The 72,089-nt window shown below is 29.7% G+C and overlaps 5 protein-coding genes across 11 annotated transcripts; 2 read left to right on the top strand and 3 right to left on the bottom strand.

The window, feature by feature from the left end:
- Positions 1–36,723: 36,723 nt before the first annotated feature.
- Positions 36,724–41,181, top strand: LOC127258390 (SNF2 domain-containing protein CLASSY 3-like). 2 transcript variants are annotated; one of them, XM_051285205.1, is made up of 4 exons: positions 36,724–36,964; positions 37,314–38,023; positions 38,429–38,587; positions 38,905–41,181. In XM_051285205.1, the coding sequence occupies exons 2-4, from the start codon at positions 37,325–37,327 to the stop codon at positions 40,813–40,815; spliced, it is 2,769 nt and encodes a 922-aa protein (XP_051141162.1). In that variant the 5' UTR covers positions 36,724–36,964; positions 37,314–37,324; the 3' UTR covers positions 40,816–41,181. The 2 variants fall into 2 exon arrangements, with proteins under 2 accessions (XP_051141162.1, XP_051141163.1); XM_051285206.1 differs by having other exon boundaries at positions 36,957–37,081.
- A 1,479-nt stretch (positions 41,182–42,660) lies between these two features.
- LOC127257783 (transcription factor GTE8-like) lies at positions 42,661–47,319 on the top strand. 4 transcript variants are annotated; one of them, XM_051284246.1, is made up of 11 exons: positions 42,661–43,093; positions 43,479–44,750; positions 44,869–44,917; positions 45,001–45,120; positions 45,722–45,783; positions 45,923–45,986; positions 46,080–46,175; positions 46,249–46,364; positions 46,462–46,528; positions 46,616–46,746; positions 46,834–47,319. In XM_051284246.1, exons 2-11 carry the CDS (start codon positions 43,539–43,541, stop codon positions 47,161–47,163), a joined length of 2,247 nt encoding a protein of 748 aa, XP_051140203.1. In that variant the 5' UTR covers positions 42,661–43,093; positions 43,479–43,538; the 3' UTR covers positions 47,164–47,319. The 4 variants fall into 4 exon arrangements, with proteins under 4 accessions (XP_051140203.1, XP_051140204.1, XP_051140205.1 ...); XM_051284247.1 differs by having other exon boundaries at positions 43,429–44,750; XM_051284248.1 differs by having other exon boundaries at positions 42,661–44,750; positions 46,095–46,175.
- Positions 47,320–47,729: 410 nt separating this feature from the next.
- LOC127257784 (lysine histidine transporter 1-like) lies at positions 47,730–50,051 on the bottom strand. The gene is made up of 8 exons (XM_051284249.1): positions 49,668–50,051; positions 49,417–49,574; positions 48,957–49,340; positions 48,484–48,877; positions 48,276–48,381; positions 48,109–48,200; positions 47,919–47,987; positions 47,730–47,839 (listed from the first exon to the last, which is right to left on the bottom strand). The coding sequence occupies exons 1-8, from the start codon at positions 49,749–49,751 to the stop codon at positions 47,741–47,743; spliced, it is 1,386 nt and encodes a 461-aa protein (XP_051140206.1). The 5' UTR covers positions 49,752–50,051; the 3' UTR covers positions 47,730–47,740.
- A 117-nt stretch (positions 50,052–50,168) lies between these two features.
- LOC127257785 (lysine histidine transporter 1-like) lies at positions 50,169–53,099 on the bottom strand. The gene is made up of 8 exons (XM_051284250.1): positions 52,838–53,099; positions 52,239–52,396; positions 51,760–52,143; positions 51,270–51,663; positions 51,076–51,181; positions 50,886–50,977; positions 50,732–50,800; positions 50,169–50,636 (listed from the first exon to the last, which is right to left on the bottom strand). The coding sequence occupies exons 1-8, from the start codon at positions 52,913–52,915 to the stop codon at positions 50,538–50,540; spliced, it is 1,380 nt and encodes a 459-aa protein (XP_051140207.1). The 5' UTR covers positions 52,916–53,099; the 3' UTR covers positions 50,169–50,537.
- A 6,724-nt stretch (positions 53,100–59,823) lies between these two features.
- Positions 59,824–63,461, bottom strand: LOC127258253 (uncharacterized). Of its 3 annotated transcripts, none has more exons than XM_051285036.1 (3): positions 63,444–63,461; positions 61,575–62,357; positions 59,824–61,381 (listed from the first exon to the last, which is right to left on the bottom strand). In XM_051285036.1, the coding sequence occupies exons 2-3, from the start codon at positions 62,268–62,270 to the stop codon at positions 60,107–60,109; spliced, it is 1,971 nt and encodes a 656-aa protein (XP_051140993.1). In that variant the 5' UTR covers positions 62,271–62,357; positions 63,444–63,461; the 3' UTR covers positions 59,824–60,106. The 3 variants fall into 3 exon arrangements, with proteins under 3 accessions (XP_051140993.1, XP_051140992.1, XP_051140989.1); XM_051285035.1 differs by lacking the exon at positions 63,444–63,461 and adding an exon at positions 62,910–63,112; XM_051285032.1 differs by lacking the exon at positions 63,444–63,461 and adding an exon at positions 62,783–62,891.
- Between the last annotated feature and the right edge of the window lie 8,628 nt (positions 63,462–72,089).

Here is a 72,089-nt window from a genome sequence, read left to right as displayed (position 1 = left end):
TATTTTTTTTTGTTTATCTAAATGCATTTATTGATTTACAATAAATACAATTATTATTATTTTTACATAATATCAGTAAATAAAAAATTTAATATTTAAAAATTAAAATAAAAAATATTTTAACTTTTAATTTAACATTTTATCAAATAAAAAATATTTAATATAACACTTTATCACATTAATTAATTAAACTAATTAATTACTTAACACAATATTTCTTAAGAGTATTTGATATAACAATTTTATATTTTTTAATGTTATTTAGCTGTATTTTCTGTCATTGTACAGATTTTCAGGTGTTGTTACAATTTTTTTTTTTATTATTACTGAAAAATAGAAATAATGATTTTTATTGCGAAATTGTTGTTGTTACAGATATCGGTACAAAAACTATAACGGCTTTATAAAATAAAATCCCCAGGCCATCCAGTAGGACTTTGAATTTTTTAGTTTTAATGAATATTGATGTGATATGTAATAAACTTTGAACTTTTTAGTTTTAATGAATATTGATGTGGTATGTAATAAACATTGCAAAAATGCTTTAAATTTTATAATACTAATATAAATGACAAGAAACAATTGTGATATTTAAATATGGACGGATGAAGTATTATTTTTCTTTTTTCTAATAAATATATCAAAAAGAACAAAAAATATATTCCTTCTGATCCCATATAACTTATACTCCTATTTAATTTTAATTTTCTTATATTTAGTATAATTTGTCATTTTTTTAAAAAAAATAATTATACAATTTAATAATATTTTAAAATTTATAATTTATAATTTTTTAATTTTAATTAAATTATTTAATTATTTTAATGTTAATTATATATTTTTACTAATATTCTTTTTTATTTACTTACTAATTATACGTTGACAAAATATATGGGATGGAGGAAGTACAAAATATCCCCAACCAATTTTGTTTATTATTAGTAATCGTTCGTCTCATATAAATTGTCCGGGTTACTGTAAATACTAAAATTTGGATAAAGTATAATTAATAAGTAGTTAATAAATGTATAGAAAATAATTATTATATAATAAAAATAGTTATAGATTAAAATAACTAAATAATTTAATTAAGAATAAAAAAATTATAAATTATGATATTTAAATTGTAATTAAAATGTATGATTATATTTTTTAAAAAAAACAACAAATTATGTGGAATGAAGAAAAATAAAAAATATGGACAATTAACATGAGTAGGATGGAGTATTATTTTTGATAAATTATATTATACTCCCTTTTTTTTTTTTAGTAAAAATGTACAAAAAATTTCGTATTTTATTTATTGCATCAAATTTCTTTGTGTTAAATTAAAGTTCACACAAAACAGTGTTTTCATCCAAAACTGATATTTGGTTGCAAATACATAGTTTCACAAAAAAAAAAAAAAAAAAAAGTTTCATACAAGTTCCGTAAAGGATGGTCTGGTGGCCATGGGTTCAAACCCCCACGCCTCAGGTGTGACTTTCCCATCGGACCTTGTTTGTATTTTCGGATAGCGGCTGCAGGTTCCCACGTTATATATATATAAAAAAAAAAAAGTTAAAAATATTATAAATAGTATTTTTCTTAATAAAATTGTAAAAACCAGTTTGTCTTCAAAATTTTATAAAACAAGGATTATTTATTTTTTGATTTTTTTAAAAAGAGGCTATTTAATATATAGTCTATTTTATTTATATAAAACTTACATAATTTAGTCAGTATTTATAATCAAATATTAATTTGGAACAAAAATAGTATTTTATACAAATTTTAATTCATCACAAGAAAATTGGCAGTATTTTGCGACAAGAATATGTTATATAATTTATCCAATTGTTTTTCAGATTTCTTCTTTTTACTTTTTTTTTTTTTTTTTTTTTTTTGCGCTAATAGTCAGCATCAACTGAGGAATTATTTGAGGATTTCACATCCAAGCATCACCGAACGGAGGTTTCCAAATTCGATCCGGTGTCTCTGTACGTGGGGGTGAGCAAAATATCCGAAATTCGAAAATTCAATTCGAATCAAACCAAAATTTAAAATTTAGTTCGGATTTTGGATTGGATTGAATTGAATTTTTAACAAATTTCGGATTTTCGGATCGGATCGAATCGGTATACTTAAAATCCGAACAAATCCGAAATTCGAATTTTAATATATTTTTTTATTATATATATTTAATATTTTATTATAAAATATTATATTTTAATATAAAAAACTCAAATTTATTACTTATATTTAATTTTTATATATTATATATATTTAATATTATAAAATAATAATAAAATTTAAAAGAAATTTAAAAATAAAAAATAATAATAAAAATATTTAGAATTTCGGATTTTTCGGTTTAGTTCGAATTTTTTAGTTCGGATTACGGATTTCGAATTTTGGATTTTGGTTCTTTGGTTCGGATTGGTTTTTGCAAAAATTTTGGATTTTCGGATCGGTTCGAATTTGGCAATATCCGAACCGAAAATCCGAATGTTCACCCCTATCTGTACGTTCTATTGACCGAGTTTTCATGGCTTCAATGCAAGAAAAAGGATCGACGAGTGCAACAAAGGTGTGAATGGACTTACTTTAAGTTGAAAAAAGAAAACAGTATTTAAGATAATAATATTTAATTACTTAATAATAGTTTTAATAATATTTTATTAATTTTCTTTTAATATAATTAATGATATTGATATAAATTTAGGGTAGGTTTTTTTAGAGGGTTTTGGGAGAAAATTTAGTTTGGATTTAGTTTTTATTTGAATTATAAAATAAGTTTGAATTTATGTGTTTGTTTTGTATGTAGATTTAATTTGAGTTTGAGGAGTTTTGATAATATTGATTCGATAGATAATAAATATTTCATCTGTCCCAAAAGAAGTGTCTTATTGAGAGTTGGCACGAGAATTAAGGAATAATAGTATTTAATTGAAAGTGGGTATAAAGTAGAATGTAAATGACTAAAATATCCTTATTTTTTGAAGGATTTTAAATACTTCCTTCGTCCCAAAAATAAGTATCCATTTGCTTTTTGCACGTACTTTTAGAAATATTAGTATTATATTGGGATATAGTAGGAATAAAGTAGAAATGATTAAAATAACCTTATTAGTATGTGTGATATAAAGGTAATGGCATTTGTGTAATATATTGTAAGTTGTAAGGGTATTTGTAATGTTAAGTAGATAGTACAGTTACTAAAAAAATGAAATGATACTTTGTTATGGGACGGACTAAAATGGAAAAATGGATACTTTGTTATGGGACGGAGGGAGTAGTATGTTAGAGTAATAATTAGGGATAGTATGAAAAAATAGGAATAATTTTGTTATAAAGTGGAGACCACGGCAGGAAACAAGACAATTGTTTTAGAATGGACGAAAATGGAAAAATAAGACAAATCTTTTGGGACGGAGGGAGTATAAAAATATAAATATATATTAAATTTAAAATTTAAAAAATAATAATACTATGATTTGATTATGAGGTTATGTTATATCTACATATATTTTTAAAATTTTATTTTGTTGAGATATTTTAGATATTCAATTTTAGATTTAATAGATTTATATCTAGATTTGATCTTAGATGACTTATATTTGAGTCTATCGAGTCTGTTTTGCATTGCCTATATATAGGATCTTTATTTTGATGATTAATAACACAATCTCATTATTTTCCCCCAAAATTTCTAACATGCTATCATAGCCTATTTTTCTCATGCCGTAGATATAGCCTACCAACCCGTGTTTCTTCGGGTACATTCAACCTAGATTGTACCCTAAGGTCTTGTGATTTTGAGATCATGCCTTTGCAAGTTGTCTTTTTGCAAATCTGTCTCGTCTCGTCTCCGATCTGCCATCTGTCTGCTGTTTATCTGTTGACTGTGTGCAATCTGAAATCTTCGCTGCTTGTCTATCTGCCATATGTCCATTGTCTATCTGTTGCTGCGTGCGATCTGCCATCTGTCGTTGCACGTCTGTTGTTGCATGCGATCTGCCATCTGTCGTTGCGTTGTCTGCGTGCGATCCGCCATCTTTCGTTGCTTATTTGTTGCCAAAAATCTGTCTATGATCTGCCATCTGTCCGCTGTTTGTCTGTTGCCTGCGTGCGATCTGATCTGTCCGATGTTTGAGATTTGTCTGTTTTCGGCTCCGGTGGAGTCATGTCGTTTTCGGCTTCAATTGAGTCATGTCGTTTTAGGCTCCAGTGAAGTTATCTCGTTTTTCGGCTCCGGTGGAGTCATCTTATTTTCGGCTCCGGTGGAGTCATCCCGTTTTCGACTCCAGTGGAGTCGTCTCGTTTTCCACGGCTCCGATGGAGTCATGTCGTTTTCGGTTCCGGTGGAGTCATCTCGTTTTTTGCTCCGGTGGAGTCATCTCGTTTTCGGCTCCGGTGGAGTCTTGTCGTTTTCAGCTCCGGTGGAGAATCATCTTGTTTTAGGCTCGTTTTTTGCTCCGGTGAAGAGTCATATCGTGTTCGACTTTGGTGGAGTCATCTCGTGTTCGACTTTGGCGGAGTCATCTCGTTTTCGGCTCCGGTGGAGTCATATTGTTTTCGGCTCCGGTGGAGTCATCTTGTTTTTTGCTCCGGTGGAGAGTATCTCGTTTTCGTTTCCGGTGGAGAGTCATCTCGTTTTTTGCTCCGGTAGGTGGAGAGTCAACTACTAATTTTATTTATGTTTTCTTTTTGCGTTTATATTCAAATTTTTCATCAAACTCAAATTGGTTTCTGTTATACCACCTGAGTTTGAGGGGAGATGTTGAGATATTTTAGATATTCAGTTTTAAATTTAGTAGATTTATATCTAGATTTGATCTTATTCATATATTAGATTACTTATATTTGAGTCTGTCGAGTCTGTTTTGTATTGCCTATATATATAGACTCATTTTGATGATCAATAACACAATTTCATTATTTTCCCCCAAAATTTCTAACGTATTTATTTGTATTATAAACAATTTTATTTTTTTACAAAATGACATATATATTGTATATGTTATATTAAATAATTATTATTATAATGATCAAATTATTATTAAGATAATTTTATAAATATTAAATAAAAAAAAAGTAAAAAGCTGCATATATTGGAATCAGCGGGAGAGATACATGGGTGATTTGGCAGATATTTTGATTGTGCACATTAACTGTGCAGTAAAATCCCCCAAATCACCTTGGGGAAACATACTCTCAATATATATGATAAAAATTTAAAATATGTATTTAAATATTTTAAAAAATATATACAATATAGATATTATTTTATAGATAATAAATTTTTATATAATAAAAAATATATTTATTTATTTACTTATAATTAACATAGACTAATTTTATAAAATACGTGGAGTTTTAAATATAGAATAAAATATTTATTTTTTCAAGAGGGATTTAAATAAAAGGATTTTGAGTGGATGTCTATATATATATATATGATATTATATGTTATATAGTTAATTAAATTAATTTATATTTATTAAATATATTTTGATTTAAAAATTTATTATCCAAAATAGTAAAATATCAATTGTTATGGAACATATAAAAATAAAAATTATGTTAATTGTTGTGGGACAAAGAGAATATTTCTTTTATATTGTAGTAATATATTAATGTTAAAATATTCTTCACTTTTATTTAAATTACAAATATATCATTATATATTGAATTATTTTAAAATAAAAATTTCAAAATATTTATATATTTTCACTAACAAATAAAATAATTTATTATTTAATTTATTATAAAATCCCCAAAAATTACATTAGAGCAGGAAGAAGAAATAATAAAAGGCAAAAATTGTTGAGGCAGGGGAAACTTCCCGCTAAAAATTTCGTCTGCAGTGTTTCTACAATAAATTTGGAAAACAAACGCTAAAGAAACACTCCTTAAACTTTTGGTCTTCGGTGTTTCTGCAATAAATTTGGAAAACAAAAGCATAAAGAAGTCACCTCCTTAAACTTTATTATTCAATTGCTTTATTGTATATATATATATATATATAATATAAAAAAAAATACGTAACTATTTTTATTCTATCATTTTAATAACATTATTTTAATTTATTTAATTTTTTGATCATATGAGTTTTTTTTTATTTTAATTTAAAAGCAACACTAGTTATCAATACAATTTTTAATTAAAAATATACTATTTTTTCTTACAAAATATTATTTAAACACAAATTTAAATCAATAATTCATTTTAAATTAATTTTAAATCAGAACCAAACAAACATTGATGTAATAGAATACTAAAATTATTATTATTATTATTAAAATGATGAAATAATATTCTCTTCTACTTCCTTCGTCTCAACTCGAGTATTTTTATTTTTTTTATCATTTTCGTCTATTTCACTTAAAATTATTTATTTTATATTTTAGTAAAGTAATCATACACAAATATCAAAATATCCTTAACTTTTATCTAAATTACAAATATACCATTACATATATAATTACTTTTTTATATAAAGTCAAAGGCAAAAATATGAAAATCTCTGCAAACTTCCACTGACCAGTAAAAAATATTATTATTTCTTAATCTACTACAAAACTCCAAATGACCAATTTGAACGGAGACAGAAGGAATATGTATTACTTATACTCTAAAATGAAATAAATATTTTTTAGTGAACCTAAAAAATGATAAAATAAATTAATTGAGTTGAGACTAAAAAAGTATTATTTTTCTACTATTATTTTAATAAAATTACTTCAATTTATTTACGTTCTTAAATATAATTAATTTGGTCAATTGGTATATCATTTCAATTATTATTATTATTATTATTATTATGTCATTTTTTAAATATTTCCAAGATTAAAGTAAACATTATATCATTCGGTTATTTGATATTAAATTTATTATGTAAATTAATTTGGATTCAAATAGTAATATTATAACACTACAGACTAAAGTAAACATTATATCATTCGGTTATTTGATATTAAATTTATTATGTAGATTAATTTGGATTCAAATAGTAATAATATATTCGTACCAAACTAAGATGACCCTATTTATAGGGATGGGTGGTCTCGATTTCATTTTCGAAGGAACTCATATGGCGTATTCCGGGTGGTCGACGATGAAATTTTTATGACATTTCTTTTCTTGTTGGATGTTGTTTCCCCTTTTGAAGAAATTTGATTATATCATTTTTTTTTTCGTCGAAATTTTTATATATTATTTCATTTCTCACCGGATCTTCATTAATTGATTTTCTTTATCGGCGAGATTCATTTATTTTATTGTCAAATTTATTGTAACTCTATTTATGTACATAATAATTATGAGGCATTTTGTCGTTTACGTACGCACATAGTTTGGATGATCAATAAATTCGGGTGTTGATTGTTTTCCTTATTAGGAGGACTAAAGCTTTGATTGAATTATTGAAACATTATAAACATATATTTCGGTGAAAATAGCTCAGTAGAGGATAATTGTAAAGTTATATATCTTAATCAATTGTTGCATTTCTGCAGAATGGTGATAAATGGACCACCTCCATATATATTAATTAGAGTCAAACGGACCATTGTCGTACAGGGGAGCATTATTGCAAACGGTCATCCTCTTCCCATTTTTTCTTCTTTCCCTCTCACTTCCTTCTTGTACATTTTATACATGCATGGAAGTAGTCGGTAGAATAGTATTTGTGAAGCTTTAAAAATAATAATAGTATTTAATAGTGAACAATTCTGCTAAAAATAAAAGAATAAAAAAGTGGGACTATTTTCTGTTCATGAGCGGACGTTGTTTGACATATCTCTCTCGTCTTTTGCCGTACCCCTAACTTATTTCTTTCTGGCCATACCCTGCCATTTTAAGTGTTCTGCTTCTTCAACACATGTTTTGTGTAATGCCGTGTGATTGTGAATACCTCGAGATCCTATAAATTCAGGTAAAGTTGATTGTTTTTCTTGTAAGCGCTTCCATTGTGTTGACTTCATTGATCAATATTTGTGAATATATTATGCGTTGGTGTGTTTTTTTTTTATTTTGTTTTTTGTTTTATGCGTTTTTATTCGGAGGCAATCAATTTACTCGCTTATTTATAGGTTTTTTTTTGTCTTGATTTTCGTTGTCTTGTTGGTGCTGATGCGAGAGGATTGTTGTTTCTTAGGCTAGTTGAAAATGTATGTTGCGGAGCCTCGCATGGATTCGGTTTCAAGGCGAACCAAAAGCCAGTGGGACACCTTCTATAGGAAATGGTACTATGAGATTAGGAAGGATTGGATAAGAAGAATCATGGTAATGACAGTAGAGAACATATGGTGCCGGATGATTGTGAACAATTATTGAGTTTGGTATCTGGCAATGATGGTAATGTAGAAAAGAGAGCCAGAAAGAATGAGGATGGTATAATACATGTAGATGATTATGAGGATTCATCGATGGTTGATGATTCCACTGATGTTGATGAGCAGAGTGCTCATGATTCTGATAAGGACTATAAAGTGTATGCTCACAATAATGTCAAGGAGAAAAGGAAAAAAAATGTTGGGAGACCTTAAAAAAATAAGGCTTGTTTGATTGGAGGCTCTGATCAGATCAACAAGTTGTTGGATTGCATATTGAGGGGAAAAGGTTCTGTGGGGAGCAAATTGAAAAAAAGAGGCATAGATATAGTGAAACCGGCCCCAACTAAAAAGATTGATCAGAGTTACAGTGCTCTGCCACTGAAGTTTCGATTCGAAGATCATCAACCCTCTATCACAGAGAAGTCAGATATGAAGAAGAATCTTGATTCTCTATATGATGTGTTGGAGATAGAACTATGTGGGTTTGGGATTCCACGCGTGAATTGTCTCTTGATCAGTTTAACTCTTATTCTGTTTACATATGCAAATAATTTAGATGATCAATAAATTCGGTTGATGATTGCTTGTTCTGTTAGGACTAAAGATTTGATTTGAATTATTTAAAAATGTTGCACTTTTGTAGACTGATGATAAATAGACCACCTCTACAGATATTGATGAGAGTTAAGCTGATCATTGTAGTAAAGAGGAACATTACCACATTCCACATTATTTATGAATAGATGGGAATTGTATGTAAATACTGTCGTGAAACGCTGCTGGAAATAAAGTATGCTTTACCAGAACTTGTAAGTATCTGAACCTGCTCTTGTGGTAAACAATGATAATAATTTGAGGTATTTCAATAGGTGTAACGGCCTATATTCACTTCTTTTTGATCCTTTACATATTAGTCATACCATACCTATCATGTATTTGAATAAACTAACACTCCATTTAACTATTATATTCTTTTTTAAGTTGTCTAAACTTTGGTGGCTATTAAATTTGTTATATACATTATTTGAAATTATTGTTATAGTAAGTTACAATTTAAGTTATTGTGCTATCAATATAAGATTGTTGTTAGACTGAGAAATAATTCAACATTGTATACTTGAAATTTAGGATAGTTTTATGTCCATTAAAATAAAACTTTGTATTTTTTCTTGTGCCCTATAGAATTCAAAACCGCATGAGTGGTCGGGAATGAGAGTTGTGGAAGATTTAGACTATTTGATTTTGAATCAAATTCAGTTACGGACCTCCTCTATTTGTTGTAAACTAGAGTCTTCCCTTCAATCTGAAGGCGCAATTTTGGATATGATTCCTGATGTCGAGGCATATTTGTATTTGCATCAATTGAAGGGTTTTGAGTTCTTGCAGAGAAAGATAGCTGGAGAAATTAAGATTGATAAATTGAAGAAGTTGTCTCCAGACAGGGGAAGGAGCTGCATAATCTCACATGCTCTGGGCACAGGTAAAACTTGTCTTACTATAGTCTTTCTCCGAACTTTCTTGAAGTTGTATCCATCGAGTCGCCCTATGATCATAGCTCCGCAAGGCATACTTCTCACACGGGAAAATGAATTCAGAAAATGGAATTTCAACCCCAAATTTCACAACTTGAACAATATCAAACTCTACAGAGAGGAAACTGCCATTGTTATTCGTTCGTTCGAATGCACTATTTTGAAATATTGTAGTAAATTAAAAATTAATAATATTTTATTGGTTAGTGAAAATGTGTAAAAGATTTTAATATTTTTGCCTTTTGACTTTATGTATAAATAATTGTATGTCTAATTATATATTTGTAATTTAAATAGAAATTAAAAGTGTTTTGGTATTACAGTATAACTACTTTTACTAAAATGAAAAAATATATATATATTTTTGAATTTGACAGGAAAAATAATAAAAATAGTACTTTAAATTGAAATAAAAATAATATATATAATATTGTGGAGGAGAGAGAGAAAGAAAAGAGTCGTTCATCTTCCATTCTTGTATAGGAACGGTTCATCTTCCATTCATGCGTTCTTTTAAACTATCCACGTAAAAGCATGCATAATGCTTGGTTATTGCACCTTGAATAAAAACAAATATATATATATTAATATGAAATATTTTTTACTTTTAAATATTATTTTTTATTTTTAATGATTTGAAATTTTACATATAATTAATATTATTTTTGTTTTGTAAAAAGTCATAGACATTTTTTTTTTATTTGTATTACGTATTCATATAGTCCTTAATATTCAAAACCTATACAAAAAAATCAACATAATGTTTCTTGTGAGACAAAGATAATTTTTATTAGTAATTATTATGTATTGTAAAACAATAATATTAAAGTATATTTTTTATATAATATCTTATCAAATGTTATTTTAATACCATATTTAAATTAATTTCTTTAAAATTTACTTAAAATACACTCATAATAATTTTATATATTTTATGAATAATTTATTAAATATAATTATATTAATTAAATATAAAATATCATATATGTAATATTTATATCAAATAAAATAATAAATTTGATAAAATGGAAGAGAGAAAAATCCTAAAAACTTTTATTTTGGGTTTTACAATATAAAAATAATGATTAATTCTTCTAAAATTCCTACATCTCAATATACTTTTCTTGTTCATTATTCATATATAATTTTATTCATCACAGCTCTCTACTTATTTCTAATTAATTTCTGTAAATTTAACTTTACAAATTTTTATTATACCTTTCAAATATTTTTTTATTACCTTATTATCATACTCATATCAACTCTCCTAGAATTAGTTTATTTGTTCAAATTATTCTTCTGCCCTAATTCAAATTCTTCATATATGATGATCGATGATAAAAACTGATTTTTTAATATTCACCGACAACAAATGAAAATTACAAGTTTAAGGTTTAAATTTTTTTCTCCCAACCGATTTATCATCAATTTCAAATGACAACTAATAACAAATCTCCTCCAATCACCGATACAAACACCAACACCAACTCAAACCACCATGACCACAATCGCCCACAAACATCATACATCGAAATTGAGCAAACTCCCAAGTGACTATGTTGACATCTAGGTAAAAGATTAATTTTAGTTTTGAAAGTATTATTTATGTTTGCATTTTTTATAAACGCAAATAAACTCTCAAAAGTTTCGTAAAAAAATATATAATTGCAATTGCATCAAATTGAAAAGGGGTTACGACGTTGTTTGTATTTTTAAAAATGAGAAAAATATATTTTTTAAAACAAAATTATGTACTTTTCGAATTCACTTTTAATAATTTATTGTAGAACAGATAGTATTTCTACATGGTGTTTGAGATATCTATTTTTTGTCTTATACAAACTTTAGTGGGTTGAAACCAATACTTATGATTTAAGTATTACCTTTATTTTTTAAGATTTATTATCACCATCGTATCGAATCAAATGATTTATTGTTGAACAATGATTTCAAACTTGATCACCACACATTTTACACTTTAAAATATTAGTATTCACTTTCAAATATTAGTATTCACTTTATTTTTGTCGTCTACTATTCTGTCATAAGCCTCTATAGATGAATTAAAATTTGTAAATGTATATGGGGAATAAATGTAAATAAAATTATAAATAATCTGTTGGAAATATATATTATCGCAACGGTGAATTGCATCATGTTGAAAGGAGGTTATCGTGTCGTTTGCACTTTAATACGAGAAAAACATACTTTTTAATACAAAATTTTGTATTTTATGAATTTAATTTTTTATATTTTATTGTTGAGTAGCGCCGGTACTTCTACAAAGTATTTGAAATACTTATCTTTTGCCTTACACAAACTTTAGTCGGTTGAGACTAATATTTTTTATAACTATTTTGCATTGTGATTTAAGTGTTGTCATTATTTTTTTAGGAATTATTATCATTATTGTTGTGTACTACTTTGAAACTTTAGCACCACAAATATTTTACTTAAAAACATTAGTGTTATTAACTTGATTCATATATTTTGTTATTGTGTCATAAACCCCAATTGATGAATTAAAAATTGTAAGCTTAGATCGACATCAAGCGCAAATAAAATCAGAAGAGTTGTGTCGAAAAACATACTATGGCAACGCTGAATTACATCGAATCGAACAGGCGTTTTGGTGGCGTTTGTACTTTTCGTATGAGAAAAATATACTTTTTCAAAATAAAGTTATGTACTTTTCGAATAATTTTTAATACTTTATTATAGAACAACCAATACCTCTATAAGGTGTTTGAAATACTTATATGTTTGCCTTAAATGACTTTATTCGGTTAAGACCAGTACTTCTTATAAATATTTAGTATTGCGATTTAAGTATTACTGTTATTCTTTGAAAAATTTACTCATTATTGTATCAAATCAAGTGAATTATTGTCGGACGATGCTTTCAATACATCATATATTTGTTACTTCAAAGGTATTAGTATTTACTTTATTCTTATATTCTACTATTGTACCATAAACCTCAAATGATGAATAAAAATTTGTATGCAATATTGACAATAAACACAAATAAAATTATATGGGTTGTCTCAAAAAAAATATATCATCGCAATGGTGAATTGCATTGACCCGAAAGAAGGTTATTGTGTCATACTTTTTTCATATGGAAAAAAAGATACTTTTTAAAATAAAGTTTTGTACTTTTTTTAACTTATTTTAATACTTTATTGTTGGACAATCACTATTTTTATAAAATGTTTGAAATAAATATTTTTCATGTTACATGAATTTAGTTGGTCAAGACCAATATTTCGTATTGCAATTTAAGCATTGCCGTTATTTTTTAAGAATTTTACTTATTATTGTATCAAATCAAGTGACTTATTATCGAACGATTCTTTCAAGATTGAACACCACATATTTTTTACTTCAAAAATAATTCTACTATTGTACAATAATCTCAATTGATGAATGAAAATTTGTAAGCTACATTGACAATAAATACAAATAAAAATATATGGATTGTGTCGAAAAAATATATTATCGAAATAGTGAATTGCATTGAGCCGAAAGAAGGTAATGGTGTCATAGCTACTTTTCATATGTGAAAAAATACTTCTTAAAATAACGTTATGTATTTTTGAATTTTTTTTGATACTTTATTGTTGAACATTCAGTACTTTTATGATGTCGTTTGTACTTTTATATTAAAAAAATATATTACTTTTTAAAACAAAGTTTTATACATTTCGAATCCAATGTTAATATTTCATTTTAAAATAATAAATACTTATAGAACACATTTGAAATATGTACTTTTTGCCTTACACAAATTCTATTTAGTTCAAACCAATATAGATATATATTTTTTTTTTATAGATATTGCATTGCGATTTAAGTGTATCGGTTATTTTTTATGAATTATTTTCATATTTGAATTAAATAAAGTGATTTATTGTCAGCGATAGTTACAAGATTGAGCACTCCATTACTTCAAATATATTATTAATCACTTGATTTTTATCTTTTTCTGTCTAAAAAAACATACTACCGCAATGGTGAATTTGATTGAATCGAAATGAAGTTTTGATGTCGTTTGTATTTTTCATATGCGAAAATTATATTTTTTCAAAAAAAACAATTAATTATCAAATTAAGACATAATGAGTTAAATATCACATATAAAAATTACACTCGTACTAAATTAAATAGACAATAGTTACATTGTTATAAAATTTAGTTATTTACTACCTAACACCAAAAAAAAAAAAAAAAAAAAAAAAAAAAAACTAACAATCAAGTTAAAAAAAAAACCTTACACTATGACATTTATAAATAAATATATTTGTATAATTTACATATTACATATTCCAGGCCGATAAAAAATTTTATTATTGGATATTGTAATCGTCATAATTGTTGTTTCCATCGCTAATGGTATGTTTTTGTTTATAATGGTTGATTGTATTGTTAATTGTTTTTATTTTCTTCACCATAAGAAATTTAAAATAGAATTAGAGATTAATTTTATGATACCGAGGAAAATGATGAAAAAGTGAATGAAAATAAATAAGGGTATTATGGTATTTTTAAATAGGTAGTGAGTGGAAAAGAAAAACTTATAAAAATAGAAAATAAAATAGAAGATATTTATATATTTGCATAAATAAGAACTTATAATAAGAATTGAAATGTAAAACAAAAACCGAAATGTAAACAATGATACTAATTTGAGGTATTTCAATAGGTGCAACGTTCTACATTAACTTCTTTTTGTTCCTTTACATATTAGTCATACAATACATATCTTGTATTCGAATAAACAACCACTGCGTATAACTATTATATTATTTTTTAGGTTGTCTAAACTTTGATGGCTATTAAATTTGTTATATACATTATTTGAAGTTATTGTTATGATAAGTTACAATTTAAGTCATTATGTTACCAATATAACATTGTTGTTTGGATTGAGAGATGATTCAACATTGTGTACTTGAAATTTAGGATAGTTTCATGTCCGTTAAAATAAAATTTTATATTTTTCCTTGTGCCTTATAGAATTCAAAACCGCACGAGTGGTCGGGAATAAGAGGTGTGGAAGATTTAGACTATTCGATTTTAAATCAAATTCAGTTACGAGACTCCTCTGTATGTTGCAAACTTGAGTCTTCCCTTCATTCTGAAGGCACAGTTTTAGATATGATTCGTGATGCCGAGGCAGATTTGTATCTGCATCAATTGGAGGGTTTTGAGTTCTTGTAGAGAAAGATAGCTGGAGAAATTAAATTGATAAATTGGAGAAGTTGCTCCATATGGGGGAAGAGGTTACATAATCTCACATGCTTCGGGCACAGGCAAAACTCGTCTCACTATAGTCTTTCTCCAAACATTCTTGAAGTTGTACCCATTGAATCGTCTTGTGATCATAGCTCCGCGATGCATACTTCTCACGTGGGAAAACGAATTCAGAAAATGGAATGTCAACTTCAAGTTCCACAACTTGAACAATATCAAACTCTCCGGAGAGGAAATTGCAATTGCTACCGGAGATTCTCGAGTCAACAGAAACAACAAAAACTATGTCCGGATAATGAAGCTAAACACTTGGATGGAAGGAGGAAGCATTTTGGGGATTGGGTACCGATTGTTTGAGGAACTTATGAGCAATCACCAGAGAAAGTGGAGCAACAATAAATTCAAGAAAATTCTTTTGGAGTGGCGGGACCTTTTAGTGTTGAACGAAGGCCCTACACTTCGCAATCATTGGAGCTTAATGCGGAAAGTTTTGACGAATGTCACAATCCAGATGTGCATAATTCTCTTCGGGACACCCTTTTAGAATAATTTTTTTGAGCTCTACAATATCCTATGTCTAGTGAATCCACAATTCTCCATCAGATCATGCCAACTAATTTCAACAGAAAAACCAGGAAACAATCTGGCCGAAAGAGAAAGGCGAATGCAGCCAGAGATAAGTGGGCTTATCTGACAAGCTCCATCAGCGACAATCCTGCAAGTGAGGTCAAATTGAATAAGTTTAAGTCCATGATCGAACCTTTTTTTCATGTACACAAAGGCTGCATTCTTCAAAATGCTCTCCCAAGATTTAGGGATTGCTTAATTATCCTAAAATCAACCAACTCGCAAGCCAAGTTGCTCCAAAACTTCGATAGACTTGATAACTTCATTGAGGAATTTCACTTATCATCTCTTATCTTAGTCCACCTTGCACTTGTAGCGGAAAATATGAAATTCTTTAAGTGCAAATATTGCAAAGTAGCTCTTTAAAAATCTATCAGTCAACTCTTCAATATTAAATTTGACTATCAATTCAATTTTTCCTTTAAAAGAAAAAATTGACATCAATAGAGTTTTGCCTGTACCAGACACGATTGCTGCTGTTGCCAAAAAATGGCCTCCGGGATCATCAACAAGCCATAGTGCAAGCATTTCTTAGAGGGCTTTTAAAAAAGATTCAAAAATTATATTAAAGCCCTCAATGAACGGGCTATAGTCCTTACTTTGAGACTATGTACAATGCGGAGTACATTTTCATTTTTCCCGTATCTTCACTCTCCACATTACTATGCTTTTATTTTATACAAATTAGATTTATATACTATAATTTGTTATATTGAATTAAATAATATTTTATAAAATAATTTATAAATATAATTTAATCATTTTTATATTATATTAATTATTTTATATAATAATAATAATATTATTATTACTATTTTAATAATTTTTTTCTTTGACTTTATGTATAAAATAATTGTATGTCTAATTATATGTTTGTAATTTAAGTAGAAATTAAGAGTGTTTTGATTTTATAGTATAACTACTTTTACTAAAATGAAATGTGACAGAAAAAATAATAAAAATAGTACTTTAAATTGAAATAAAAATAAAAATATATATAATATTGCGAAGGAGAGAGAAAGAAAAGAGTTGTTGATCTTCCATTCTTGCATAGGAATGGTTCTTCAATTTTTTATTCAGATTGGATATGATGCGTTCTTTTTAATGATATGAAATTTTACATATAATTAATATTATTTTTGTTTTGTAAAAAGCTTACCCATTGTTTTTATTTATTACGTATTGATATAATCATTAATATTCAAATATCTATACGAAAAATCAACATAATATTTCTTGTGGGACAAAGATTTATTTTATTAGTAATTATTTTGTATTGTAAAAAATAATATTTAAATATTTTATTATATAATATCTTATCAAATATTATTTTAATACTATATTCAAATTAATATTTTTTTTTTAAATTTACTTAAACACACTCATAATAAATTTATATATTTTATTAACAATTTATAAAATATAATTATGATAATTAAATATAAAATATCATAACTATAATATTTATATTAAATAAAATAATAAATTTGTTAAAGTGGAAGAGAGAGAAATCCTAAAAGCTTTTATTTTGGATTTTACAATATAAAAGGAATGATTAATTTTTTTAAAATTTCTACATCTCAATATATTTTTTTTGTTCAGTACTCGTACATAATTACTGTCAATTTAACTTGACAAATTTCTATTATACATTTCATTTATTTTTTTATTACCTTATTATCATACTCATATCAACCCTCCTAAAATTAATTTACTTGTTCAAATCATTCTTCTGCCCTAATTCAATTTCTTCATATCTGACGATCGGTGATAAAAACTGATTTTTTTCATATTCATTGACAACAAATGAAAATTACAAGTTTAAAGTTTGAAATTTTTTCTCTCAACTGATTTATCATCAATTTCAAATGACAACTAATAACAAATCTCCCACAATCAACGATATAAACACCAACACCAACTCAAACCACCATGCCCAAAGTCGCCCACAAACATCATATATCGAAATTGAATCAACACCCAAGTGACTATGTTGACATCTAAGTAAAATATTAATTTTAGTTTTGAGAGTATTATTTATATTTACATTTTTTATAAACGCAAATAAATTTACAAAAGTTTTGTCAAAAAAATATATATTCGCAACGATAATTGCATCAAATCGAAAAGAGGTTATGATGTTGTTTGTTGCGAAAAATTTATTTTTTAAAACAAAGTTATTTACTTTTGAATTCACTTTTAATAATTTATTGTAGAGCAGCTAGTATTTCTATATGGTGTTTCAGATATTTATTTTTGATCTTATACAAACTTTAATTGGTTGAAACCAATACTTTTATAAAAATTTTACATTATGATTTAAGTATTACCTTTATTTTTTAAGAGTTATTATGATCATTTATCAAATCAAATGATTTATTGTTGAACAATGATTTCAAAATTGATCACTACATATTTTACACTTTAAAATATTTGTATTCACTTTATGTTTGTCGTCTACTATTGTGTCATAAACCCCAAATGATGAATTAAAATTTGTATGCTTAGATCGACAGTAAACGCAAATAAAATTAGAAGAGTTGTGTCGAAAAACATACTATGGGAACGGTGAATTACATCGAATCAAACAAATGTTTTGGTGGCGTTTGTACATTTCACATGAGAAAAATATACTTTTTAAAATAAAATTATGTACTTTTCGAATATTTTTTAATACTTTATTGTAGAATAACCAATAATTCTATTAGATGTTTGAAATACTTATATGTTCGCCTTAAAATGACTTTATTCTGTTAAGACCAATACTTCTTATAAATATTTAGTATTACGATTTAAGTATTGCTGTTATTCTTTAAAAAATTTACTCATTATTGTATCAAATCAAGTGACTTATTGTTGGACGATGCTTTCAATACACCATATATTTTTTACTTCAAAGGTATTAGTATTTACTTTATTCTTATATTCTACTATTGTACCATAAACCTCAATTGAGGAATAAAAATTTGTAAGCAACATTGACAATAAACACAAATAAAATTATGTAGGTTGTCGAAAAAATATATTATCGCAATGGTAAATTGCATCGAGCCAAAAGAAGGTTATTATGTCATACTTACTTTTCATATGTGAAAAAAGATACTTTTTAAAATAGAGTTTTGTACTTTTTGAATTTATTTTAATATTTTATTGTTGCACAATTACTATTTTAATAAAATGTTTGAAAGAAATATTTTTTTGCCTTACATGAATTTAGTTGGTCAAGACCAATATTTTGTATTGCAATTTAAGTATTGCCATTATTTTTTAGAAATTTTACTCATTATTGTATCAAATCAAGTGACTTAGTATCGAACGATGCTTTCAAGATTGAACACCATATATTTTTTAGTTCAAAAATAATTCTACTATTGTACACCTCAATTGATGAATGAAAATTTGTAAGCAACATCAACAATAAATACAAATAAAAATATATGGGTTGTGTAAAAAAAATATATCATTACAATAGTAAATTGCATTGAGCCGAAAGAAGATAATGGTGTCATAGTTACTTTTCATATGTAAAAAAGATACTTCTTAGAATAATGTTATGTACTTTTGAAATTTTTTTGATATTTTATTGTTTAACATTCAGTACTTTTATGATGTTATTTGTGCTTTTTATATTAAAAAAATATATTACTTTTTAAAATAAATTTTTATGCTTTTCCAATTCAATGTTAAAATTTATTGTAAAATAATAAATACTTATAGAACGCATTTGAAATGTCTACTCTTTGCCTTACACAAATTTTATTTAGTTGAAATCAATATATATATTTTATAGATATTGCATTACGATTTAAGTGTATCGCTTTTTTAAAAATTATTTTCATATTTGAATTGAATAAAGTGATTTATTATGAGCGATGGTTACAAGATTGAACACCATGTATATTTTACTTCAAATATATTATTAATCACTTGATTTTTATCTTTTACTATTGTCCCATAAACTCCATAGATGAATTAAAATTTGTAAATTTATATCCATAATAAACGCACATAAAAATTATAAGGGTTGTGTCTAAAAAAACATACCACCGCAATGGTGAATTTGATTGAATCGAAATAAAATTTTGATGTCATTTGTATTTTTCATATGAGAAAATTATATTTTTTCAAATTTTTTTTGTAATTTTCAAATTAAGACATAATGAGTTAAATATCACATATAAAATATAACACTCCTAATAAATTAAATAGACAATAGTTACATTGTTATAACATTTAGTTATTTACTACATATCACAAAAAAAAAAAAAAAAAAAAAAAACTTACACTATGAAATTTATAAATAAATATATTTGTATAATTTACAAATTACATATTCAAGGTTGATGAAAATTTTTATTATCGGATATTGTGATCGTCCTAATTGTTGTTTCCATCACCAATGGTATTTTTTTTGTTTATAATAGTTGATTGTAATGTTAGTTGTTTTTATTTTCTTCACCATAAAAAATTTAAAATAGAATTAGAGATCAATTTTATGATATCGAGGAGAATGATGAAAAAATGAATGAAAATAAATAAAGGTTTTATGGTATTTTTAAATAGGCAGTGAGTGGAAAAGAAAAAACTTATAAAAATAGAAAATAAAAAAGAAAATATTTATATATTTGTATAAATAAGAACTTGTAATAAGAACCGAAATATAAAACAAGAACCGAAATGTAAACAATGATAATAATTTAAGGTATTTCAATAGGTGCAACATCCTATATTCACTTTTTTTGTTCGTTTACATATTAGTCATACCATACCTATCTTGTATTCGAATAAACAACCATTGTATATAACTATTGTATTGTTTTTTAAGTTGTTTAAAGTTTGGTGGCTATTAAATTTCTTATATACATTATTTGAAGTTATTATTATGGTAAGTTACAATTTAAGTCATTGTGTTTCCAATATAACATTGTTGTTAGATTGAAAGATTATTCAACATTGTGTACTTGAATTTAGGATAGTTTCATGTCCGTTAAAATAAAACTTTATATTTTTCCTTATGCCTTATAAAATTCAAAACCGCACCGGTTGTCAGGAATGAGAGGTGTGGAAGACTTAGACTATTCGATTTTTAATCAAATTCAGTTACGGGGCTCCTCTACATGTTGCAAACTGAAGTCTTCCATTCATTCTGAATGCACAGTTTTAGATATGATTCCTAATGCCGAGGCAAATTTGTATCCGCATCAGTTGGAGGGATTTGAGTTCTTGTAGAGAAAGATAGTTGGAGAAATTAAGATTGATAAACTGGAGAAGCTTTCTTCATATTGGGGAAGAGGTTACATAATCTCACATGCTCCTGGCACAGACAAAACTCGTCTTACTATAGTCTTTCTCCAAACATTCTTGAAGTTGTACCCATCGACTCGTCCTGTGATCATAGCTCCGCGAGGCATACTTCTCACGTAGGAAGACGAATTCAGAAAATGGAATATCAACTTCAAGTTCCACAACTTGAACAATATCAAACTCTCCGGAGAAGAAACTGCAATTTCTTCCAGAGATTCTCGAGTCAACAGAAACAACAAAAACTATGTCCAGATAATGAAGCTGAACTCTTGGATGGAAGGAGGAAGCATTTTAGGGATTGGGTACTGATTGTTTGAGGAACTTACGATCAATCACCAGAGAAAGTGGAGCAACAATAAATTCAATAAAATTCTTTTGGAGTGGCGGAACCTTCTAGTGCTGAAAGAAGGCTCCACTGCATATAACTATTGTATTTTTAAAAAATTTGTTTAAACTTTGGTGGCTATTAAATTTGTTATATATATTATTTGAAGTTATTGTTATGGTAAGTTAAAATTTATGTAATTGTGTTGCCAATATAACAATGTTGTTAAATTGAGAGATAATTCAACATTGTGTACTTGAAATTTAGGATAGTTTCATGTCCGCTAAAATAAAACTTTATATTTTTCCTTGTGTCTTATAAAATTCAAAACCGCACGGGTTGTCAGGAATGAGAGGTGTGGAAGACTTAGACTATTCGATTTTTAATCAAATTCAGTTACGGGGCTCCTCTACATGTTGCAAACTGAAGTCTTCCATTCATTCTGAAGGCACAGTTTTAGATATGATTCCTAATGCCGAGGCAAATTTGTATCCGCATCAGTTTGAGGGATTTGAGTTCTTATAGAGAAAGATAGTTGGAGAAATTAAGATTGATAAACTGGAGAAGCTGTCTCCATATGGGGGAAAAGGTTACATAATCTCACATGCTCCAGGCACATGCAAAACTCGTCTCACTATAGTCTTTCTCCAAACATTCTTGAAGTTGTACCCATCGAGTCGTCCTGTGATCATAGCTCCGTGAGGCATACTTCTCACGTGGGAAGACGAATTCAGAAAATAGAATGTCAACTTCAAGTTCCACAGCTTGAACAATATCAAACTCTCCGGAGAGGAAACTACAATTGCTACCGGAGATTCTCGAGTCAACAGAAACAACAAAAACTATGTCCGGATAATGAAGCTGAACTCTTGGATGGAAGGAGGAAGCATTTTGGGGATTGGGTACCGATTGTTTGAGGAACTTTCGAGCAATCACCAGAGAAAGTGAAAGCAACAATAAATTCAAGAAAATTCTTTTGGGTGGCAGAACCTTTTAGTGCTGAAGGAAGACCCCACTGCATATAACTATTGTATTTTATTTTAAGTTGTCTAAACTTTGGTGGCTATTAAATTTGTTATATACATTATTTGAAGTTATTGTTATGGTAAGTTAAAATTTAAGTGATTGTGTTGCCAAAATAACATTGTTGTTAAATTGAGAGATGATTCAACATTGTGTACTTGAAATTTAGGATAGTTTCATGTCCGTGAAAATAAAAATTTATATTTTTCCTTGTGCCTTATAGAATTCAAAACCGCACGAGTGGTCGGGAATGAGATGTGTGGAATATTTAGACTATTCAATTTTTAATCAAATTCAGTTACGGGGCTCCTCTACATTTTGCAAACTGGAGTCTTCCCTTTATTTTGAAGGCACAGTTTTAGATATGATTCCTGATGCCGAGGCAGATTTGTATCCGCATCAGTTGGAGGGATTTGAGTTATTGTAGAGAAAGATAGCTGGAGAAATTAAGATTGATAATTGGAGAAGCTATCTCCACGTGGGGGAAGAGGTTACATAATCTCACATGCTCCGGGCACAGGCAAAACTCGTCTTACTATAGTATTTCTTCAAACATTCTTGAAGTTGTACCCACCGAGTCGTCCTATGATCATAGCTCCGCGAGGCATACTTCTTACGTGGGAAAACAAATTCAGAGAATGGAATGTCAACTTCAAGTTCGACAACTTGAACAATATCAAACTCTCCGGAGAGGTAACTGCAATTGCTACCGGAGATTCTCGAGTCAACAGAAACAGCAAAAACTATGTCCGGATAATGAAGTTAAACTCTTGGATGGAAGGAGGAAGCATTTTGGGGATTAGGTACTGATTGTTTGAGGAACTTGCGAGAGCGATCACCAGAGAAAGTGGAGCAACAATAAATTCAAAAAAATTCTTTTGGAGTGGTGGAACCTTTTAGTGCTGAAGTAATGCTCCACTGTATATAACTATTGTATTTTTTTTTTTTTTTAAGTTGTATAAACTTTGGTAGCTATTAAATTTGTTATATACATTATTTGAAGTTATTGTTATGGTACGTTAAAATTTAAGTCATTGTGTTGTCAATATAATATTGTTGTATAATTGAGAGATGATTCAACATTGTGTACTTGAAATTTAGGATGGTTTCATGTTCGTTAAAATAAAACTTTATATTTTTCCTTATGCATTAATTAGGGATTGTTTAATTATCCTAAAACCAACCAACTCGCAAGCCAGGTTGCTCCAAAACTTCGATAGATTTGATAAATTCATCGAGCAATTTCACTTATCATCTCTTATCTTAGTCCACCTTGCACCGGTAGTGGAAAAGATTAAATTCTCTAAGCATTGGAGAGAGCTCAAATTGCATTTGTGTTATCTCTTCTCCCTTTTGAAGGTTTTGACATTTTTTTTTTCATTTGACTTTATCTATATGGCAAAACCACCTAAGTTAGAGATATTCTTGAATATGTCTAAAAAAAATATACCATCGCAATGGTGAATTTGATTGAATCGAAATGAAGTTTTGATGTCGTTTGTAATTTTTATATGAGAAAAATATATTTTTTCAAAAAAAATTTGTAATTTCAAAATTAAGACATAATGAAATTATTGTTGGTCTTTTTTTTTATTTTCTTCACCATAAGAAATTTAAAATAAAATTAGAGATCAATTTTATGATATTGAGGAGAATAATGAAAAAGTGAAAGAAAATAAATAAGGGTAATATAGTATTTTCAAATAAGTAGGGAGTGAAAAAGAAAAAAATTATAAAAATAGAGAATAAAATAGAAGATATTTATATATTTGCATAAATAAAAACTTTTAATAAGAAATCTTATCTTTTATTTATAAATATATATATATATATATTTGAACTAATTGTGATATCCACCAAAATGTAAAACAAGAATCGAAATGTAAAACAAGAATTTTGAGCAATTTTGAATTTTTTAAATTTTTTTTATTAGTTATACAATATAATTGGTTGTGACTATTTTGTGGTTTGGATTTTGAGTTGAGATTTGAATAGTAAAAATTTTGAATTTGAATAGTTGTATAATGTGATATAAATAGGTGTTGATACGATGTTTTGAATGTAAAATTGATTTTTAGTATAATATAAAAAATGAAAAATAGGTGTTTGATTTGATGTTTTTGGGGGAAAAAAATTGGATAAATAGTGTAAATCCAATCCAATCCCCCAAACAAACACACCCTAAGTTTACATTTACCTTTTTGCGTCGTTATACTTAACATTAATTTTTTTTTACAAATATTATTATATTTGTACTATAAGATATTAATAAAAGTATTTTTATCATTTTCTCTTTATTTGTACTACATTTTAATATAATAATTAATATTTAAATATCAACACACAAAAAATAAATATAAATTTTCAAAGTTGACAAAAAAAGTATATCTTTTATTGATTCTACAATTTGATTTGTTTGATTATTTTGTATTATTTTGTATTTTTTATTTTTAATTGATTGTTCAATTTAATTGTTATTGATTATTTTATTTATAAGTTCATTTCTTTATATTTAATATATATTTATAGTGCAGGATATTAATGTTATAAATTTATTATTAATTAATATTTTATTTTTTATATTTTATATATTTCAATAGTCTTAGAATTATATATAAAATTATGAATTAGTATATAAGATTTGAATTAATTATTTTAACATATGTAATATACGCTATTATTTATTTAATATAAATGATTGTTCAAAATATATCAATATTTTTATAAATTATATTATATTAAAATTATAGGTAATTAGCGATTTGTTTTAAAATATATTATATATATTTTTAAAATTTTATAGTGATAGTATTTTTTTTATTTTTATTTATTTGTACTTATCTAATAACATATAATAATTAAAAATTTATGTAAAATAATAATATATTTTATTAAATTGAAGCATTCAGATAAGATATTAATGGATAATCAAATAGGATTTAAATTATATATAAGATTTTATAATAAAATAAAATGAAAAAATATTTTATTTATACGAAAGTATATATATTGAAGATTTAAAATAATAAATGAGTTGTATTAAGTAATAACAGAGCGATTAACGAATAGTTTATAGTTTTTCTATATTATAGGTAACGATGAGCCACAGTTAATAGTGAAAGGTTAATAATGTAATAATCGAAGAGTTTTCACTCTTTTACTATCTCCTGTAGCTTCTATATATACACAAATGGATTTAAGAACCCATCGTTTGGCTATGCAATTTTCATTTTTTCTCTTCTACAACATGTGTATTAATGGGGTTAAAATATTTTAGAGAAAGCTGAAAAATTGCATCGTATTGATCATTATTTCAATATAAAAGACCTATATATAGGCAATATAAAAACATATTCGATAAACTCAAATATATATAATATAATACATGACAAACTCAAATCTAAATATAAATTTATTAAATTTAAAATTGAATATCTAAAATATCTCAACAAACGGTTTGTTTTTTTTGTTTTTCATGGAGAAGTGAGGTAGCAACTAAAGTTGTTTACTGAAGTTGAAGCCAATGAAGAAGGAAAAACAATCAAAATATTTGAGACTAGCGTCAGGATTTGTTCCAATTTTAAATCATTTTACATCAAATTCGAACCCATAGATTTCTGCCATAAGAAAATCACGATTGATTTTTTCAAGTTTGATGTTGATATCCCATAATTTTTTAATCATCAAGTGCATGTTAAAAAATGTTTTTTGTTGGAAAAAATAGTTTAACATATTCATGCAAAATATATATGTATATATATCTATATTTTTTACTTTTTTTTTGTAAACAAAATATGTAATAATATATTTATTTTTGCATCTGAATTGTAAAACACTCTTTTGATACATTTGATTATACAACAAGAAAGATTATTTCAACTCAATAGGAGTGAAGATGCAAAAGAAATAGGTAGAAGAATAGTAAAAAGAAAATAATAGCAGAAGAAGAGACAATAACGGATCAAGAATTTGAAAATAAATGAAAATATAAAAAGAAGAAGAAAAAGATATGTGCAAAGAGCAGTCTACTCTAAATTTTTTATGATTCTTGTGTTTTGGTAAAACCCTAATGATTTAGGATTATCCAAAATACTGTATAAGATATTTATACAATTTATAGTATGTATAAAGTTATGAAATCAATCCATGGTTGAACTTTGGATAGCTGTAAAAATGATGTGATGATATTTTTAAAAAATTTTATAGAGAAGTTAAACTTTGTTTAAGTAATTTGTGGAGATTTTTGATATTTTGTATTAAAATTTTAAATTGTACATTAGTAGTTTATATCATTTTTGTCTGTCAATATTGTAGAGAGGTAAAAATTAAAGAAAAAAAACCATGGGAATGTTAAAAAGAACAGCTAAGTTTCCAAAAATAATGAGAAAAAAAAATCATATTGAATAAAATAGAATAAATAAAAAAGAGAAGCATTATCTACATGTTTGTATGTTTTTATTTGATTTTTATTTTATATTTTAATAAAATATATTTGTTAGGTTAATTAAAATTAATACTTTTATAGTAATACAAAAAAAAATGTGTATACATAGTTTATTAATCGTTATATAAATAATTGGAAATCTTATATATATATATATTTTTCGGAAATTTAAATTAAATTTTTTATATTTCAACGTTGGATATATCATTAATAAATAATTAATTGATTAACTTTATACATAATATTTTTGTATCTTGGACAATAAAGTATGCTAGATAAAATATATTTGTTGTAAAATTTTTAACATATTGTATTTTTGTTATATTGATAAAAATTGATATGTATATTAGTACATAACAAATGTTTCAACAACTGTTTTTCACAATACTACTTTAAATATTAAGTCCTTTAATATCAGTATAGTCATTATCGATATAAAATTTACTATACTTTTAAATTTTAAGGTAAGTCCATCAAAATGCAAAAATATTGCAAAAATATTGTGTTAAAGATAATAAGTTCTACATAATTTTTCATGTTACTTAAAATTTCAAATCATGACCAATCATTTTATATATACATATAGGTGTGTTCGTTTGTTAGAGTTTTGTCGATTTCTACTATTGATTATTTTTTTTTCTTAAAATTATCAAATTAAATATCTATATTTTATTTTTATATTATAATAAAAATTAATTTTATATTCAAAATATACATCAACATCTATTTATATTATATCATACAATTATTCTAATTAAAAAAATTTACTATTCAAATAACAATTCAACCGAAACAAACACACTAGTGGATCCAAATTTTAAATATTGTTTTGAACTAACTATATATAGCAATATGAACTAAATGAGTTTATCTCAATTATTAATATATGTTTTATAATTAATTATTTAGAGAAATAGGAAAAAAAAAAAAGAATTTGGCCATGTTTACTTTTTTTTTTTAATATTCATATTTATTTTTACTTAGTCAATGGAATTATTTGGAAATGACTCTTTCTTATTTTTAAAAAATAAAAATAATACTTACGAAGATTCAAGCCAATAAAACAAGCATATTTAAATTATTACAACATGTCATTATTCTTTGATACTTCGTAAGATCGAATGATGCATCTCATGTGTATCAAGTTACAGGAATAGGTTAGTGTGAAAAATATACATATATTTTTTTTATAAAAAATTACAATTATAATTCTTTTTATTTTTCTAATTCCTGAAATTCACAATTTGTTGGTATTAAACAAAAACAATTTTTACTTAAATTTTACTATGATTTTTATATTTTTATCGGTCTTATGTACATTTTATATTCTTATTGAGATTTATCTTTTAAATACTAGTTCACATTTACATTTACTGATATTGTAATTACAACTCCCGTCTACCCACTCTCACTAACAAAGGGTCGGTGGAGTGTTCTTTTTATTTTTGGTTATTAATACCTCCGTCTTAGTCAGATGATTCAGATATACAAAATTTTAGGTAATGAAATTTAGTTAGCTTTTGTATAAATTATAATACTATTTTATTATTATTTTTATATGAATAATATTGTTGGTATTTTAAATATTTTTAGCAATCTCGATCATATGCAATATAAATATTATTTTATAGATAATAAAAATTTATATAATATAAATAAATATAAAATATATATATTCATATATGTGTTCTTTCTATCTTTTTTTCAAGCACATTTTTCACAAAAAATTAATACACTATATATATTATTTATTATTTTTATAATTTCTACCTAATTCTCTATATTTTACGTAATTTTTTTTTTCAATTATTTCACAAAATAAACACACTAAAAAAATAAAAAAAATTAAATATAGATTAAAAAAAATAATATTTGTTTACTGTAAAATATATAGAAATAAAGGATCTTCTAATTTACCTATCATAAAATTATATAGAAACAAAATATTTGTTTACTAGAAGATATATAGAAATAAGGATTTTTTTTTTATAATACTTCCAAATATAGATATATATATATATATATATAAAGTGTTAATCGATTTATATATATCTATGTATATAATAATGGGAAAGTTGGTCTGTCCACCCTGTCAGTTCTATTAAGTTATAATTCAGTCCCGGTTATAAAAAAATTGATTTTTACTCTCTCCTTTACTTATTTAATTTAATATTAGTCATTATTTTATATTTTTCTTTTTATCTATATAGTATAAATTTGATGTACTTCTAAAGTATATCTAAATACTCTTAATGTTATTTTATATACTTATAATTGTCCCGCTTTACTTATATTATTTTTCACTTTATTAACTATTCCACTTATATACCTCAATTTACATTATGCGTACATTTACTTATGTATCTTTAAAAAATAAATAAATAAAAATAATAATTAGAATCATATTTTACTGTGGGGTGATGTAGAAAATAAAAAAAAAATTGCAAAATATATTCTTTATATATTTAATTATCAAATTTGTCTATTATTTATTTGACCGACAAAATATATTATGTATATTATAAAATATTATATATTTTTTACATTCTAGTCACGATTGACGAGTGCAGATAATTGTTCTATATTAAACACTCTATATGCAATTTATATTTTATATTTATTTTTTCTTCTATTTTTGTATTCTTTATAGTGTTTTTTTACTCTTTTTTATTTTTTCCATAAATATTAATTATTTTATTCAACAAATTTTAATAATTTAAAATTTAAAATTTTCCCTGAATAATTTATGTTTATATTTTATTTATTATATTTTTATATGAGTATATATTATTTCTTATCGGTATTTATAAATGTGCTTATTTATATTTTAATATTTTTTTCATATTAATAGTTAAGAAATTATCTTATTATCCATTAAAATCAAATTGTATAATTTTTTAGAAGTATTACTCCTTTCAGCCGTTTTTTTTTTTTCGTTAAACTTATATATAATTCATTTATACTAAACAATTTTATTCACTCAAAATTTTATTATCTCACTTTAAGAAATAACAATCAATTTGGCACAGGGGTGGACACGATTAGGATATTTGTAGATATAGGCATTAAAAATTAAATGCCTAAATTAAATTAAATATCGTGTATTTTGAAAGAAAATAAAATCTCAATAAAATAAATATACGGTATTTAATTATGCACATATGTTAATTTTTGTAATAAATATCAACCATTAATGCAAAAATCTGCTTAAAATGGAAGATATCGTACAAATATTACGTGCATAAATAGAGTCATAATAAATTTGGCACAAAAATAAATTAATCTTGTCAATAAATGGAGTATATAAATTAATATCTTACGAAAAAGACAATGATATAAAAATGTTAGCGAGAAAAAAAAGGTGCACAATCAACCATAATTATATATTTCATTTTATCAATATTAGTTTACTTACTCTTTTAATTCTACTTATAAAATGAGAAAATTTGATATTAATAATTTATATTATTTTTATACAAAATTCATAATTATATTTAATATAATATAAAATATTATGTAAATATTATACATAATATAAACTTTATTATATGATTCAATATAATATTAGCAAAATATCTATTTATCTATATATATATAATTATTCTATTAAATATTTAAAATCGTATATATAAGATACAATTTTTTAAAATATTAATACTAGTAATAAAATTTATGTATAGTATTCTATGTATTTTAAATACTTACTATGTATATATATATAAATGTGTAGATAATATAAATATAATGAGTGCGTGTAATATATTATTTTTGTAGAAAAATATGTTGAAATCTTTTACAAAAAAAACAAACAAACCCTTATTCTATAAAAAAATAAAATTTACAAGAAAATAAAATTAAATAATTTTTTCTATCAAAATATTTATATTAAATATATATGTCACAATTTTGTATAATTTTTTTTTAAATCTTTACTAATGTTATTAGTTTTTTATTTTAAAATGTGAAAATAAAATAACTATAAATATAATTTTATTAAAAATTAAATTTAATTTTTTAAAAGAACTAATAAAAATAAATAGAGTCAATTTTTTTTTTTTCTTATTCAACAATTCTAATTATAACATTCAAACACACATCCTAAACACTCATGCATATACCAATTTTTATGTACTTGTAATATAAAGTCATATGCTCCGCTAACGCGTATATATGCTCTGGTTATATATGGTTGGAAAAATTGACCGTGTTTGGTTCAACATATTCAATTGCTCTTAATAACCTGAGATAAATTCATCATTATTGGCGTTCTCACGACTCCCTGACATGTAAGTAAAGAAAAGAACACATGTTTACTATAGATGGCTAAAAAAGTAAGAAATGAGGTTGATAAGTTTGTTGGTTGTTACTCATGCATCACTACTCTCACAAATTGATTGTTTTTTAGACATATTACGTAGTAATCCACACCATAGCACACACAACAACATTTAGTTCACCAAGGCCGAGAGGGGAAGTGTTCTCACCGAATACGCGAATTGACACATTTCCATGGAAATGACTGAAATTAACTACACTTGAAGATACACGATAATACACAAATAATACCTAAGAAACCATTATTTATACGTGTTTGTACCCAAATCACATTCTTATGTACCTACATAATATATCTACATACCCTAAGGTGGATCTTAACTACTTATAATAATAGTCTCATGTGCTTCAGTAAAGAGTATATATGCCCTGATAACATGTGGTTGGAGAACAATCGTTTTTTGTTCAAAATATTCACTTGTTAACGGTAACTAAGAATGCGTTCATTATGATGGTTTTCTTGTGACACCTCAAATTGTTAAAAAAGGTAAACAACACATATTTATTATGAATGGTTAACCAAGTAAAAAATGACTTAAATAGGTTGTATGATATATGTACTATTATAGTCCAATCTCAACTAGTAGATGTCTAACAAAGTCATAAGTGACTAAGTTGAATTATATTGGTAGTTAGATTACATGATTGTTACCACAAATTGAAAATCTTTAAATCTATTACATATTAATTCACACCGTAGCGCATATAACAACTTTTGGTCAAGGGCATCTAAGCATAGGGTCTGACTCGGCTAAGCAGGTGAGTACTCTAGAGCAGCTAAGTCGTACCTCCAACCTAATTTCGTGTACGAAATTCTACTAGTTGTGTACCTACTGCAGTCTTTTATGTAACTGAACATCATAATCTCATGACAGAATTTTCTAACTGTGTAACTTCATAGCTTATGTTAATACTTGTTATGATTTATCATATGACCAAAAGTGACCTTGATAGATTGGAACCTACGCTACCACGCGCATGTGCTTCGATACATCAATTGTAAACTCTAAAAAATGATTTATATGGCTCTGATACGTTTTTAGAAATCTATTACTTAAAAATATTATAGAAAAATAAACACTATCACATATTTGTTGTTCGTGTCTACATACGTTAGTATATTCTCTCGTTTGTCTTAGTGTATTATTTACAATCAATTATGTATATGTCTAATGGATACAAAACAATAAGCTCCGATTACTTTATACCAATTCGATTATTATTCTTTGAAACTTTATTGACATTGATAGCACAGTAATACCATACTACGACATTGTGGTTCAAGAGATCAACTATATACCCAACTGATAATTTGTGTGCCTCTATTACGTTTTCTGATATGTGTGTAATTAAATTATCATACACAAAAGGGGATTGTCAAATACTCATTATTGGTGTTCATGTACCACAATACATCCAAGTGTGGTTTTGTTGTTGTATATTTACAAACAATATTACATTATATCAAGTATGCAAAAACGGTTTAAACTATACGGTTTATCAAAATATTAAACCGAAACCGAACCTTCTAAATGACGGTTTCGATTACGGTTTAAAAAACCGATAGTTACGGTTTGAACCGCCGATTTATGTATATTCATTTTTAATATTTTTCTTTTTCGTTTTTAAATTTTTCTAAATTTAAAATTTATTTAAAAATAATAATTATTTATTTATTATGTAAAATCATATAAATAATAATTGTTAAGATTGTTACAATATAAAAGTAATTAAAATAATAAATTTACTAAGTAATTAAATTAAATTAAATTTTAAATTAAAATAAAAAATTAATTTTAAGAAATTGATGTGTATTAGATAATAAGATAGTTTAAATTAAACATAATTGTATGATAAGAAATGCAAAATCTAAAATATAAATATACAAAATAATGTATATTATTATTATTATTATTATATAATTAATAATTATTTATTTTTATTAATATTAATATTTCTTTATTTTTATAAAAAATTAATTATATATAGTAATTTTAATTACAAGTATATTGTAATATAAATTTTAGTTCTAAACATCCACCTTCCACATTCTACAAATACTAGACAGGTTGCAGTTGCAAAGACTCATTTTTATTATTTTTTTTATTTTTTATTTTTTTCGTTTTTTTTAGGGTGAACATTCGGATTTTTGGTTTGGATTTTTTCAAATCCGAACAGATCCGAAAGTCCAAAATTTTTGAAAAAATCAATCCGAACCGAACCGAAATAACCAATCTTCGAAATTCAAAAATCCAAAATTCGAACTAAAAAATTCGAACCAAACCGAAAAATCCGAAATTTTAAATATTTTTAATTATTTTTTTAATTTGTAAATTTCTTTTATATTTTATTATTATTTTATAATATTAAATATATATAATATAAAAGTAAATATATTAAAATATAATTAATAATTTTGAGCTTTTTATATTAAAATATAATACTTTTTAATAAAATATTAAATATATTAAAATGTTATATTTCAAATTTCGGATTGATTCGGATTTTAAGTATACCAATTCAATCCGATTCGAAAATTCGAAATTTGTCAAAAATTCAATTCGAACCAAATTTTAAATTTTGATTTTTGGTTTGGATCAAATTTTTAGATTTAAGATATTTTGCTCATCCCTATTGTCGCCCGCCCATAACATTTCATAATCTACAGTCGTCAATCAACCATTGCAGCCGGCGTGCAAGTTCAAAAAAAAAAAATGGCCGAACCGCCGGTTGAAATCGTAAACTGGCGGTCTGATCCAACAGTTCGCACTTTGACAAATATATAAACCGTAACAAACGGTTCGAAAACTAGTAAACCGGAGATTCGGAACTATATAGACAAATTTAAGCCGAATGTATTATAAGTATATAAAATAAATTTGGAAGCATTTAAAGATATTCTAGAGGCACATTTAATTTTTACCAAAGAAAATATAAAAGAGGGACTAATATTAAACTAAATAAATAAAACAGGGAGTGCAGACCAATTATTTTAAAACAGGGACTGAATTATAACTCTACATTACCTGTAGGGAGGGCAGACCAATTATCCGTATAATATATTGTTGAAATTTATTATATATACCAATAATGTATAAATACTTTCTAAAATAATAATATTTTAATATTAAAATAAGATATATAAAAAAATAAAAATCTTATGAAAAAATTATTAATAAAATAAAATAAATAATAAACAATACCAAATTAATTATTATTTATTAAAATAATTAAAATAAAATTATGAGGAATTAAATGTAGACAGATAAAAAGTATAATTATATAATGTGGATAGACAAGAGAATAGTTATTTTAATCCCCAAACAAAAATCTTTTTATTTTATTTTTTACTTTTAAATGTTATATATTGAAATTTTATTGGAAGTTGTCCTAAAAAAATTAATACTAATAAATTACTGTCGTGGTTTCATTTATTTTTTGGCATTTTGATATTTAAATATTAATTATTATATCAAATATAATACTCACTTTGTCCCATAATTATGTATTTGTTTGTTTTTTGCACAGCGTTTTAAAATTTTAGTAATATATTGGGATGTAGTATGAATAAAATAGAAATAACTAAAATAATATTTTTGTGATATAAAAGTAATGATATTTGTGTAATACATTGTAAGTTGTAAAGATATTTATAATGTTAGGTAAATAGTACAGTTACTGAAAGAAGAAATGAATTCTTTGTTAGACTAAAATGAAAAAATAGATAGTTTGTTGTGGGATGAAAATATTACAAATTTAGAAAAAATTATAAAAATATTAATGTTTTATAATACTATGTATATTTATAAAAAAAAATAAAAATATTTTAACATTAAATATAGGGTGTGTTTCTCAAGTCCAATTTTGGATTGGATAATATGCACAGTGATCTAACTCAAAATTGGATTGGAGAGGAGTTTGGAGGACAGACTCACAGACAGTTTGTTCTTTTATAATTATACATATAAAAAAAAAATTATAATTTAATAAAATATAGATTATATGTATATGTTATTTCCTATAAAATAATTTTTTTTATAATATAAATAAATAAAAATTTAAAAATATATACATAGATATAATATAAATTTATAATTAAATTATATAAATTAATATATATATTTATATTATTATATTTATAACTATCAAATTAATACACATCAAAATTCCAACCAAATTCAAATTAAAAAAAAAATCAAAATTCAAACTCATCTCAAAAACTATTTTCTAGGTAATTGTTTTTTTTATAAATTGACAATACCTTTATGATAAGGTAAAAATTAAAAATAATAAATAAATAAAAGGTAAAAAAATAAAATTTATATTAAAAAAAAATATGACGAAAAAATAAAATATTAATTTGTGGACGAAGTGAGTATTAAATTGATTTAGGGTGTGTTTGTTTGGGGGTTTGGATTTTGAGTTGGGATTTGAATAGTAAAAATTTTGAATTTGAATAGTTGTATGATGTGATATAAATAGGTGTTGATTTGATATTTTGAATGTAAAATTGATTTTTAGTATAATATAAAAAATAAAAAATAAATATTTGATTTGATATTTTTGGGAAAAAAAATTGGATGAATAGTATAAATCCAATCCATTTCCCCAAACAAACACACTCTTAACATTACCTACCACAGAAAAAAAATATACTGATATATAAGAATTATTAGCATCGTAAATCGCACTTGCTCTGACGGCCTTTCCTCTTCCTTATGTACTCTTGGCGCGTGGCGGCGTTGGTCGGGCGTGGGGCTCACTTCTGCCGGCCTCCTGTGGCTATTCCGTTTTTCAATGGGAAGTCAGTAGGTTTAGCTGCGGTCCACTAACGTGTTTGATGCAAAACTACAAATTATAGTTGAGATAATAAAAAAATTGTTATTATTATCAATAGTTACAGTGGAATTGTCTGAATCGATTTCTTTCCATCAAAGTTGTGCTTTTTTATATTTGTTTTTCAATATTTTAAATTCAAATTATTACATAAAAATAAATTATTTTTCTAATAAAATATTATATTTAAATAAAAATAAAAATTTTATTTTAAAATTCTCAAAAATAAAAAAGATTGAAATTTTGGTTGTTAATTATTAAAGATCGCATTTAAAAAATTACTATAATATTGTTTTTCTAATCTTATATAGTATATATGCATATATATATTAAAAATAATTTAATATAAATAATGAAAGATTGTATTATGAAAAGATAATATATTTATTGTGTATATATATATATATGTATTTTTATTATTTATACAAAAAATTAAAAATATATTTATAATTTATAAATACTACACTATTAGCATAAATTAAAACATTATACCAAAAAAATATAAATATATGAAAATAAAACATAAAACACAACGTAATATTAATGTTATGTATTTAATTAAAAAATGCGATTATATTATTATAAATAAAAAAATTTCAATTAAAAAGATTACACACGCAATCCCAAAAAACAAACTCTTATTATAAAAATATAATATATTATTATAAAAAAATATATATTTAACTTAAAAATAAAAAAACGCAAACAAACAAACCCTAATCCACGGCGGCAGCAACAATTTCGTGTCCATTCTCCAAAAGTTCTTTCGTCTTTCTTCCGTACTCTTCTTCTTCTTCTCTTCTGTTGCTCTCCACTTTTACTTCCTCTCTTTTTCTTTAGTTTCTTGTCTTGTTGTTGGCTCTTCTTCCTCCTTTTTCTTCGCTTTTCTCTTCACCCCTCTTTCGTCTCTATCTTCATCTTCTCGGCTTCGTCTTTGTTTTCTCTGGATTCAGATTTGCAAACGGTCATTTACTCCCCCAATTTATTTTTTTCTGCCCTGCCGTGCCTTTTAAGTGTTCTTCTTTACATGTTTCGTGCAATGCTGAGGGATTGTGAATATCTAGATATCCTGTAAATTGAAGTAAATTTTCTTTTTTGTAGACGGTTACATTGTGTTTAGTTATTGATTGATGTTTGTGAATATGTTATGCCTTTGGTGTGATTTTTTTATTTATTTATCTTTGTTGAGTTTTGTTGTGTTTTGTTGTTATTATGAGGCAATCGGTTTACTTGCTTAGTTATAGGGGTTTTTATTTTTGTCTTGATTTTCGCTGTCTTGTGGGTGCTGATGCGAGGGGATTGTTGTTTCTTAGGCTAGTTGGAAATGCATGTTGCGGAGCCTCGCATGGATTCGGTTTCAAGGCGAACCAGAAGCCAGTGGGACACCTTCTATAAAAAGCGCTACTATGAGATTAGGAAGGATTCTGATGAGAAGAAAAATCATGATAATGGCAGTGGAGAACATATGGTGCCCGATGATTGTGAACAAGGACAGCTTTTGGTATCTGGCAATGATGGTAATGTAGGAAAGGTAGCCAGGAAGAATGAACATGGTATAATACATGTACATGATTCTGAGGGTTCATCGACGGCTGATGATTCCACTGATGCTGTTGAGCAGAGTGCTGATGATTATGATAAGGATTATAAAGTGTATTCTCTCAGTAATGTGAAGGAGAAAGGGAGAAAACATGTTGGGAGGCCTTCAAAAAATAAGGCTTGTCTGATTGGAGGTTCTAATCGGTTCAACAAGTTATTGGATGACATATTGAAGGGAAAGGGTTCAGTGGGGAGAAAATTGAAGAAAAAAGATGTAGAGATAGTGAAACCGGCCCCAACTAAAGAGAGTGATCAGAGTTACAGTGCTCTGCCAATGAAGTTTCGATTCGAAGATCATCAACCCTCTATCACAGAACCCTCTATCACAGAGAAGTCGGATATGGAAAATAATCTTGATTCTCTATATGATGAGTTGGAGATAGAACTATGTGGGTTTGAGACTCCATCCGCGAATTGTCCCTTGGTTAGTAACTTTTTTTGTCGTTTACATACGCAAATAATTTGGATGATCAATCAATTCGGTTGCTGATTGCTTGTCTTGTTAGGACTAAAGCTTTTTTCTGAAATATTGAAACATGTTTGTCTTTTACATACCCAAATAATTTGAATGATCAATAAATACGGATGCGGATTGCTTGTCTTATAGGACTAAAGCTTTTATTGAATTATTGAAACTTTTTTTGTCGTTTATGTATGCAAATAATATGGATGATCAATAAATTTTGATGCTGATTGCTTGCCTTATTAGGAGGACTTACGCTTTGATTGAATTATTAAAGCATAATTAACATATTTGCTTCGGTGATTATAGCTCAGCAGAGGACAATTGTGAAATTATATATCTTACTCAATTGTTGCGCTTCTGCAGACTGATGATGAATGGACCACCTCCACAGATATTGACGAGAGTCAAACTGACCATTGTAGTAGAGGGAAACATTATCGCATTTTTGATGAGCAAATCGGAATTGTATGTAAATACTGTCGCGAAACGCTGCTGGAAATAAAGTATGTTTTACCAGAACTTGTAAGTATCTGGACTTGCTCCTGTGGTAAACAATGATAATAATTTGAGGTATTTCTATAGATGCAACGTGCTAGATTAAACAACCTATGCATTTAACTATTGTATTCTTATTGAAGTTGTCTAAGATTTGTTGGCTATTAAATTTGTTATATACATTATTTGAAGTTACTGTGATGATAAATTACAATTTCAGTCATTGTGTTGCCAATATAATATTATTGTTAGGTTGAGATATGACTCAACACTGTGTCCTTGAAATTTAGGATAGTTTCGTGTCGGTTAAAATAAAGATTTATACTTTTTCTTGTGCCTTGCAGAATTCAAAAACGCATGAGTGGTCAGGAAGGAGAGGTGTGAAAGAGTTAGACTATTCGATTTTACGGGACTCCTCTACCTGTTGCAAACTGGAGTCTTCCCTCCATTCTGAAGGCACAATTTTGGATTTGATTCCTGATGCCGAGTCAGATTTGTATCCGCATCAGTTGGAGGGATTTGAGTTCTTGTGGAGAAACATAGCCGGAGAAATTAAGATTAATAAACTGGAGAAGCTGTCTCCAGATGGGGGAAGAGGCTGCATAATCTCACATGCTCCGGGCACAGGCAAAACTCGTCTCACTATAGTCTTTCTCCAAACATTCTTGAAGTTGTACCCATCGAGTCGCCCTGTGATCATAGCTCCGCGAGGCATACTTCTCACGTGGGAAAACGAATTTAGAAAATGGAATGTCAACTTCAAATTCCACAACTTGAACAATATCAAACTCTCCGGAGAGGAAACTGCAATTGCTACCGGAGATTCTCGTGTCAACAGAAACAACAAAAACTATGTCCGGATAATGAAGCTGAACTCTTGGATGGAAGGTGGAAGCATTTTGGGGATTGGGTATCGATTGTTTGAAGAACTTGCGAGCGATCACCAGAGAAAGTGGAGCAACAATAAATTTAAAAATATACTTTTGGAGTTGCCGGACGTTTTAGTGTTGGACGAAGGTCACACACCTCGCAATCATCAGAGCTTGACGTGGAAAGTTTTGACGAATGTCACAACACAAAGGCGCATAATTCTCTCTGGGACACCCTTTCAGAATAATTTTTCCGAGCTCTACAATACCCTGTGTCTGGTGAATCCACAGTTCTCCCAACAGATCATGCCAACTGATTGCATCAGAAAATCCAGGAAACAGTCCGGCCGAAAGAGAAAAGCGAATGCAGCCAGAGATGAGTGGGCTTATCTGACAAACTCGATCGCCGATGATCCTGCAAGTGAGGTCAGATTGAAGGAGCTTAGGTCTATGATGGAACCTTTTGTCCATGTACACAAAGGCTGTATTCTTCAAAAAGCACTCCCAGGATTGAGGGATTACTTGATTATCCTGAAACCAACCAGCTTGCAAACCAGGTTGCTCCAAAACCTTGATCGATTTGATAACTTCATCGAGCAAACTCACTTATCATCTCTTATATTAGTCCACCCTGCACTGGTAGCGGAGAAGCCAGAATTCTCTGAGCACCGGAGAAAGCTCAAATTGTTGGAAACAAATTCCAGTGCAGGAGTGAAAACACTCTTCCTGATCAATCTAATTAAACTCTCTGTTGGTCTGCATGAAAAGGTTTTAGTTTTCAGCGAGTTCATTGACCCGCTGCATCACATCCAGAAGCTCCTGGCACACCATTTCTCCTATAAAGAAGGGCAGGAAGTGATCTACATGGATGGCGACCTCAATATGAAGCACCGGCAGCGGCTGATCAATTTGTTCAACGATAAGAAGAGTGAGGCTAAGGTCCTTCTAGCGTCGCTCAAAGCTTGCTCGGAAGGAATAAACTTGGTTGGAGCATCGAGGGTTGTCCTGCTGGATGTTGTTTGGAATCCCTCCGTGGAACGGCAGGCCATCTGCCGAGCCTATCGCCTCGGCCAAGAGAAGGTTGTGCATGTCTATCATTTGATCACTACACCTGAAATGAGGAAGTATGCTCGGCAGGCCCAGAAAGATAGGCTTTCTGACCTGATTTTCTGTCCTGCCGAAGGGAATAGTAAAATGTCGGGGTCGTTGCCTCCTCCTCCATGCCCAAATGGTGGTAATGCTGTTGTTGCTGCTGCTGTGTCTGAAGATCAAGTGCTGGAAGCCATAGTTGAACAGCAAAGCCTTGCCAACATGGTTGACAGAATTGTTCTTCATCCTAAGGAATCTGATTTGGTCAGCACTTTTGGCTTTGTGGATCTCCACTAGCGAGTGTACTCTGATTACTATTAAGGTAATCATCATCTCTCTCTTTCTTTGTTTTTGACATTATTTAGTTGTGCTTATAAAATTTGGGGAGTGGGGTATGGCAAGGTAGTGCAGTGGGGCTTGGTTTTAAATTTGATGTGGGAACTTCCGGTAGATTCTAAGAAAGTTAGACTGGCAGCCTGTAGCATGACGTGAATGCTTTGATTGACTCACTGTCTGAGTACTGTAAGATCTGTCTTTTTGTATTGTTGCTCCGACCGGGACTTGACCAACAATTTCTGAGCTTAGCTTAGCCTTAAAAATGTTCCAGCGCACCATGTGATTGATTGATGTGATGCATTATAAACACTTCTCATTTAGATGGGAGGATTCTGAGAGTTTTATTTTTTATTTTTTAAAAAAATAGTATTTAATATAATATATTTGATTTAATATTTTTTCGAAAAGAAATAATATCAAGTTTTTCAAAATTATTATGTAAATAAAACTTCTTCTCGGCTCGTAATTATTTGCCAAATGATAAATACTCACGTTATTATTGCAAAAAAAGATTGGTATTGTGCAATTAATCTGTTTAGTACTTTTAATGATACAATTATTTATAAATATTTAATAATTAATATATAATATATATTTTATCAATTTATAAAAACTATTAACAAAAAATTATATTTTATATTATTAATACAATTTTTTATATTTAATATATATATATATATAATATCTCCAAAAATACGAGTAAACAAACCCAATGCTCTAAGATTTATGTATAAAATTCTATATCATAAGTCATAATCATTATGTGCTATTCTTTCAAAATTGTAATATATTTTATCAGTTATTTAGTTATGTGTTCAAATATTTAATTGTTATATATTTACCTTATATATATAAAAAAAAAGTATTAAAAGATAATATTTTCTCTTTTTTGTTAAAAAAAAAAATTAGAATGTTTTTTATGGCAATTGAAAAAGAAAGTGCATATAAATTAACAAAATATATAGTGAAGAAAATATTCGATTTGATTAGTACACAATCAACAACAAAAATTTCTTGCCTTTCTTATAAATTCAATTTTGCATATTGTAAAACAGAATAAATAAATAAATAAATAAATAAGAGGATTTCTAATAGTGTTGAACAAAATATCGAAATTTTTTGTTTGAATATTTGAAATTTGGAATCAAATCGATTGAATATTTAATAAATTTTTGAATTTTTAGATCGATATATATTGATGTATTAAAAATTCAAATCAATTCGAAATCTTAAATATAAGATTAATATATTTTTAATTATATATTTAATATTTAAATAAAAAAATAAAATTATTAATTGTATGTAATATACTTATTTTTATTTATATATATTCAATAAATATTATAATATAATAAAATAAATATATAATTAAAAAATTGATTTTTTTTTTTTTGGGGATTTTTAGATTTTGTTTGAATTCTTTAATTTAGATTTTCGAATTTCGATTATTTAGATAAGGTTGTAATTGATTTTTATTTTTATTTTTTAAATAAAATTTTGGATCAATTCGATAAGATTCAAACCGAAAACGCGAATGATCGCCCCTAGTTCCTAAGTTTAATTTTAATAATAGAACATAATAATTATGTAGGACATAGAAGGCGTACACAATTTCGATTCCTAGACCCTTCTTACTTCTTAGTAGCATTATTTTTATTACTCTAACTGTTATTATTATTATTATTATTCAGATCCAGATCTTGCGGCTGACAATCTATACACTACATCAGCCGTTGGATCGAACGATTGCCGATTTGTGCGGTCTAGATTTTTTTCACACGGTTCTTATAACTAAAAGACTAGCGATCCAGTCCCGCTACTTCCACAATCTTTCTCTCTCTACAAAAAGGTCGAACGCGCTTTCTCTCTCTCTCTTGGAAATAATTTTCTCTGCTCACACTTGTGTTGGCGTTTGGAGGCTTCGGGCAGCACTTTCGTTGGGCGCTTTCGTTTTGAGTAGCTTCGTCTTGTTTGCCTGAATTTGTGAATTCTTGGGTTTGAGCTACTGTATCTTTCTACATCTAGTCTCCTCGATTTTTTTTAATTAATCTCGATTGGAGCTCGGGATTTTGAATTATACATCTAGGGTTTTCTTTTTGGTTTCGGCTGTTAGCTGTTACATTAGGGTTTCTTGAGTTTGGTTCTTGTTGTAACTGGAAGTTAATAGAAACTGTTTTTTCGAGGCGGGTTTTAGCTGCTGTGGATTGTTTGGATATCTGAGGATTGGAATTGTATCAAGGTAACTGCGCTTGGGTTTAACTTTTTATTAATGGTGAATTTTATTAGTTTTTCTTGTAGAAACGATGTTCTATGAGTGTAAATTTGGGTTTTTGAAGAGAGCGTGAATTAAGTGGGCAGATTTGGATTTTGGGGCTATACCCCCCTAAAGGAATTGCTGCTTTAAGATTAATGATTTTGTTTATTTGTCTCAATTTGAAAATTTTAGTATGGACCAGATAATTTCACTAATTTCCGAAGTTGAAACTGAACTAAATAGCAGAAAGTAAATTTAAAATTACAGTATAATTTATGGATATGAAATCCCCCAATGATTCCATCTTCTACACGTTTTAGAGATTGGAGAGAGGACATGAATGCAAAATTTTCCACTATGGTTTATGCAGAGTTCAATTGATTGCATTAGGGGGTACAATAATCTGATTTAGTAGACAGAGACTATTCTGATGGCTAAGAAGGATAGATTCCCACCTGGGTATTCTGCTACTTTTGCCCCACATTATGAATCCGAGGGATCAGGTAGCTCAGGCCACATTGATTCGACCGAGGATTCTTCAGCACCCATGAGGAAATGGGTTGATTTGAATTCTGCATCAAGAGATGGTTTTGCTGTACCCATACAAACTATACCATTGTCCAAGCTGTCGACATTTGAAAGAAAGAATTTGGTGCTACGCTTGACATCAGAGCTCGAGCAGATTCGACTTCTTCAAAGCAAAGTTGAGTCACGAAAGGAAAAAAGGGTTAGTGCTATTACGAAGTCATCTTCTAGTGATATACTCAGTTGTAACAACAGCCAAAGGAAAGGGGCACAACTGGGTAATTTGAAGAAGCCTGCTGCATTGGGTCCTGGGCCAGGGAAAAAGGGTGGGCGTGCATGGTCCCGCGGTATAACAGGAAGATTTGAGTCAGTTGCTAATCATGCGAGACACGAGAATGCTAATGCAGGTTTGCTTAAGCAGTGTGAAAGTTTGTTGAAGAAGTTGATGTCACAGCAATATGCTTGGGTGTTTAACACCCCTGTTGATGTGGTAAAATTGAACATACCTGATTACTATGATATTATTAAGAATCCTATGGATCTTGGGACCATAAAGGGCAAACTCTCATCAGGGAAATACTCAAGCCCGTTAGATTTTCTAGCTGATGTCAGGCTTACTTTTTCCAATGCAAAGACGTATAATCCCCCTGGGACTGATGTCCATGTTATTGCTGATACAATGAGTAAGTTTTTTGAATTGAGATGGAAAGCTATAGAGAAGAAACTTGTAGTAAATACAACATCCCAGTCAATGCCTGAAAGATCAGCAATTCCTGAGGAAACTGAAATAGCTAAGCCATTGGCCCCTGCAAAAAAAAGGAAGCTTAGTCCAGTACAGCATGAAGTGCTGCAAGAACCCATTAAGCCAAAGATGACAGAGGAAGAGAAGCAGAAATTGGGGACTGAATTGGAAAATTTGCTTGTGGATCTGCCGGACAGCATCATTGAATTTTTGAAAGCACAAACTTCAAATGGTGGTAATGGTGGAGAGGATGAGATTGAAATCGATATTGACGATCTTTCGGATGAAACCCTGTTTACTTTACGAAAGCTGTTAGATGAGCATTTAAAGGACAAGGAGAAAAACCTTGCCAAATCTGAGGCATGCGAGATCGAGGTAGTTTATTATTTGGTTCTTAGTTTTGTCATTTATTGAAGATTCATGATATGCAGTATCCACTATGATTACCGGGCGTGGCCATTGCTGACAGTGTCATATTTTTCATATGTTCCAGCTGCCTAATGTATCAGGTCTCAGCAATTCCTCACTACAAATTGACAAAGGTTCTACTTGAATTTTCATTGTGCCCTAGCGTATTTTTCTGTACTTTGTCCAACCTGATGCAAGTTATTTTGTCTAATTTCAGGAAATAATCCTATGGATGAGGATGTTGATATTGGGGGGAATGAGGCTCCTGTCACCAGTAATCCTCCAGATTTGGTTGGTAAAGATGCAGGGGGAAGAGCTGAAGAATATAATGAAGCAGGTGAATCTGCATTCATGATAATCAGCTTATATTTGATGCTCCATTTGCATATTTAGGTAGCAAGTGTTGCAAGTGACTTGATTCCTTGGGCTCTTAAACATCAATTTTGGTTCACAGTGTCTCCTTGCAGCAACCTTGGTACTTTGACCTTTAATATCTGCTGCAAAGCAAATTGCGGGATTATATTTTAGTTTCACTATTGGGGATCTATCTCCACCTTTATGATGCTTCCATGACTTCTGATGCCTGTGCACTAAATTCATTATTTTAAACTCATTCATAATCAATTCTTATATCTAGCTATTTATATGGTGATTTTTTAAGTAGGGTGTCATGATAGAAAATTTCATTAGTTAGAGGTTCTCTCATCTGAATTGCTCTGGGCTAAAGATACTTTCATGTATCTATGGATTTTTTTGCTTAAGAGTAGTGAGGAAAGGAAAATCCTTATCTCAGTTATGTTACTGTTCTTAAATAAGGCAGTGTAGCTTTTTAAACACAGCATGGGTTCTCTTTCCTTCGTGCCGCCAATGTAATTTCTTTATGGTCTATTAACTGTTAAATTATTCTCTAAAATTTACTGAGGTTTTCAATCCTGTAGGTCCAGACTCTGATGGAGGATCTGAATGCTCCAAAGATTTATCACCTGCAAAGCAATTGCAGGTATAATTTGCAAAACTGTACAATATTATCCCCTTCTCTGTCCACCACCTCATCCCATCTATTAAACTTTACTGGAATTCCCTTGAGTCGTTGGATTTTAATCTAACCTGTCAGGTTTTATATGCATGTTGTGTTTCAGGATGATGTGGATCAGACAATATCCGATAAAGATCAAGACAAAGATGATCTAGTCAATGGACATGGTAACTGATAATTATTTGCTTAATGGGTTTTCTTATAAGCATTGTCTGAGGGATTAGTCGGGAATTTGTTTTGGCATAACAACATTATGACAGTTCCATTGTTTGCAGAACCAATTTCTGGGTCAAGTCAGCCTGATCAGATTTCGCAACAGAAGTCACACTCGAGTGATGGCGATGGTCTACTGGATGGTAAGGAACGGAATTAATGCATTGGCTGCCTTGCATTTATTTATGCATGATGTTTCATCATTGGACATATTAGGCGAGAGTGCACAAACTGAAAGGCAGGTCTCCCCAGACAAATTGTATAGGGCAGCTCTTTTGAAGAACCGTTTTGCAGATACAATCTTAAAGGCTCGGGAGAAAACACTCGGCCAGGTTGGTTACATTTGAATATGCTGTAACTTTACTGAGCCTCAAGTTATTTAGCTTAGCTGCAACTTGACTTATGGCTTTTATCCCGGACGGTTATCAGGATGAGAAAACTGATCCAGAAAGACTGCGACGTGAAAGAGAGGAACTCGAGAATCTTAAAAAGAGAGGTGCCAATAAATAAATGGCTTTATTTACTCATAATTGATAATCATGTCGAGAACAGTTTCAAACAATTTATATTACCAATTAAGCAGAGAAGGCTAGATTGCAAGCAGAAGCAAGAGCTGCTGAGGATGCTCGGAGGCAAGCTGAAGCGGAAGCTGCAGCTGAGGCCAAACGAAGGAGAGAGCTTGAGAGAGAGGCGGCTAGAGAAAAGTTGCTGAAGGTATGTTTACATCAAAGCTTAAAAGTCCATATTAATCACCATCATAAGCATTTATTATTAATGTACTTGAATTTTCTTCCCATGAAGATGGAGAAGACTGTTGAAATCAATGAGAACTCCCGGTTTCTTGAAGACCTGGAGATGCTTAGTGCTTCTGCTCCCGAGCAGCTTCCGTGTTATGTAGAAGATGATATTAGCCCAGATGAATCGCAGGATGGATTTGGGAGTTTCAAATTCAGGGGCAGTAATCCCTTGGAACAACTTGGATTGTACATGAAAGAGGACGAGGATGAGGAGGAAGTTGAGCCTCCAGCAGCAGCACCACCACTATCACTCCTGAGTGGTGAACCCGACAATGACAATGACAATGACAACAACAAAGCCACGGAAGATGTCGAGGAAGGAGAGATTGATTAGTCTCTATAGTTATGTACTCCAGAACGGATGGTTATAAAGTTGCAATGTATGAACATCCTATGTAAGATTAAAACCCCCCAAAAAAATGAAAAAATATTAGAAATTTAGAGAAAGAAAGAAAAAGAAAAAAAAAAAAAAAAAAGAGTAAAAATAGAAGTGGTGAAGGGTGTAGATATAATGCAGAATGGTTGGTTATTGCTTCCTGGATTAATGTTTGGCTGCTGCTTGAAATGTACCACTGTAATATGGAGAGAGTGATAAATGTGCTTCATTACCATAACCTTTATATGCTCTGGCTGGCTGGTTACTAAAAATCAAAGTAAGTGTATGGTGTTTATGCATTCAAACCTTAGGTGGTTATTCATAATCTTGGACTGAAACTCGTATACATTACAGAGCGTCTGCTTTGTAAATAAAAATAATATGATGGAAACGAAAACATCATCTGAAAAAGGAAATACTTGCTACAAATTACAAAAGAGGATATAAGTTCTTAAGTTTGTGATTGATTCGTGTTGGCTTGGGGTATTTGTTCTTATTTATATATCCATCTCTGGTTGGATGTCAGCATCCATAGTTATGGGAACATCTTGTAGGTTTTTGCCTGCAGTATTATATTCCTTAGGCCTCCAATTGATGACACCATCATTAGCATGACCCCAAGAAAGATGCAAATCTGTAGCAGCACCCGGAAATTAGATTGAATCGATAAAATGGAATGGAAGAACATCACAAGACAAGACAACTTTACTTACCCAATTAGTGAACCAAGATAAGCTAAATCTTTTTGGCTTGTAGACTGCTAGCCACATGATACATGGAAGCTGAAACAAAGGGAAAACAAGCCTGATCGGTAAACACTTGCACTCATTTATCAAACCTTTGTTTCTATGGCTAACCAAGAAAGAAAATGGGATGCATATATACATACAGCCTATGACTTACAAAGTACGTTGTTGGGGCGAAAGCGAACCCTCCGAAAAACCCAAGAAGGCCACCAAAGAAGGGGAAAAGTATGGCTATGAACATAGTGAATGCTGAAAAACTACAAGTGTTAAAAAGAGTATTCATTCCATAGTAGAAAACAACCCAAGCCAAGAAAGTTCACTAACCAACATATATGTTGCGCGAGATGAAACGAAGCATGGTGCTCGGCTTGAACCGCATCTTTTTCACCAATAAAGTTTCAATCATGTCAAAAACCGGCATAGCGTAGATCTACATGCATGTTATCAAATCAAGACTCATTATATGTCAAAGTAAATAAATCCAACAACTTGGTGCAAAGAAAAAAGCCAAAGTCAGTCTTTAGAAATGAACCTGATAGCTTCCAATGACATGGATCACCACAAACATATTAGCAGCTGCTATGAGCCATTTAGGCTTTTCTAAGGAGATAAGAATGTTGTCTTCCACTTGGTTTCCGAACATCCGGTAACCAATAAGCGCAACGGGGAAGTAGCAGAGGGCGACGACAAAGTAGGCTACAAGCACTCCTTTCCACATTGGCTTCTTCGAAGGTTTCTCCGGGGTCGAAGGAATCGTTGCTTGAATCTCCAACACCACATTATGTCCAGCATAGGCAAAGGCAACATCTCCCAATGCAGTGAAAAAGTCGAAGACTGTCCCTACTTTGCTACTGGCTGGATATCCGTATTCGACGCCCTTTTGCACGCCTTTGTGGAGAGAAGCAGTCCATGCAATAGTCGAGTACCTGCGTGCTTTACGTGCATTGTGTTAAGGTTCTTTTTGCGAAGATTTATATATCTGTCGAAAGTCAGTGATGAACTTACGTTAACGACATAACAGCAGCAGCCAGCGACACGCCGGAGATTGAATTGAAGTTGGGAAGATGGGAGAGGACGAAATGGACAGAAGCAAATATCATTATGAAGTAAGTAGTTCTGATGTTCTTGCAGCCCCCGCATACGGTTTTGTGGACTTTCTCGAGCGACTTGCCACCGGTGACCATGTAAACTATGTTGACACCGACTTCGACTATCAGTTGTTGAGGCACTACGATGTAGAGGCCTAGCTTTTCGCCAAAGGCGTGCTGCCCGAGTTCGTGGTATCTATCAAAACGTTTCCCGGGAACCATCTCATGCATTTCGACCATTTGCCATAAGGTGTATAAGGTAATGATCCATGACAGGATGAGAATAATGACTCCCGGCCCCCTAAATTGATTACGGAATCATCAAGATATGGATGGTAATGAAAATGAATTCGAATGTAATGGTAGCTGCTGTTTACCATCCAAGAGCTGCCATGGCATAAGGGAGACTGAGGACACCTGCTCCAACCATGGCTGTAACATTGTGGAAAGCAGAGTACCACCATTTTGCATTTCTTGAAGAAGTAATTGGAAGCCAATCATCTATTGCTTTCTGCTCCAACGATCTGTACGTCTCCTGCAAAAAAAAAAAAAAAGCACAAGAAGAGCAAATTCAGGAAATGGCTATATGTATAGTTTTGGTAATGAGGAAATGGTGATAAAGAGTTACTTTAGTTGGGCGGTAAGTGTTCCCCTCCATCGGTGTCGAGTAAGGAAGAGATGGATTGTCACCGGTTACAGCTTCTTTTTCCATTATGGAATGGAAATAACAAAATGAACAAGACAACTAAACTAGAAATGGTTGATTCTCATATCAAGAACAAGTTGAGACATGAATAGTGGCAAGATTTTGTCCTTTTAAGTAGCAATAAACATGTTCACTGGCCATCGATGTTATCATCATACGACAACAAGTTCATAGAAATTTTCACTGCTGAGATGATATCAGTATGCTGGCATTGATGATAAAGAGAACTGCTGGTTTTGTTTTGTTTTGTTTTGTTTAATTAGCCGAGATTCCAAACTAAAGAAAAAGTTGTGATTGTGCATATTCACCCCCTTGTCTTTTTATGCACTTCTTGACATACACAACTCATTTGCCAGTTATAATCTAGCATCATTTCTTTGTTTTCAGAATTAAAACATCCATACGTTTTTGCGGAGGTTGTAGTAAAACATGCTGAAGCTGAGTCTCTAATTTTATTTCAATTTCATTCACCAAGTGAATGCAAATACAAGGGAAATTGAAATACCGAAGCACAAGTGTACACACACACACACATATTTAGAAACAGCAATCAAGGCTATCTATCTATCTGGTTTCTCAATCAATGTCTTCATGGATTGTCATAAAATCTTTCCTTGCAAACTATTAACATGTCCATCTTGCACAATTGTTTCTTCGAAAACCCTTTCGCTGAACAATAGCCACTGCTCAACTATTTGCACGTAGAAGAATAGCCCATATTCTTATGCTTCTTCCTATGATATGAAAACTAGACTGGACATTAAGTTCCCATCTCTGCTCTGAGATAGGCATTTATGAGTAGAAGTTATACGTTTTCGCCTGAAGTATGATCGTCCGTAGCCCTCCAATCGGTGCTACAATCATCAAAATAACCCCAAGAATGATGCAAATCTGAATACACAAGAGCAAAACAAAAGCAATTCAGATAATGACAACTAAGTTTCAGAATTAGTACATCATTTGAAGCTGCATTTGAAAAACTTTACCCAGTTAGTGGTCCAAGACAGGCTGAATCTCCTTGGTTTGTAAATGGCAAGCCACATGATACAAGGAAGCTGTAGGAATGAATGGATTAGCCCTCTTATGTTATCTCATTCTGTTTTAGAAATTAAAATGCAAGAATGTGTTCGATATGCTTACAAAGTATGTGGTCGGCGCGAAAGCGAATCCTCCGAAGAACCCCAAAAGGCCCCCAAAGAAAGGGAAGGTAATGGCAACAAACATTGTCAGTCCTGAAAATCAGGTCAAGCATACAAAATTAGTGCCGATTTTTTTAAAAAAAAAAACTAGAAAGAAAGAAGAAAATGAAGCAGCTAATGCATGTTCTTACCCACGTAGATGTTCCGTGAAATAAATCGTAGATACCAAGTAGGCTTGAACCTCAGTTTCTTCACTAGGACAGTTTCTATCATGTCGAAAACAGGCATTGCATAGATCTGTGTAGGTCCAAGAAACAATCAAAATATTAAAAAACTTGAAGAATTATTCTGTTATATGTAATGTATCCATTCAGACTTAGTTTACCTGATAACTTCCGATAACATGAATCACCACAAACATGTTAGCCATGGCGATAAGCCACGATGGCTTGTTCAATGTCTGGAGTATGTTGTCATCAACAGAGTTTCCGAACATCCAATAGCCAACAAAAGCCACTGGGAAGTAGCAGAGGGCGACAACAATATAAGCAACAATGACACCTCTCCACATAGGCACCTTCGAAGGCTTCTCTGGCGACGAAGGAATTGTTGCTTGGATTTCCAGCACCACGTTGTGGCCGGCGTAGGCGAACGCCACATCTCCCAAAGCATTGAAGAAGTTGAAAACAGTGCCAGTAGTGGTCGAAGATGGATAGCCATAGTCCACATTTTCTTTCACCCCTTTGTCAGCGGAGGCCCCCCAAGCAATGGTAGAATAGCTTCATAAAACAGCGTAAGAGGATTGCACAAATTAGTGTGTGTTCTTGAATAATATATGTGTGTACATATATGTATGTTTTGTTTGTATGTACTACCTCAATGACATGATTGCTGCAGCCAAAGAGACGCCGGAGATGGAATTGAAGTTGGGGAGATGGGAGAGGACGAAGTGGACGGAGGCGAAGATCATGATGAAATATGTAAGCTTGATGTCTTTGCATTCTGGGCAGACGACATCGTGGAACTTCTTGAGTGATTTTCCTCCGGTCACCATGTAAACAATGTCGACTCCAACTTCAACAATCAGCTGCTGAGGCACCACAATGTAGAGGCCAAGCTTTTCGCCAAAAGCATGCTGCCCGAGCTCATGGTATCTGTCGAAACGCTTTCCGGGTACCATTTCATGCATCTCTACCATTTGCCAGAGTGTGTATAGAGTGATGATCCATGATATGATCATTACTGTTACACCAGGACCCCTGTTTAGCAGAGAAGTTGTTCGATTCAGACTAACTAATCCAATCTTATGGTAAAAATAAAGAAAGAAGAAGAATTGAATGAATGAATGAATTACCATCCTAGGTGAGACATGGCATAAGGGAGACTGAGGACGCCGGCCCCAACCATGGCGGTGACATTGTGGAAAGCTGAGTACCACCATTTTGCGTTTCTTGATGAAGTGATTGGCAACCATGCATCGATTTTCTTTTCTTCTTCGGTCCGGAGATCCGTCTGCAACGCACACATAATGACATAAATAAATATGTAGTGTTGTTTTTAACTTAGTGGTTTCCAGAGATGCTTCGTGCAACTTTCTTTCTGTAAAATGTGATTTTTCAGATTAATTGTATAGCTTTCATCATTTCCAGTCATCTAAATAAATGCTTGCACCAAATTGTCAATCGACACCCACGTAGAACAATTAACCCATTCTTCCATCCATCCGCACAACAACAGAATAGAATATAATTACTAATTGTTTCATCAAACAGACAGTAGAATGAAACACTCGTCAGTCCGTCGAGTCGTCCCTCCATTATCGCCAAATTGAAACAGCCACAAACACTAAGTAAAAGTAACTAACTGACTACTACTATGTGTGTGTGTGTATGTAAACAGAAACAAGATGCAAGTATGAAGGAAGTGTCGAGAGAGAGAGAGAGAAAGGCTCACAATGTTATGATTGTCATCGTTCTTGGACTTGGAGTCGGTAAAGTTGCTGTAAGCATTATCCGAGCCTTGAGTTCCCATGGCCGGCTCTGGCTCTGGCTCAGGCTCTGCTCAACTATGTATGTTTGTATGTAGAGGTGGAGGAAGACGAAGAGGGTTTAATTAATTTGGTCAGAAATGAAATGGAAGGGAAGAGATTATGAACGATAATCTCTGTGTGTGTGCGTGTATGAATGAGCAGGCTGCAGCAGCAGCAACCCACCCTTGCCTTCTTTATATAAACTAAACAAAACGTACTACTTACTCTCTCTCTCTCTCTCCCTCTCACTCTGAGATGATTATTATTATTATTATTATTAATTCAATTAATATAATTAATTAATTATGCAAGTTGTGGGACGACGACGACTACAACGTGCTTGGTTATCCTATACAAGTAGAGTAGAGAAGTAGTAGTAGTAGTATTTTATAGTATTTGCAGTTAATTAATTAAAGTAGTAGTAGTAATTCATAAGTAATACACATACAGCCCAGCCCAGCCCATGTGTGAAGAAAAGGACAAATTGATTTGATTTGATGGCCAACGTTTTTGTTTGACTTTTAAGATCATTATATTTAGACAGACGACATGTTGAAGATTTTTCTACTCCCTTAAACAATATAGCTGTTTTTGAACTGAACCTACCCTCCTTCCTTCCTCGAACCTTCGTATAATTTCATGACTAAAATTGATTACTAAACTGGGGAGTTGGAATTATCAGTGCCCATCTGGGAACTGCCCAAAGAATAAAACACAGCTGCACAAGAATCTGTATTATATGTGTATGTGAATATACTTAATATTTAATTACATTGGTGAGGTTAGGTGGATGGATTCATTGACTTTTTTCGATAGTTTCTTATATAATGAGTCCATAGTAACAATTCGGCAAATTAATTTAATATATATATATATATATATAATATCCCATCCTATTCCACCAGAGGAATGAATGAATAAATGATTATTACTATTATATATATATATATGCATGTAAACCAAATGGAAACTGCTTCCAACTAATTCATATCTGTAATTAATTTATTTTTAATTGACAAGGCCAGGGTCAGGGAGGGATCAATAAATATATATTGCATAGGACAACAGACTCTCCGTCTCATTCTCATATATCAATCAGCCTATTTTATTTGATTTCGTAATTATACCAACACCTTAACTAACATATATATATATTAATATTATTATAAACACACCACATTGAGGGCTACTTGAAATAAATGTTATCGTCTAATGTATGACAGATTGGATTTCCCAGAAAATTACTTATGCACGTATCTTCCTTCTTTGTTGACTTTAGTCAATGGAGAAGATACTGTGTTTTCTTTACAACTTCAAAAATGTAAACTGAAAATTGGATTGAATAAATAATGTATTAGTAATATTTATACAATAAAAAATTATCAATCATATTCTAATAAAATATTATTTTGTAAAAGAAGGTGTGTTTTTCTTGGCAAATTTCAAGAATAGTCTTTTTTTAAAAAAAAAATTAATATATTATATATATTCATTATTTTATATTATTTACATAATTTTCTATACATGTAAAAAACAATCTCCTTAAATAATTTCACTAAATAATCACACCCAAAAATTTATATAACTTAAAGAAATAAAAACTATATATCTATTTATAATTAACATATAGTAATTTTATAAGAAAATATAAAATTTTTAATATAAGCTATATAATAATACTCTCCCAATCCTATGTTAATTGACAATTTTTTTTTTTTTTTCATTTGTCCTATAGCAATTGACACTTTTTATTTTGGATAAAATTAATTGAATCAAAATATACTTGACAAATATAAATCAATCTAATTAACTACATAATATATAACATCGTACATCATATAAGACCCACTCAAAACTATTTAATTTATCTTTTCCTTTTTTATTTATCTACATATAAAACTTTATATCTTTTAGTTTATGATAATTATAAATAAACAAACATATTTTTATTATAAAAAAAAAATTATTCTCTATGAAACAAAATAATGATATTCATATTGCATACTCTCTCTGTCCCATAACAAAATATCCATTTTTTCATTTTAGTCCGTCTCATAATAAAGTATCCATTTCTTTTTTTTAGTAATTGTACTATCTACTTAATATTACAAATACCTTTACAACTTACAATATATTACACAAATGTCGTTACCTTTATATCACACATACTAATAAGGTTATTTTAGTCATTTCTACTTTATTCATACTATATCCTAATATAATACTAATATTTCTAAAATTACGTACAAAAAACAAATGGATATTTTTTTATGGAACGGGAGAGTATATTCTTTTATCAGTTAATTCTCTTTAAATCCCCAATTCACAAATTATATTCCTTGTGAGTCTCTATTCCTAAATTTATTTTTATTTTTAACTCCCTATTTATAAACTTTATACTTTTTTACCTATACACTTCCTATTTTACACTCCAAATAATATTGTATTTACATTTTTATCTACTAAATATAAAAAGAAATTCTTAAATATATTATTTATTTTTCACAAAATGATGACGATTCGTAAGAATTATAATTATTACTATAATCTTTGATAGCAAAATAATAGTGACAATGAGAATTAAGGGAGTAAATCTTTAAAATCAAATGTGTTCTTTTTCTTAAAACACATGTATATATATATATTTTTTTTTAAAAAAAAAAAATATATTTTATACATATTCATTGTAATTATATTATTATACAATTCTCTATATCTCATATAAAATTTCTTTTTAACAATTTCACAAAACAAATACATTATTTATCAATTTTTTTGGATTATGATAACATATTATAGATTTATATCATTAAAGTTTTTTCAATAGTCAGACATTTTGATTCGACACTCTAAATAATATTTTTTTTTTCTGTACATTGCACATAGGGAAATAAAAATTTATAGATAAATGTTTATATTTTTTCATTTCCCTTTATATACTTTTTTTATAAATCAAATAATAATCTACTAGAGTATTTAAAAGATTTATTTATTATTTTGCTCATACTATATTCAATCCGAGACCAATAAAATATATATATATATATATTTGTCATGAAATTTAATATTATTAATTTTTTATAATTTAAAACTCCCAATCGTTACTTTTCAAATGCGTTTTAAGTAAATTTTCGATCGAATTTAACAATTTGTAAACTAAATTCTACACAAAACGAATCATATGAGACAAGCAAGTTCCAGAGGTGTCAAGAGTTAGAACTCATAGTTTCACGGTCACAAACTTATTTCTTAACAGTACATAAGCTCGTTGTTATTCGTACTTTTTATATATTAAAATAAAAAAATATATATTTTTTCAAATAAATAATTGGACGTTTAGTCTTTATTTTATATATTTTTGTATAAATTAACTAATATTTTGTATAAATTGTTGGAATTATATATTCATTACTTTAAGAATTATATTAATATATTTTTTAATTTGACAAAATTAAGTATAAATCTGTACTTTTATATAAGAAAATATATTTTCAAACAAATGTTCATATTTTTAAGGCTACAATTATATATATATATATTAATTACTTTGTAATATTTATAGATTACGTTTCGATAAATATGTATATATATATATATTATAATAAGAAAGTGAAGTTAAATGTAGAGAAATTATAATAGAGAATAAAATTGTAGAGAATATGAATTGATTTTTTTGTTTGTTAAAAAAAGGAATTCAAGTTGAAAAATATAAAAATACAATACATAAAGAGAATACACTATATTGCTAATTGAAACAGTCATTAAAAATTAATAAATTAGATAAAAAAAAATTCATTTTATTTTTTAGTTATATTTTTTATTTGATAATTTATTTTAATATTAATTTATATTTCATTAAATTTGTATAATATAAAAATTATAAAATAATAAAATAATAGTAAGAAAAAATAACAAATAAACACAAAGTAAGGGTGTGTTTGGCAATCAGCTGATAGCTTTTAGGTGTTAACATTTAGTTGGTTCAATTAGCTGTTTGAGTAGTTGATTCAATTAGCTGTTTGTATAAAAAAAATTTAATTGTGTTTTTTTAGTTTTAAAATTTTAAAAATTTGGTTATTAGTTATTTGAAATTACGAATGTGTTATGAAATATTTTTTATTATTATTAATTTTAGATGTGAGAAAAATAATAGTATATGTTTTTATTAAGAAATATGAATATTTTTTATTAAAAATGATGTAAAATATAAAATAATAAATTTTTTGTATATATTTATTATATTAATTATTGATTAATTAATTATATTTATAATTTTTAATAAATTTATTCTATTTTATTTAATTTTAATATAAAAACAAAATAATAATATTTATGTTTTTATTTTATTTTAATAAATATATATAATTTACAAATAAAATTATAATTTAATAAATATTATATTAAAATAATTTATAATTATTGCAGTAGAAAATATATTTATATGTATGTTGAAATAAATAATAATATTTTAAAGACAAATAAGGAATAAAAAAAATTAAATAAAAAAAAAACTTTTCCAAAATATTGGTCATATAGCATTTCAAAAATTATTTTTTTTTGGCCAATAAGATATTTCAAAAAATTAATTTATCAAACACCTGAATTAGTTTTTTGACTAGTTTAAAAGCTCCTCGAAAACCTGTTTTCCAAACATCCTAAATCCTAAAAATTGTGTAAAAAATTAAATAAATAAAAGCACATTGAACTCTCTCTATTTTTTTGCATATATATGACATAAATAAAATTGGAGAATAAAAAATAACTCATTTTTCAACTTTCAATTCTTTGTGTGAATCAAACTAAGAAAAATGAGAATATTTTCATTTCTCTATCACAATATTCTTGTACCAAAAACCCCTTAGGGTTTATATATAGAGATTAAAAAAAATTAAATTAAATAAAAATGTTATAGAAATTTTAGATAAGCAGAAAGTGAAAAAAGAACAAATTTACAATAATAATAAGTAAAGAAGAAGAAATTAGTATATAGAGAGAAAATAAGAATTTAAATATAAAGTTAGGAAATTTAGTGGAAGTTGCTTTTTTTTTATTGTAATATAAATTTTAAAATATTTAAATATATATTTAATTTTTTTAATAATATATATTAAATTTATTTTAAAAATATCATATAACTAATTATATAAAAACTAATAAAATATTATTATAATTTCCTATTAATATTAGATAATGATAAATGCAGGGTGTGTTTGTTTGAGGAATTTGGCTAAAAATTTATTATTTATTAAAATTTTTTTTAAAAAATGTCACATCAAATATCTATTTTTTATTTTATATATTATTTTAAAAATTAATTTTACATTTAAAATATCACATCAACACTTATTTATATTCTATCGTACAACTATTTAAATTCAAAATTTTTACTATTCAAATTTCCATTCAAAATTCAAACATGAGAAGAAACACAGCGGCAAAGTGTTAAATTGAGTACAAGTAAGCAAGGCAAGGACACCCATCCAAAGTTGCTGCTAAACAAACAGAGTACAAGACGTTGACTAGCCATTATTAAATCAACTGTTAATGTTATGATGACTTAATGACGGCATTAATTTGCTGGCCCTGGCCGGAAGGAAGGAAGGAAGGGAAGGATCCTTATTTATATATATATATATATCATATACGGCGGTTGAGACTTATTCTTCTGGTAGCCGTTACAATTACAATTACAATTACAATTACAAATCAAAACTCACTTTGTGTCCAGATTCTCATCATCACTAAAACAACATTAATTTCTTTCACGATTCTATTCCACTGCCTTTCTGTCTGTCTGTCTGTCTGTAAGTGTGTGGTCAAATGTAGGCTGCCCGGCCAACTATGTACAAAAATAGTCGAAAGCTGTGTCTATACTTCAACTGGCTGCCTAATTATTTCATTATTTGAAAATACATTCCGTTTTAATTTGATACTCCGTTGCATTGCATGTGTCAGTGTGCACCTAATTTATATTGGATGAGTTTTGACCAAATTCAAGTACAATGTCGACGTAAAGAAAGAAACGAGCGTTGAACAAAATTCACATGTCGGGGCAATTGTACAATTATGACTTAGAAGGAGGATTCCACTCTTAAATAAATTTATTAGAGTCAACAATATGATGCAGTCAGTAGCAGTACTATTGTATATTCTATATTGTATCTTATCAAAAGCCGCATTTATTTCCGGGAAAATTAACTCTCATTTAATTGGCACTTGCTTCCCTTCCCTTCTCTCTGCTTTGACTTCTTCTTCTTCTTCTTCCAATAATAATTTTTTATACCTTATCTTTTCGGATATGTAATTCTCAAGAAATATCAAATTAAATGATTGCTTTTACAAGTTTCCATGTTTGAAGATGTTGGATTTGGATGTTTACATATGATTTTGACAAAGTCAAGATAGCCCCATCATGATGTATGAATTAATTAATTTGTTTTAATCGAATTTTAATATCAAAAACAAATAATAATAATAATACTTAGTCGTGAAAGCCACGCTGTGTCGAGGTTCCCTTCCAAGAAAGTCATTCGTTTGACTTACATTAAAACAATACTCACAATTCATAAGTCCATCTTCCGATAGTGATGGGGTATTTCCAAGATTAATAACATAAACATTTAGGCCCCAACTAATTTGGGCCTCAATATTGTGGGCTTTCGTAAATTAGATAAGGGAGCAATGCAATTGATAGTATTTGTAACCACAAATGGTCAGTTGCGTAATAAGTAGCACGAACCAACCACTATCCATAGTCATAAGTACAATTAAAGCAAAAAAAAAAAAAAGAAAGCATGGTAAGTAATTAATAATTAGTACCACTGGCCACAAAAAACTAAAAAGCATAAATAGACCAGACCGCACGCCTAACAGTCGTCATTGAAAGAATCGAACAGTGCACAACTAAAAAGAGGAGACATAAATATTAGTTATTGCAATAAACAAAAAAATGGCAGCCATTAACAAACAAGAGCTAGGTGAAGTAGTAGGATTCATCAATCATCATCATCATCCTCATATTCATACTACAATATAATCCGAAGCATAATGATAATGAATGAAATTGCACCTCATCAAAAAATAAGAACCTAACCTAACCCAACCCAACCATTGCCTGCCATAAGACGAAAGTTTCTTCCAAGACTAGCAACCTTAAACATTTTTGTACAGACCCCATCCGTCCATTTTTTAAATCAGGCGGCTGATAGAACAGACCGTTCGTAGACGTCGTAAGGCTGGGGTTCGGCAGCAGCATAGGCCGGTTCGATATGCTGGCACGGGCCGCCGCCAAAGCACAGGTACTGATTCATCGACCTTTTGCTAATCGAAGAGGGCCGGTGAGTCGAACTTCTCCCGACATCAGCGGTAGTCGAGCTCGAAGCCTTGGCAAAATCGCCGCACTCTATCGGCCCTGCATCCACCGAACTCTGCGAAGATAAAGACAATTTAGAGAATGAATTCGAGCGCGATCTCTGACGAATCATAACAGCCTTCATGACACCGTGCGTCATCCCCGCCGCTAGTTTCTTCTTCGCCGTCGGGCTCGGCTGGCTGCTGCTGCTGACAGAAAGCGCTCGCTTGTTGTTAGGGAGCGGCGACGGCTTCAAGTAACGTTGTCTTAAGGGGACATGAACTTGTTCGATCGAACTCCTGTCCGCCAATTTCTTGAGCCTGTCCGAAGGTTTGGCTTTCGTCTTAAGCCACGGGAGGAAGCATTTTAGCTTATGCGCCGCTGATCGGAGCTTTTTGGATCTTCTCGGACTGTGGGCTCCCATGTTCGATCCGTGCTGACTCAATTCGGGGGAGCAAACGCTGAGAGCAACGCTGTGCGCGCCATCGGACACATTCTCGATGCCGGTGTAGAGGAATATTTCAACATCGCTGATTCTGAAGGAGGTCCCTGGACTGTTTCCCATACTCTGCCTTTTTATGTGGGACGCGATAACTTTCCTCGCCGTGTAGTCCCGTGAGGTGAAGATCCCGCCTGCGGATATCAGCTGTTTTGTTAATAAATCTGCGGAGGCAGAGTGCGGGCGTTGTCTGAGGATGTCGAGCGGAGTCATTCCGTCTGTGTCGCGGATGTTGACGTCGATGCAGCTAACGCTCATCAGCAGTTGGACAAGATCGGAATGGATGTTTCCGATGATGGCTAGATGAAGCGGGGTTTGCCCTTCGACGTTTTGGGTGTTTATGATCTCTTCAATGCTGAATAGGCTCTCGCCAAGCAAATGCTTGAGAAGCTTAACTTGGCGGTCCAATCTTTGGAAACCGGAGGTTTGGAATCCGGTGATCACCGAGTGTAGAAATGTTTCGCCGGCATTGTTTTTGGCGTCGATTAATCGGGGCGATGCGAGGATCAGCATTTCGACGACGGGTAAGTGTCCCCGGTGAGCTGCGATGTGCAACGCCGTGTTGCCTTTGCTGTCCTTCGATTCGATTATCTCCGACGATGCTAGCTCCTTAACCACCTGCAGAATTTCGATACATAATGTCTATCATAAACACTGTAGAATTCTGAACAATGTATGTAATCTTAACTAATGAGAGGTTCTGAAACTAAACGCTAACGATTTCTAAGTAGTTCATCAAATGGTATGTACAGAGACTGATAATATACAAAAACATAGGAACAAGACAGTAGTAGAAAAAAATGGTTCTGACCTCAACCTGGCCGCGGGCGGCGGCGGCGTGCAAGACGGTGGCGCCGTGGACGTCACGATAAGCCAAGGCGTCGTCGGAGCAGTCGCTGAGAAGCTCCTTCAGCAATTTCAGATTGCCGCCTCTGGCGGCGGCATGGAGTGCTCTGTTCATTATCTCTAGCTTATACCCGGCGGGAATCGCCGCCGCGCACGGCGAATTGGAAAGCCTGGGGGAGGCGGCGAAATCGAGAACCACCTTGAAGACCTCCGAGTCCTTGCTCCGGGCGGCGGCGTATAGTATGTCGGTGACGCCATACTCGCCCTCCCCAAACACCAGCAGCGGGTCCCTCTTCAGCAATTCCCGCACAAAACTCACGTCCCCCGCCGACGCAGCGGTGTACAGAAGCCATCCGCCATAGCCAGCCCCAATCAAGGAGTTTTTCCCCTTCCTCGTCTCGCACTCCGATAGCAATCTCCTCGCCACGTCGGATCGGTTCTTAGCGACGTTGTGGAACTGCTCTTCGTCGTCCCACACGGTCTCCAGCCGCCGGATTCTCCGCAGCGACGTCAGCTTTATGAGATGGTTGCCGTCGAGGCGGAGGAGCTCCTGAACCAGATCGTAGTGCCCGTTCGCCGCCGCCCAATCGATCGGCGAAGCGTACCACCATTGATCGCCGGTGCTTTCCCACCTCAACGGAAAGTAAGTCGGCTGCGACATCCCTTAAAAACGCAATTCCAAATTTCCAATCCAATTAGGGTTTCCAACACCCGAACACCGCCCAGAATCTTCTCGAATACGGTAGAACTTCAATAACAAAAAAAACAATACAACAGCTTCAAAACCCTAGGCCAGGCGTAAAACACCAACACCGATAAACATCAATCAACAATCCAACCTTTGTTTGTCGTAAAAGAGAACAACAACAAAGGAAAACTCAAAAATTGCGAAGAAATGAAGTCAAATGGGAATTATTAATTCGATTTTCTTGTATGGGAAGAATGCAAATCAGAATCCACACCCAAAATCGAAGCAATAAATGGACAGAGACCCTACCAACTTTTCGAGAATTACCGAAACGAGATTGTAAGAACAATTTTACAGGAACAAAAAGGAAAGGTGGGAAACATTCTCATTCCACGAAATAATTACTTGCTACAGTCAAAAAGCATCATGTGACAAATATAAAACATAGTCATTAGGACAGACAGACGCATGGAACTAGAAGCAACCATTTTCGATCGATCCCTCGCGATCTATCTCAGGAGGAGGGTGGATTCTCTCCTCTCTGTGTCTGTGTCTGTGTCTGTGCGTGAGATAATAAATATAAGCAATACTGAAAGTAGAATAAACACATGCCTGACTCATCAGTGTTGTTTATAATAATAATAATCGTAAATAATTCCCCACTGAACAGAGGCTAATCATCGTCAACAACAGTAACTCGTCGTGTTTTCTTGGAGACCCCGACGCCAAACAAAATCACGACCGTCCATTTTATCAACGGCTCAGATTCGTCAAGAGTTCCCCCGTCATCTCACTTCCCCAAAATGGTAATACTCGTGCCAACAATTAAATAAAAAAAAGTAGTGAATGATGGATCCATTCATCACATCAGAACAAAGTATGAAATAAATTATAAACAATTTAAATACATATCATATATATATATATGTGTATGTTTCAAGAGTTCAAAGTGATATTACTAATACTAACTACTAATATCTTGGCACTTGGGATTTATATTTGCTGAAACAAAAGATTGTTCTTTTATCTCCTCCCAATTAAACTATCAACCTCATGATATGATCATCATCAGAAAACAACCCTAAAAAACTAAAATAAAATAAAATCATTGACTCAAAAAGATCGATTTAGGTTAGAGATAGAGACCTCTTTTCTGAGTTAGCCCAACTCTCCAGTCCAGATCAGATCAGATCAGAGGGGCTGTTGCTGCTGTCGACACTTCAATTTTCGAAAGGACACTTTACAGCAAATTAATCTTTCCTTTATATGATTTTCCACAAAATTAATGAATGGCCGGCCGGTTGTTTGTCTCTCTACGTAACCACCCCACCCCATCCCATCCCATCCCACCCCAACTAATAATATACTTACTAGTTTCCTTCAAAAAGAACCTGCAATTCATGTATACTAGGATAGGATTTTGCAACAGTAATGATGGAAATTTTTACACATTCTAAATATATTTGTGAAATTTAATTTAATTTGGTATTATGGTTTCTAAATTTTGTTTTAGATGGTAAATCAATAATTGTTCCTTTCCTTGTCGTTAAAAAGACAAGTCTGGAGCCATCAGATTAGTTCTCGGGAGCTCCGTGGACTCCCACTCCGATCCGATGGGTAAATCCATGTGAATTTCTCACCGTGAATGGTGTGGATTATTCTGGCGCTGAGATCCCAGGAGCTCGCATGTTTTGCAAACTCGGCTGTCGCTGTTAAGCGTCCGGAAAAGAAACGAAATCTTCGAGGACGCGTACGGATTGGCAGCAATAAATATATTGGGCTTCAGTCTTCCACACTGAATTAATTTATCATCAATGAACCATTAATGTTATGTTTAATTTATTTATTTTATTATATACTCATTTTATTCGGACCATTTCCAATAGTATGGATTTTTTTACTCCACACTTGGAAAAATGAAAAAAAAAATTGCTCTAATCCATCCTCTATATATATGAAAAGATGCTATTTTAATTTTTTTTTTAAAAAAAAAATAATTTGTATTTACTTTTAATATAAATTAATTTATAAATTATACTCCTTCTGTCACCGTCCAAAGAGTTTCTTGGAAGTTTTGTATAATACTTCATCCGTCTCACCTATCATATCTATATTGTCATTTTTATTCATCACATATCTCATATTATTTTATTTTTTGGAAAATGACTGCACACTTTAATCTCATTTTAAATTTTCTATTTTATAATTTGTTTATTTTTAATTAGATTAATTAATTATCTTAATATGTAATTATTTATGTTATAGGATAATTATTTTCACATATATATTTTTAATTATCTATTAATTATACTTATCATAAATTTTTGTGTCTCCGGTAATCCAAACATGCAATGTGAGACGGATGGAGCAGTATTTTATTAGTGAGGAGAAATATGCAAGAGGTTTTGACATTTTTGTCATTTATTTTATACGGAGTATTAAAAATAATTGTATAGATAATGCTATAATTGTAAATTAGGTAAAAACTAAAGTTATTTTGGTATTGATGTATGATTATTTTTACTAAAATAAAAAATAAATACTTTGGGGAGTGAAACATACGAAAATAATAAAAAAAAAAAATATTTTGAATTGAAACGAATAAAGTTTACTTTTATAATACACTTGTAGTTATTAAATTATTAATAAACGACTTATGTATTTTTTTTGGATGACGTAGGAACCCGCAGCAGCTATTCGAAAGTGCCACTAAGTAAACCCTCGATCAAACCTAATACCCTGCAAATAAAGCCCGACAGAAAAATCACATTAAACGAATTATGTATTTATTATATTCAACATGTACCAAAAGTGTATTCTATTTGTATATATTGCATATCTTCCGCAACCATTCCTATTTTTTCAGAGGAATGTCTTCTATTCATTTAAATTTTCTTTCTAAAAACACATTTGTATTAAAAATATTCAATTTTTTTAATAAGAAATAAATTTGGGACAGGGCAGGATTCATTGTTATCCTCCCCCTCCTCGTTAGGCATCCTTTTAAAAAATAATTAATAGGTACTGTGTAGTCCACATCACAATCCTTGATGATCAAAAGCTGGCCCTTGGATTTCCTCACTCAGCTAGCTTACCAATGCAACACGAACCGTTGGATTGTTGCTGACCAATCTAGCCAGTCACGACCTCCAAGACATATATGTATGTGTATATATATATATATCATCAGGACTCCAAGTCCATGGATCCCCAGCAAAGAGATTGCCATAGCCATAGCCATTTAATGCTAAATGATAGAAGAGGAAAAAGCAAATGGTGGGATGGAAGGGGAAGGGGAAGGGTGCATGTGGTGGAAAAGCTGCTTTTACTTTAAAGTGGTGGAGGAAATAAAGCAAAGATGATGATGGATTGGATTGATGGTGGAATGGGATTATAGATACATGCCCTGTTTGCCCTTTTTAATGCTAAATAAAAATCACAATAAATAATATAATTACCCATGTGAATGTGTCGTGTGGTATATCCATACATACATATCATTGCCATCATCTTTTTTTCCATTAAGCTGTGTTTCTTTGCAAAGATTGTACTCGAGAATTTTATGATCCATCCCTCCCATTGGAAAGTCGCATTTATTTTTTACATATAAATTTTTTAATATTAATATTATATTAGATTGTAGTGAAAAAAACAAAAATATCTATATTAGTACGGTGTAATACTCCTTCCGTCCCGGAACTAAATATTCATTTGGTTTTTGCACGTAGTTTTAGAAATATTAGTATTATATTGGGATATAGTAAGAATAAAGTAGAAATGACTAAAATAACTTTATTAGTATGTGTGATATAAAGGTAATGACATTTGTGTAATATATTGTAAGTTGTAAGGGTATTTGTAATGTTAGGTAGATAGTACAGTTACTAAAAAATGAAATGGATAAGGACTAAAATGGAAAAATGGATACTTTGTTATGAGACGGACTAAAATGAAAAAATTGATACTTTGTTATGGGACAGATCGAGTATAAAACTAATGATATTTATGTAATATATTGTAAGTTGAAAGGGTATTTATTATGTTATGTATGTAGTACAATTACTAAATTAGAAAATAATAATCTTGTTTTGGGGCAGACAAAAATAAAAAATGGTAATATTTCAATGGGACGGAGAGAATATATTTTTTTAAAAAAATATACTATTTCCATTCGCCTCTAAGAATTTTATTTATTTTTTGTGTGTTAATTTTTTAATATTAGTTATTATATAAATATGTAATACAAATTAAGAGGAAATGACAAAAATACTTATATTAATGTCTTATAATACTATTATAATGATATTTGTTCAAAAAATTATATAAATATAAAAATATTTTTAATGTTAAATACAATGACGCAAAAATAAATGAGATTGCTTAGAGCCGAACGGAGAGTGTAACTTTTTATATAAAATATTTTATTAGAATTATTTTACTATCAAAATCAAACAAATTTTTCTTTTCAAACTCAACCAAAAAAAACATAAACGCTCATTTTTGGGCTTACCATATATTTTTAATATAGATAGGTTGTCATCGATTTCTGTTACGGTGTTGAGTATGTAATGAGTTCACCACTGTATTTGTTGGCCCCATCAACTTTCAACAGTATTGAACTAATAGAAGTTGTTAGATTGATTGATTGATTTTATTTTATTTTTTTTATCGGATAGATTGATTTATTTTTTAATTTTATGACTCATGTTGATCGGGATAATTTAGGTATTGTACAAAAGTTGATGTTATGACTTTTTAATTAAAAAAACTCAATAACATTTATTTTATACGTTATATTTGCAAATAAGAATCAATCCAAAATATATAAATTTGATATATTAAATTTTAATCAAAAAATTTACAATCAAAACAATATGATATTGGTAACAAGAAAATATGTTTCCGACAAGACAACAATATGAAGTACATATTATTTAAGGTTGAGCAATCGGAATTTTTTGTTCAAATTTTGCCAAATTTGAATTTTTCGAAAAAATCAATTCGAACCAAACCAAAAATTCAGAATTTTTTTTAAATATTTTAAATATTTTAAAATTTTAAATTTAATGTTATAATTTTATAATTATTTTATAATATAAAATATACATATATAATAAATAAAAATAAACATATTAAAATATAATTAATAATTTTGAGTTTTATTTTTATGAAAAAAATATTAAATATATTAAAATATTATATTTTGGATTTTGAATCGATTTAGATTTTTAATATACTGATTTGAAATTTTAAAATTTATAAAATTATCAATTTGAACCAATTCATGTTACAATATTTACATTATATTTTTGTTAATTAATATTCTTTTCATATAACACATCTAATTTACAAATTTTGAAATACCTTAAACAATAATAAAAAATTCAAATAAAACTTAAATAAATTTAATTCTACCGTCCTCATCATCCACCCATACCTCAAATTCTCTTGCCATTTTTTTGGTCCGAAAAATCCACCTACACTACGTCGGAAAGAAGTCGCCGGATTGGACCTCCCTCACACTGTAGTAGTTGATTCGAATACTGTTGTCCTGACTAATTCTATTTTTGACTCGATTCGTCATTCATTTTTTTCATCTCTCTCATTGTTTTTAATCTCCCCAGCAGATTATCAATGACGGAAAAGATGGTAAATCCTAAGACGTCAAAACATTTTCGAATTGCTGCCGACAAGACGTTGCTGGAATTGTAAGTTCCCACGCCATCCACCGTTGATTCAAACTAAGTAAATATAGATGTTGAGGCGTCGACTAAGCCGAAGGCCACAATAACCAATTACATCCAATTTTCATGTGTGCTGAGAAAGGTTGTTGACATCAACCACGAGAAATTTTTTCGCCCTAATAATGCTTCTTTGAAGTAGTTTATAATATATACAAACTTGTTTTTAATATTTTTTATATGTAAAATCTATGGTGATGTGTGTGGAATCGATCTTAAACAATCAAAGAACATGTCATGCAAGATTTAGATAGATGACAAGGAAATGTTCCCTGATAGATATAACTAGGGGCGGACGTATTTGAGGGCAAGGGTGAACTACAAGTTTTTGTATTTTTTAAATGTATTTAAATATATATATATATGACCCGACCCACTCAAACTAGCCTTTCTTTTATATATATATTTTTTATGATTAATTATATACTATTAAATTTTTTTAACATAAATTTTATTTCTAATTCCCAAATTTCCCAATAATAGCTCTATTTATTCTCTTTTGCAAATTTGCGTACTGCTCCACGGCTCCATCTTTTGCAACTGTGTGGTCACCGCTTCGTTCTTTCCTTCCTTCACGCCGGCGAGTCGGCGACTACGGCTGAGCGATTCGCCCTTCTGTGCGCAGTTCAGCAGTGCGCTGTAAACCTGCGGTTTCTAAATTTCTTGTAAGTTTTAAAATATAAAATATTGTTTATTTGTTACTTTTAATTTTAATTCTTTTTATTTTTCTAGTTATTTATGAATTGTGTTGTAATTGTCTTACACATACAAATATTTATATTGATACAATTTATTGAAATACATTACAATATATTGGTATTTGGTTTGAAATCTTGGATTGAATAATTGAAAAGAAAACTATGAAGTAATTGATGGTTTGATTGTGTGCAGTTTTTGGATTTGGTCATTTGACAGCTACATTGGATTTGTCTTACGAGTTATGACTTAAACATCATCTTGTAAGTTATTTAAATATTGCACTATTTTATGTTGGTTTGTTTACTCTTATTTTATTTGAGTTTGAGTGTTATAATTTATTAGATTATTGTCAGTGAATTTGATTTCACGTTGTCTTTGACTATTTGTTTTGAATACTTTAGATTATTCTTTTTAGTTCAATACTTTTGTATTTTTTGAATTAGAATTAATTTTCTATAATTTTTATTATTGTCAATTTGATGAATTACTGTTATTATTTAGGTATCAAATTATGGATAAGTTTATTATTAAATCAAAGAGGACAACTCCAAGTTCATCTAGTCCAACTTAAATGAGTAGGAATGACAAAGAAGCTGAACCAACTAAGATTTCACGGATATAAGTTGTAATACCCCCCAGTTGGCTCATACTGGAAATGGTACCGTCATACTGCATTATGAGGTCGTCATCTCCTACTTCGGGCCCCACAATACAGTGTTAAGGCTAAAATTAACCATAAAAGCACATTATTATATAACAAAATGTGATTTATGAATATTTACAAAACACACTCCTAAACAAGAGGTTTTTCCGGTTAAAAATTTACATATAATACAATAGATGTAAGTTCACTCACTCAGCCCGTCTTTTATATCCCGAGACTTCCCCTGTCTCGGATGTGCCATGCATACCTGAAACAAATATTTTTCTTAAAAGCAGTCTAGAATTAAATCCATTTTCAGAACTAACGTGAAATATGTCATTTCATACCTTTTTAAAATAAAGTCTAATTCTCGTCAATCATAAAATACGTGTCCTGTCATGCCAATAGTGAAATGATGCAACAAAGATATCAAACTCGACAACAATGCATATCCACACATATATATACATCCACCGAAGTGAGCAGCCGGAATAACGTCGACTCCATAATCATAGGCTCACTACATGTGTCTAAGTGAGCAGCCGGAATACCCTCGGCTCCATAATAACAAGCTCACTAGACCATCATCAATAAATAGCCGGAAAATCCTCGGCTCAAGGAAGGACCTGATAAACACATAATAATATAACGGTCATCCGGTCACTCCCATATACCCACCATACGACTCCCACAATCAATATATGGATAGACGAACGTTGTCGCCATTAACCACAAGACGCCCCATATTATGTGATAGCGAAGATAGGACCCCCACTGACTAGCCCTATCCCGTGTGATGTAGTAGAATCCGTGCAACCTGGAATCACCCAAGAAAAACCCGGAAACTCTACTCCTCATCGCGCGCCCTAACGGGATCACGTTTGAAGTTTGGCATATGATCCTAAACTACCGGTAGACCTCACTAGTGATTAGTCCAATGAGTGGAACAACACCGAACACGAATGATTAGACCAAATACGTCTCAACTACAATTGGTCTAATCCCTGAATGACCGTGCGACTAAGTCACCCAATTGTCCGACTACTATCGTCCACTATCACCAAAGTGTTACGGTATATCAGAGTCAAATATTCTAACCCCAGATGATGCCCTCGCCTAGCACTACCGCACACGGCGACTAAACGATAGATCCATAAATCATATCCGATAAATCGTGCAATATGTGTGCAACATGCCAAATAAGTGAATTTACCGAAAAGGGCTGGTGAGACAGCTCACATATCCTTCTTTTCATAAATTCACCCACGCGATCAAATATCATAAACCGTGAAGTCTTCCACATGCATACGCACACATATATATATAAATATATACATGTCCTGACAAAATGATTCACATAATATCACATTAGTATATTAATCAGAATCACATGCAACATGCATACCTAATTTCTTAAAATTAGATTTAATTTCTTACTGTTTACCTATTATCAACACTCCTTAGTTTTTGCAATCTCACCCGAATCTCCTCCAACGTACACCTGCCCCATTATTTACTAAAATCAGTTGAGCTATATACTTATTCATAGGAGCTACCTGCTTATTCAAAAACTAATTTCTATAATTAGCTCGTTGGGTTTCAAATTTTTATATTTAGTAGACTACGATATTCTAATTATAAAACTCTTATACCTCATAATATTTATATCGCCCGATTATTAAATAAAAATATTTAAAGATATGAATAAACATGCAGGTGCAGTACACTGCCGTTTTCAATTAGGCTCAGATCGATATGAAATTCTCAAAATATAATGCTAGGACTACGAATAGGCTATTAGCTAAAGAAATTCGTCGATTAAATAGCCAAATAGCCAGTTATGAATTTTTTAAGAATTTCTAATTTAATATCTTCAATATCTAAATTCATATTAAAATTCATAATTAAATTCTATGTATAACAAAGAATACAATATCGAAATCGGAATCGAAATCAGACGACTAAATCTTCTTCTTTCTTCTTCCTCCTGCGGACGTATGCTTCTTCCTTCTTCCTGTAGGTTTGGTTTGTTTGATTATCATTTATATATATATATATATTATTATTATATTATTATTATTAAACTTTATTATTAGTATTATTCTATCATTCATCCTTATCATTATTATTATTATTATTATTATTATATTTTATATTTATTCTTATCGAAATTTATCCGTTTAACCGTTTCTATAATTATAACCAATATACAAAATAGGAATAAAATTTATTCCAAAATATTAATTTCTTGATCCCAAAATGTTATAAAAATATTTATTTGCTATAATAATAAGTAGAGCTATCGTCGGAAATTGAGATAGTTGGTAATCCAGGATTGCGTCAACCTATTGATAGTTATCCTGTTAACATTAGAGATGAATTGATGATGCAATATTTGACTAAAGGTCCATGTCAACCACGTGAATGCAATTTTTCAAAAAGTAGCTCGGGTAAATTTATGAGAAGGTTTCAAGTGGTATGGTTTGACAAATTTGATTGGCTTGAAATAGTGTTAAAAAAGATGCTGCATTTTGTTTGGAATGATACTTGTTTAGTAAAAGCCATAAACATGGCGGAGATACTATTTTTACAGAATTTGGGTTCAAAAATTGGAAAAAAGCCTTAGATAAATTTAAAGAGCATGTAGACGATACAAGAAGTGCACATCATGGTGCTAAAATTCAAGCTTCATCATTTAGGGGTCAGAGG

Source organism: Andrographis paniculata, unplaced genomic scaffold (genome assembly GCF_009805555.1).
Source record: "Andrographis paniculata isolate CXL003 unplaced genomic scaffold, ASM980555v1 Contig59END, whole genome shotgun sequence".
NCBI classification, from domain to species: domain Eukaryota; kingdom Viridiplantae; phylum Streptophyta; class Magnoliopsida; order Lamiales; family Acanthaceae; genus Andrographis; species Andrographis paniculata.
This window is presented reverse-complemented; position numbering and strand designations above follow the sequence as displayed.

What these genes read in the sequence shown, in the direction of transcription:
- LOC127258390 (XM_051285205.1), top strand. Translation starts at nt 37,325, where the DNA reads ATGCATGTTGCGGAGCCTCGCATGGATTCGGTTTCAAGGCGAACCAGA. An exon ending in CATCCGCGAATTGTCCCTTG is followed by an intron (nt 38,024 to 38,428) that starts GTTAGTAACTTT and finishes GCGCTTCTGCAG; the next exon opens with ACTGATGATGAATGGACCAC. An exon ending in AGTATGTTTTACCAGAACTT is followed by an intron (nt 38,588 to 38,904) that starts GTAAGTATCTGG and finishes TGTGCCTTGCAG; the next exon opens with AATTCAAAAACGCATGAGTG.
- LOC127257783 (XM_051284246.1), top strand. Translation starts at nt 43,539, where the DNA reads ATGGCTAAGAAGGATAGATTCCCACCTGGGTATTCTGCTACTTTTGCC. An exon ending in CACCTGCAAAGCAATTGCAG is followed by an intron (nt 45,784 to 45,922) that starts GTATAATTTGCA and finishes GTTGTGTTTCAG; the next exon opens with GATGATGTGGATCAGACAAT. An exon ending in CGAGAATCTTAAAAAGAGAG is followed by an intron (nt 46,529 to 46,615) that starts GTGCCAATAAAT and finishes CCAATTAAGCAG; the next exon opens with AGAAGGCTAGATTGCAAGCA.
- LOC127257784 (XM_051284249.1), bottom strand. Translation starts at nt 49,751, where the DNA reads ATGGAAAAAGAAGCTGTAACCGGTGACAATCCATCTCTTCCTTACTCG. An exon ending in GCCATGGCAGCTCTTGGATG is followed by an intron (nt 49,341 to 49,416) that starts GTAAACAGCAGC and finishes TAATCAATTTAG; the next exon opens with GGGGCCGGGAGTCATTATTC. An exon ending in GCTGCTGTTATGTCGTTAAC is followed by an intron (nt 48,878 to 48,956) that starts GTAAGTTCATCA and finishes TAAAGCACGCAG; the next exon opens with GTACTCGACTATTGCATGGA.
- LOC127257785 (XM_051284250.1), bottom strand. Translation starts at nt 52,915, where the DNA reads ATGGGAACTCAAGGCTCGGATAATGCTTACAGCAACTTTACCGACTCC. An exon ending in ACGATGACAATCATAACATT is followed by an intron (nt 52,397 to 52,837) that starts GTGAGCCTTTCT and finishes TGTGCGTTGCAG; the next exon opens with ACGGATCTCCGGACCGAAGA. An exon ending in GCCATGTCTCACCTAGGATG is followed by an intron (nt 52,144 to 52,238) that starts GTAATTCATTCA and finishes TCTGCTAAACAG; the next exon opens with GGGTCCTGGTGTAACAGTAA.
- LOC127258253 (XM_051285036.1), bottom strand. Translation starts at nt 62,270, where the DNA reads ATGTCGCAGCCGACTTACTTTCCGTTGAGGTGGGAAAGCACCGGCGAT. An exon ending in CCGCCCGCGGCCAGGTTGAG is followed by an intron (nt 61,382 to 61,574) that starts GTCAGAACCATT and finishes GAAATTCTGCAG; the next exon opens with GTGGTTAAGGAGCTAGCATC.